The 72,089-nt window shown below is 44.3% G+C and overlaps 1 protein-coding gene across 1 annotated transcript; it reads right to left on the bottom strand.

The window, feature by feature from the left end:
* Nucleotides 1-1,692: 1,692 nt before the first annotated feature.
* On the bottom strand, nt 1,693-54,031 carry HSF4 (heat shock transcription factor 4). The gene is made up of 13 exons (XM_066582753.1): nt 53,909-54,031; nt 32,392-32,500; nt 30,223-30,350; nt 26,173-26,297; nt 24,540-24,615; nt 20,576-20,640; nt 18,363-18,462; nt 17,921-18,045; nt 13,264-13,488; nt 11,956-12,061; nt 10,830-10,895; nt 3,809-3,896; nt 1,693-2,002 (listed from the first exon to the last, which is right to left on the bottom strand). Exons 1-13 carry the CDS (start codon nt 54,029-54,031, stop codon nt 1,869-1,871), a joined length of 1,470 nt encoding a protein of 489 aa, XP_066438850.1. The 3' UTR covers nt 1,693-1,868.
* Between the last annotated feature and the right edge of the window lie 18,058 nt (nt 54,032-72,089).

Raw genomic sequence — 72,089 nt, forward strand, 5'->3', positions numbered from 1 at the left:
TCGATTTTTAGGTTGAATTGAACTTAACAATCAGCTAGCAGTGCCCGAAAAGTGCACGATGGTCATGCGTTTAGACGCGACGATTACAAAAACGCAAGTGTGTGGGAGCCCTTAATGTTATAAAGGGTACCCTGGTGTTGAAGGGGTTAACAAGTAGAATGCCGTCAGGGTTACAAGGAAACCCAGAAATCTATGATAAGAGCAGGTTAAGGTTCTCCTATATTAATATAATATTCTAAATGTAAACACAAGTATATATTCTTATAGGCTGGATATATACATATATCTACACATGTATATCTATATGTATATATAAAAGGAACAAAGCTCAACTTTGTTTTAAAAAAAAAAAGTTATATGTGACCTTTTTCTTCAAAAAGTACAACAAAAAAATTACCAGCGTTTCCCAGAATCCATAGCGGCGCACGGCAGGTAACTCATTACATTCAGCGATACCCCACTGCCCTCCTCACCGGGGCAGAAGAAAGGAACAGTGGGGTCTAACAGGATCAGTTTTAATATTGGAAAAAAAGGCCAAAAATATATGGCATTAACCCCTCAAAAGCCAGAAGAAATATAGTATTCATGTGCAAAGCATTAATGGCTCTGAAGAGGTTTTATATTTTTTTGTGTCTGATTATTTTATGGTTGTTCCTGAATCCCATTACTATTCATACATTCAAACCTGAGTGTGCTTTACACAAACACCCAGAATCCACCTCTCCCCTGCTGAAAATGAACGTTCTGCAATATACATATTAATATGGTACACAGTAAGATTAAAACAGTTCTGATCCAAAGAACCGGAATAACTAACATTAATGGGCTTTCCCTATCTTATAAAGCAATGGCGTATCGCTAGGTGATGCCATGACTTTATAATAAGTGGGGGGAGTCTGACTTCTGGAACTCTTACCACTCCTAAGAATGCAGATCTGTTTTCCCTGCACAGGGGCACCACAGTCACCGATTGTAGAGGGAACTGCAGTCTGGAACCATTCATTTGAATTAGCCATATTGCAGCCTCCCACATAGCCTCTGACTGTGGTGCCGCCGTGCGCAGAAGGCCGCAGCTTCCCCTTTATTCTCAGGATCAGTGGGGTTCCCAGAGGCTAAAATCTCACAGATAATTAAGTGATGGCAAATCCTAGCAATTTTTCTTTACTCTATAAATGTAAGTACCCATTTAAAGCCCTTTTTAAAGGGGTTGTCCTAGTTGTACGTTTTCCCTACCATGCCTTTCCCATGCAGTAAAATAACTAACAGTAATATATTCACCTCTTCCTGCTCTCTCTGAGTCCCACGAGGCTGCTCGGGCCTCCGCATCTGTGTTTGTTTACAGGCTGTAGTCCCGCCCAGTTTATGGGACGTCCCATCTGCTGCAGCCAATAACAGAGCTCAGAGATCGAGCGCTGAGCTCTGTTATTGGCTGCAGTGCCTGTAAATAGGCTGGGGCAGGCTGTAAAGGGAGCAATGGCATGGGACACAGCAGAAGAGAGGAGAAGTGAGTATAAGACTATTATGTTAATGCATGGGAAGGGTATGTTAGGGAAAACCCAAAACTCAGACAACCCCTTTAAGCAATTTCCAGCAAAACTTACATTGTAACACCAAAACCATTATTGAGTACGTCCATCTTGCATCTGCAGAGAATAAAATAGGTGAACAGACACTATATTTTCCTATGGGCTCTGTTTTGGATTCGTGTCCAAGATAGACTGGAATTGTGAAAATATAATACTGCTCATGTGGGCATCCTAGTGCTATGGAAAGATAGTGTATATAGTGCAGTCGGTCCATTTTCAGTCATTATATATGCAGCGTTCCAGTAAAGTGGCACTCTATGTACTACATATATATTGTGAAGGTCATTCATTCCTCTCCTCTGAAGGGTGCAGTCTAAGGGCAGCATCACCTTGAAGAACCCCATTAGAGAGGTAAGATGCAACACTATCATCTGTGCCAAATAGTGATGAGGATCCGGTCAGGTGCACCATGTCTTCTGTCAGGAAAGGCACTGCATTCTCCAGATCTGCTTCTTTTCCTAAGAAACATTAGAAACATTATTAAATGTCCTTTGAAATTAGAGGAGTTTGTTATCATCAGTATAGATCCTCCAAGAACCAACCATATTGGCCAGGTAACTTTCGTCTTTAGGGAAGAGTCAGCAAATCAATGTAACTAAAAACTTTAGAGGGGAACTGTTTTTTTTTTTTTTTTTTTACTTTTTGACCGTCTGGAATTGCATGTGTTTTACAGATAAAATTATATAAAAAGATTGCTCAATTCTCAGATAGGACTCAATGCAAATTCAACCATCTAGCAGGAGGCATGAAGCGGCTGCACAGAAGTGAGCTCTGTGGATTTGTTTGTTGAGCAACTTTAGTCGTCATGTAGCCCGGAGCTCATTTTTGCTTTTTTCTTTCTTTGCATTGCCCTATATGGGCTCCCTTGGAATACCATCCTGCACCTGTTTCTTCACTCTCTTGCTTCTCATACCGGCTCTTCAGCCATTCTTGCAGTCCTGGATATTTGCAGCACATGCAGGAGGGATCGGCCAGGTCTCCATCCTGTACTTGGGGACACAACTACCAAGCCCCCCTATTATTTCCCATTCTTTAAAGAATTGCTAACATTTTATACTCCTTGAGCCCAAAAGCCTGACCACGATCTGCTCTCTTCTTTAGGGTTTAAACAGACAAGAGTGTTTGCAGAGATTTTTGTACACATGAAAATCACATTTGCGAAATGTGACAAAGCCATTGATTTCCACACAAGCGTGTTTCTTGCATGCAATTCCTAAGTGCGGGAAACGTTAGGTCCTGCTCTATGTTTCTGCTTATTTCTTTGGGTGCACAATAGAGCGGGCTTGGAACAGCCATATCGACAAAGACTTTTAACTAAATTCATGCGTAATTATGTTTAGTTGAGAAGAGCGTATTTGCGCGTGCCTTCATCTGTTTAAGCCCTTAATGTGTTAGGGCACCTTCTCATGGGCGATTTTGCGCATTTTTTTTGCACGCAAAGCGCATACACAAGAACCTATTGGTTTCCATGGGTTCCTTGACATGGAGCGTTTTTGCATATGAATTTCCATCGGGAGAAAATATACGCGGAATGCTTTATTTTTGTGCGCATTTGCATTTCCAAAGCTCAATAGGAGTCTATGGGGGTGTGCAAAAAAATTGTGCACTGAACGACACAATTTGGTGGGGAAGATCACATATACCTGGGACTAAGTAAGCTGGAACGGGTGTGTCTGGTGCAGATGTTAATGGCCCAGTAGCAGAAAAAAGGACAGTAAGGCCAGCTTTACACGGGCGTCAATATCACGGGAGATTTGTGCGGTTTGAAATGCAGAAATCATGCACAAATATGAACCCCGTTCTTTTGAATAGGGTCATGCATGTGAGCGGTGTTTTCCCACTTGGCACAGCGGTGCGATGCTATGCAGGAAACAAATTGCAGCATGTTCTATCTGGCTGTGTGCTCACATAACAGCAACCATTGTTTTCAATGGGGCTAGGGGCAGCCCCATTGAAAGCAATGGGAGAAACTCTGCGATCTTGTGACAGCCGCACAGGAGGATCCCTGTATCCCCAAAGTGAAGCAAGGCAGTTTTGCCATGAAAAGTGCAATATGGAGGCGGAATCACGACCCTATATTGTGCTTGTCCGTGTCAATTTAGCCTAAGGAGTGTGAATCCACTTGCGAGAGGACGTGATAGCGCTCCATTCAGAGTGAAATTACATCACGCTCTCGTGAGCATTAAAACATTGTGCTCGTCTGCAGGAGTCCTTAGTCTTACCTGAACAAGGGGAGTTAAACTGTGGATTTAACCCTTTAGGAGGCATTTCGGCTACATTTCTCTCCAGATCCACTGACAGCTGTTGTATCTGAATATAAACCATAGATCAAATTAGTACAAATCATACACACAGGAGTGCAGCGGTTTTATACAGCAATATTGGAAGGATGTTTAACAATCCATGGATGGATATTTTTAAACTTTATACATAAATTAACAGCGGACATTTTCTTTTAAAATCTTAGTTTTTTTTAATAAACGGCAGCCTGTAAAGGATACGTCTGCATTTGCATTTGCAATGTCATCTGTAACAGGTCCGTAAGGGCTTTTATCCACTAGCGTTTTTTTTAGCGCTGCGATATCGCAGCGTTTTTTTCAATGGGGATTTCTAATGTTAAAATCGCATCGCATGGGGGTGTGGCTTAAGCATGGAGGAGTAAAGCCGCGTTGTCTGGAGCTCCGCAGCCGTTATCTATCAGAAGACCGCCAATACAGCAATCAGCCTCACTCGCCAGCATGAGAAGGGGAGGAAGAAAAGGGGGAGACGCGCCGCCCGCAACTGGCACCCCACTTAGCTGCTACCTGGCAGTCCCGAACGCAGCCGAAGCCTCACACCGCTCCTCCAACATGGCGCCGGAACGCCGCGTGGAGCGGGCGCCATGCTGCGCGGGGGATTCAGGCACCCCGCTGCATCGCCGAATGGACAGGACACCGATGAGGGAGACCAGAGGCACACGGAGGAGGTGCCGAAGAGCGGATACGGAGTAGACCTGGGGGACGCCGGCTCCCTGCTCTGCTCACCCAACATGGCGCCGAGTCCCCACGTGGAGGGGACACTCCCCGGCAGCGGTGATACAGATAACCCGGACAGGCAAGCAGTGCCAGCGGAAGTCCATAAGCAGGCAGAGGTCTCACCGAGGGGCCGGTCCCCAGGCACCAGGGAAACGGCAGACACTCCGCACGGCACCCACACTATGACACCAAGCCCCCAGGGAGCTCAGGCACCCCCCAGCCCAGAAGACCCGGGAACCCGGCTCCAGCTGCAAGGGGATAAGCAGCAGACAGGGGCTGAAAGAGGGGACAAGGTCCCAAAACAAGGGGCACATCTATGCCTCCAGGCCCCAGCAGCGACCCCCCATAAGGGCCACACTGCCTCAACAACACCAAGAAACCCCCCTAGAACTCCTGCCAACAGCAACTGCTGCAACCAGGAGGCAGTTCAGTATCCTACAAAAATTAAACACGCCGAACACAGACAGACAAGAAAATGGAGGAACTCCAACTCCTACCCTTCACATCGCAACACCTCTGATGGGGATCCCCTGCACGAACTCGCCAGCTTCAGACACCAACACTCCTATAACGCCAAGCCCGGGAGGGCTTCCAGACTCCCCACCACTGGATAATTCCCAGACACTTCAGGCTCTATGGATGATGATCAGGGCCCTACCCACCAAAATGGATCTCGAGTCACATCTCAGGCGCATCAAAGAAAAACGTGCAGCGGCAATCAATGCAGTCACCCACTCGCAGGACCTAACGGAACGGGTTACTGCCCTAGAGCAGAACGCGGCAACGCCAGATACAAACTTTCAGCAATTGGCATCAAAGATTGAAAAACAGCAGAAACAAATCAGAGAACTGACTTTTCACCTAGATGATATCGAAAATAGAGACCGCTGTCTCTCTCTCTCTCCCCCTCTCCCTCTCTTTTTCTCTCTCTCTTTCTCCTCTCTCTTTCTCTTTATCTCTTTTCCTTTCCTCGTTGACGCTCTCCGTATCCTCCCAGCCTTTTCAGCCACGGCATTTTCTCCCTTACAAGACTAAAACAAGCCACGGCAAGTCGGACCGACAACGTTTTTGTCAGCTTTTACGTGCTTTTCTACGTTACCCCCAGTAGGGTATGAGAGGCCTCAGTTTCCCCCCATCTCTTTGTGGGGACATAGGCTCGCTGATTGATAAGGATATCGTAGTTGTATACCCCCTTGTGCATATACCCTTCTTGTTTCACAATTCCCTCCCTTCCCCTCCCCCACCCTAGATCCTCTCACTTGACTCAACCTTTGCTCTAGCAACCTCTGGTCGTTGGGCCACAGAACAGTGACAATGCCTCCAGACTCCTCAAACCTTACTGCTGTCTCTCTTAATGCACAGGGCCTGAATGTCCCCGAGAAGAGGTCCTCCATTCTCCGTCTCCTCTGGAAGAAAAGGGCGCACGTGGCCTTCATCCAGGAGACCCACTTCTGCGCAAGAGCGGTGCCTAGACTTTCAGACACCAGGTTCCCTCATGCCTACCACAGTACGAACCCAGATTCGAAGTCGAAGGGGCTATCAATCCTGGTCGCCAGCTCAATCCCGTGGGAGCACTCGGCAACGAGATCTAACTCCGAGGGAAGAAGTCTCTTCGTCAAAGGTAAGCTCGCCAGCACTCCAGTCACCTTTGCCACTATGTACCTCCCCAATTCCAACCAAGTGACCTTCCTAGAAAGGACCCTGGAGGACTTGGAGGAATTCAAAGAGGGCACCCTGATACTAGGAGGAGATTTCAACATGCCTCTTGACCCACACGTAGATACCTCCAGGGGAAGTAGCTGCCTTTCATTAGCCGCACACCGGAGGATTAGGAAGACACTCCACACGCACCAATTGATAGACGTGTGGAGGGTCTTACACCCTGATACCAGAGACTATACATACTTTCCCGTCCCCCACAACTCATACTCTAGGATAAACTATTTTTTGCTACATCACTCAACCCTCCCCCTGGTGGTGTCAGAGGAAATAGATAGTATCACATTATCTGACCACGCACTTATCATCCTATCTCTGTCTCTCGCGAGAATCCATGACAGAATTTGGCATTGGCAACTTAATGAGTCCCTTATCCATGGGGTGGAGACGTCAGGTGAGATTCAAAGGGCCCTGAAGCAATACTTTGAGAAAAACTATACCTCAGATACCGACCCGCTGACAGTTTGGGAGGCCCACAAATGTGTAACTCGGGGCTTCTGTATAGGGCTGGGATCCCGTATCAAAAAAGAACGAGGAGCGCTCCTCCAGGGGCTGCTGGACCCGATCCAGGCACTCGAATTACAACAGAAATCTTAACAGGATAACACTAACGGGATGGAACTAGTAAAACTTAGGGACCGGGTACGCTTGCTCTGTCTAGCCCAGGCAAAAGGGACACTGGCAAAGTGTAAACGTCACTTCTATGAATTCGGTAACAAACCCAGCCGCACGCTAGCCCAAGCCCACCACACAACTAGAGCCAGAACCTACGTCCCCCACATCTCCTCCGCCCCTGGTCACACCTTGCACCTACCCCAACAGATAACCAAAGCATTTCGCGACTACTACCAAGCTCTATACAACCAAACCCCCCCGCTATCGGAACGTTACAGGGCCATGAGGAAAGCTAAAATCATGGAATACCTCCAACAATCGAATACCCATAGATTCCCACAAGAGACGTCAGAGGTAATGGAAGCCCCAATCACACAAGAAGAACTGACAGCAGCAATAACAGGTACCCACACAGGAAAATCCCCAGGTCCAGATGGCCTCACTCTTCCATATTACAAAAAATACTCGGAGACCCTGACCCCACACTTTTTACAAGTCTTTAACTCCATCACCACGGGAAAAGAAATGCCTAGAGATACCCTAACGGACCACATCACAGTCATCCCCAAAGAAGGGAAAGACCCTTCACAATCTCAGAGTTACCGCCCCATATCCCTACTTAATGTAGATTTGAAATTGTTCGCCAAAGTACTGGCAAATAGGATCTGCCCCCTCTTGCAAAATACAATTCACGGGGATTAGGTGGGATTTGTCCCACTCAGAGAAGCAAGAGACAATACGACAAAAGCTATAAATCTGATTCATTGGGCTAAAAAAATCAGCCCTCCCCACCTGTTTACTGTCCACAGACGCAGACAAAGCGTTCGATAGAGTAACATAGTTCATAAGGCCGAATGAAGACAATGTCCATCTAGTCCAGCCTATCCTCCTGTGTTGTTGATCCGGAGGAAGGCAAAAAACCCCAAGAGCAGAAGCCAATTAGCCCTTTTGGGGAAGAAATTCCTTCCCGACTCGCTAATGGCAATCAGACTATTCCCTGGATCAACCCTAATAGTTCCTACCTGCCTGTATACCCGGATTAACAATTAACCTAAGATTTATAACCTATAATATCCTTCCGCTCCAGAAAGACATCAAGTCCCCTTTTAAACTCCTCTATGTATTTTGCCATCACCACATCCTCAGGCAGAGAGTTCCACAGTCTCACTGCTCTTACAGTAAAGAACCCCTTTCTATGTTGGTGATGAAACCTGCTTTCCTCTAAACATAACGGATGCCCTCTTGTTACCATCGCAGTCCTGGGTATAAATAGATCATGGGAGAGATCCTTGTATTGTCCCCTAATGTATTTATACATAGTTATTTGGTCGCCCCTTAGCCGTCTTTTTTCTAGAGTAAATAATCCCAATTTTGATGCCTCTCTGGGTATTCCAGTCCCTTCATTCCATGTATTAGTTTAGTTGCTCTTCTTTGAACCCCCTCCAGTACTGTTATATATTTCCTGAGCACCGGTGACCAGAACTGTGCGCAGTATTCCATGTGGGGCCTGACTAGTGCCTTATATAATGGAAGGATAATGTTCTCGTCCCTCGCCCCTATACCCCTTTTAATGCACCTACTATTCTTCATAACCAACCCCCGAATCTCACTTCCAAACCTGTTATCTGAAATCAAACAGTACTCCGAACTTTCAAATTTTAAAATTAATTACCACAAATCCGCAGCCCTCAATATATCCCTCCCTCAACCCCAAGTTAACGAACTAAAGAACGCATTCCCTTTCTCATGGGCGGGAGGCCACATCCAATATTTAGGCATTAACCTTAACTTAGAGACCAGGGAACTTTACGCAGATAACTACCCAACACTCCTAAGCAAAATCAGGACAGACCTGAAAACATGGACGAAGGGCCTTTTCTCCTGGTTTGGGAGATGCGTAATATTCAAAATGAACATCCTTCCCAGAGTGCTTTACACGCTCCAAGCGCTCTCCATTCACATACCCAGGCAATTTTTTCAACACCTACTTTCCCTCATGACCAAATTTGGCTGGGCAGATAAACCAACTCGCATAGGCCACAACACCCTGACAAGACCTAAAACAGAAGGAGGAATGGGTCTCCCAAGCTTTCCACAATACCCTCAAGCAGCCCACCTGGCACGCATTGTCGATTGGCACAGACACGAGGCCTTGAAACAGTGGATCACCATAGAACAAGCGGCCTCATCCATATCCCTGCGGGTTCTCCCCTGGATACAGGAGCAGACTCCACCGGGGCTGGCCCACCATCCCACAATTGGTCCAACACTGGCAATAACAGCCAAAGTGTTCGCTAAGACGGAAATTGCCCCCAAACCCTCGCCCATGTTCCCGGTCTTAGGAAACCCTGCGTTCCTCCTGGGTAAAGAGAGCAAAGCTTTTCGCCTCTGGTTTCAACGAGGCAGATTTCGAGCCGTCCACTTTTTGTTAGACAACCAATGGTTGACGACGGACTCTCTTGTGGGGACCCTGGACCCATCTCCAATACCGTTCTGGGAGACGATACAACTGAGACACTTCCTTAGCTCTCTTCCCCACCCCAGCACCTTCAACCGGCCAAAAACCCAGTTTGAGTTAATGTGCAACGCAGACGGCCCATCCAGACATACACTGTCATAGGTTTATGACATACTCAACTCCCAACTTCCTGCAGAAATGGAAGGAGGACCTGGAAATCACCCTCTCCCCGACGGAAAGAGACAAAATTTTTACACTCACGCACTCCACATCCATTTCAAGTAGAATTCAAGAATCTGGCTACAAGGTATTGGCGCGATGGTACAGGGTGCCCTCTCGATTACACAAAATATACCCATCTATTCTGGAGGTGTTGTGCCGAGCAGAAGACTTTTCTACATGTTTTCTGGGACTGTCCAATGCTGGCGGGCTTCTGGGTGGAGGTTTGGAGGATCACCTCCAAATTCACACAATATGCTATACCTAAAACACCTGCTTTTTTCCTATTGCAACACAATGAGATTCCCCTCTCGGTCTACAAGAAGTCAGTGGTTCGTCACCTGTTTGACGCGGCAAGGTCTTGCATACCAAGTCTATGGCGACAGACCGCCCCGTCCTCGGTGACACTGTGGCTCAACAAGATACAGGGGATTATGGAGATGGAGGACCTCACGGCATCACTCAGAGGCACCCAGAAAAAGTTCTCGAAGACCTGGTTCTACTGGCTTGAGTTCCAGAACTCAACGGAATACCAGATGCTCCTGAGCAACAGCGACCAGAGGCCATAGAGCCCCCCCATCCTGCATTTGTCCCCTTTGTACTGTTTCCTCCATTTATCCCATTGTGTCTGTTGTCATGTTACTGAAACTGTTTGCCTTCACATTTTACGAGATAGTTCCGGTTATATTTCATGCTAATGTGTTTAAGGACACTAGATTTGACCGAGGATCCCTGGAACAATTTAAACGCCACACATGTTTCTGAGCTATCTTAAGTACCCGATGATCCCAGGCATTGAGTTAACTTTTACACTCATCCAAGATCTAAACAAAGTTCTGAGTCAAGTAACAGGTCTAAAGCTTAAAGTTCACTTTATTTTGTGTTTAAAACAAATGTTTGGTGCATACATGTTTTTTGCAACAATACGGTAAAACCGTCTGAAATTTGTTCAAAGTTAACTGTATGTAAACCGAAAAACTAGAAATAAAGAATAAAAAAAAAAAAAAAATCGCATCGCACAAAAAGTTTGTGCTTTTGCAATTTTTGGGTGATGCGATTTTAACATTAGAAAGTCCCATTGAAAAAAACGCAGCGATATCGCAGCGCTAAAAAAACACTAGTGGGTAAAAGCCCTAATATAGACGGCTTGTCCAAAATTGGCCTAAGGGGACTTCTTTGCAGCAACCATTTCCTGCAGATTACTGTAGGTATTCTTACCGGAGACAGACTGGTATCCATGGCAGGAAGATTCCATTCACCTACACAGAGGCCAGCACTGAAAACCTGCAAAAATATGTAATAATCAGCATACTTACTGTATATGTGACACTCCGCTACAGTATACATGCGTACATAAATCAGAAACCCTCATCTGAATAAACCCTTAGGCCCCCTTCAGACGAGTGTAGATTATTGTATTTACACTCCCCTGAACGCTGCATATTTGCGGAATGAACTATGCTTGTTTGTGCGCGCATCAGTGTATTTTACTTTAGAAAGAGAGAGATCTCTCTCACGCTCCCCCCCCACCCCCCGCATTTGCTCAGACGAGTATGCAGTTACTCGAGAAGAGCGATGCTCACTCGAGTAACTGCCTTAACCGAGCGTGCTCGCTCATCTCTAGTTCCATTCTCTGCGTATTGCACATGTAAATTTTATGTGCGCAAAAACATACACAAGTACGCCCGCGTGAAGCTGCCCCTAAGTTTAGATGTTTCAGAATATCCTCCATGTCACCGGCAGAGGAAGGAGCAGTGTTGGAGTAGTTACTCAGAGCTCAAGCGATAGTCCAGATAGCTCACCACGAATGGTCCAGCACGTCCACCAGAACAATCCTACATAATTTGCATATAGAGCGGGACAAGTAAAACTCTTACAGGTATGGTTGACACTGGATGAACAACACAGTAAGGCCCCCTGCACACGGGCGGAAATTCTGCAGCGGGATTTCCCGCAGAATTTCCGCCCATGCCCGCCTGCATAGGATTGCATTACAAAACGCAATCCTATGCAGACGGCCGAGATTTGTCCGCGTGAAATCACACGCGGAAAACAAATCGCAGCATGCTCTATTTCTGTGCGGGTCTCACTTCTGGGCGGCTGGCTCCGCTCTGCGTATGCGCCGGCTGGCTGGCAGCCGGCACATCGAAGAGCCGGAGCCACAGGAGAGGTGAGAGCTGCACTGGTCCCAGCAGTGGCGCAGGTCGGAAGGGACAAACCTTTAGATAAAAAGCTAAAAGTTATTGTTTCAGATACACAATTACACCTTGTAGGTGACATCTTCAGATATTCTACAGATCCAATGTACACATTTAGTGAATATGGATATCCAAGGAATACTCACATCTAGAACAGCAGCAGAATCCAGACTATAATGCTGACTTCTGAGCAGCAACTGTAGTCCTTCCAAACTGACATCCGTATTATCCAGAGAGTCTGGCAGTTCTTGCCTAGGAAAATGAATGATATACTTTCCTTATGCATTTGGTAAATACATTCATATGTTCATGTATGTGATTTGGGGCCCCAGATTGTAAAAAGGATGCAGGAGAGCTACAAAGGTTTCAAAAGTGGGCGAGTAGAATTTAAAAAGGGATTGTCCAGCTTCAAACCTATGGAGGGCCTATCCTCAGAAAAAGCCATTAATAGTAAATCAGCAGGGGTCTGCTGCCTGAAATCCCACCAATAAGCTGTTTGCTGGGCTGGTGCACTTGTGCATATAGCTGATGTGTGCTGGAAGAACACAGCCTCGGCACATTGTAGTAACCCAGCTTGGTATTGCAGGCAAAGTTACCACTGAGGTGAATAGGAACTTTGCCTCTAATATCAACCCAGGTCACTGCAGTGGGGATAGAGCTGTCTGCTTCCTGCACATCAGCTTCATGTATGTGTGCACCAGCCCAGCAAACAGTTGATCGGCAGAGATACCGGGCAGCAGACTCCTACTGATCCACTGTTTATGGCCTATCCAATATTTTAAAGCTGGACAATCCATTTAAATAGGGTGGAAGGAAAATTAATGGCCTATTATTTGATCTTATCAGCATGTTGAACTTGATAAACATGTGTTCTCATTAATTAAAGTAACTATGTAAAGGTCCATTCAAACACAAAGATAATCTTTTGAATGATTAAAAGATTGAAAGATTTTGCGATCTTCTTGCATAAAGTATTAATAGCCATTAACACTTTATTATCTTCATTTGCATATAAAAGGGCCTCCAGGAACTGTTTGCAGAGCCCAGCCTGTGGCTAATAACACACCCAGCTGTGCACACAGCTGCTTTGTTCTCCTGATGGCTACCAGCAGATTACAATGTTATCTATCTGCCAGCTCCCGCGGAGATAACAGCTTGCGGTCTATTGAGAGACACTTTATCTCCCAGTGTCTGAACAATTAATTTTAAGTTCACCTTTAAATCATCGTTCGAACGAAAATCACACAATGTCAGCATTTACCTATAACGATTATCGCTCATTTTCGGTCGTTTGAACGAATTTAGAGCGATAATCGTTACGTGTCAATGGTCCTTAAGTGTATTATGACTATTATGGGAGGTAAGATGCCCATTGTCGATGCAAAAAATCAGTAAGTCACATATCCTAATTTGCTATCAAATGGATTAGGTAATAAAACAAAATATCCACTAACCTCTCCAAGGGATTTCTCCTTCCTCGTGCCTCCAGCTGCTGGGATCCCGAAGGTTGGGGTGGGCTACAACTTTCTTTTCCTTCCAGTATAGACTGAACCATTGCAACTGGCAACACTGGAGGGTCAGAGCATGCACTGCATCCACTTAGAGAGACATCTGCTTCAGAAGATCCCTTTACTACTGGACTGATCGGCTCTTCTTTAATCAGTAGAAGACATTTACCTCTATAAGTAAAAGGACGCAAAAGATACAGATAGACTTGTTGAGACGTAGTTTGGAAGCAACAAAATAAATAAAAGGTGCTACTTTGGGTATGTTGAAATCCGCCATGACTCATCTGTGCATTCATGTAGACTTTACATGTAGTTCTGCTTATAACATCATTGAAAAGATTATGGAGTCATCTTTCGATCACAGAAATATAATACAATGGACATAATAGTTTAGGCCCTTAATGATTTGCACAGAGGACACATGGGGCTCTATAGGGACACAGGGGCTTTACTTATAGGAGCACATGGGGCTCTGTAACTCTGTAGAGGCATGGTGACTATCTATAGGAGCACACGGGACTTTATTACTTTAAAGGAGAACAGGAAGCTGTATTTATAGGGGCAGGTGTGGGCTCTACTTATGGGGGCACAGGAGGGCTCTATTACTACAGTGATGCTTGAAAGCTTGTTAACTATTCAGAATTTTCCATATTTCTGATTATATTTGGCCAAAAACTACATCAGATTTTCACGCAAGTCCTAAAAGTAGATAAAGAGAACAAAATCAAACAAGTTAGTAAAAATATTGCACTTGGTCATTTATTTATTGAGGAAAATGATCCAATATCACATGTCTGTGTGTGGTAAAAGTATGTGAACCTTTGCTTTCAGTATGTGGCGCGATCCCCTTGTGCAGCAATAATTTCATCCAAAGGTTTCCAGTAATTGTTGATTAATGTTGCACATCGACTTGGAAGAATTTTAGCCCATTCCTCTATACTAGAGATGAGCGAGTATACTCGCTAAGTCGATCGAGTAGTGCCTTAGCCGAGTATCTCCCCGCTCGTCTCTAAAGATTCGGGGGCGGCGCCGGTGACAGGTGAGTTGGGGGGGAGAGAGGGAGAGAGAGATCTCCCCTCCGTTCCTCCCCGCTCTCCCCCACCGCTCCCCGCCCCCCGCCGGCCCCCGAATCTTTAGAGACGAGCAGGGAGATACTCGGCTAAGGCACTACTCGCTCGAATAATGTGCCCTAGCGAGTATACTCGCTCATCTCTACTCTATACATAACAGCTTCAGCTCTGTTATGTTGGTGGGTTTCCTCCCATGAACGACTCGCTTCGGGTCCTTCCACAACATTTTATAGGAATAAGTTCAGGACTTTGACTTGGCCATTCCAAAACTAACTTTATTCTTCTTTAACTATTCTTTTGTAGAAGGACTTGTGTGTTTTAGGTCGTTCTTTTGCTGCATGAACCATATTCTATTGAGATTTAGCTCATGAACAGATGTCCTTACCATTTCCTTTAAAATTTGCTTGTGTAATTCAGAATTTATTGTCTCAACAATGATGGTAAGTTATTCTGGGCCAGATGCAGCATAACAGACCCAAATTATGATCCTATCACCACCGCGTTTTACAGATGGTATGAGGAGTTTATGCTGTAATGCCATGTTTTTCTTTCACATAATGCTTCTCATTTAAGATCAAAAGTTCTATTTTCTGTTTTATGGACAATTCTATTTGTCCACAAAACATTGTTCAATAGCCTTCTGGCTTGCACAGGTGATCTTTAGCAAGCTGCAGATAGGCAGCAATATTTCTTTTTGAGCACAGCGGTTTTCTTGTTGCAGTCCAGCCATGCACACCATTGTTGTTCAATGACTTCTGATGGTGGACTCATAAACATTAACATGAGCTAATGTAAGAAAGATCTTTAGTTGCTTTGAAGTTACCTGTGGCTCTTTTGTGACCTCATGAACTATCATATGCCTTGCTCTTAGTGTGATCTTAGTTGGTTGACCACTCCTGGACAATAATGGTCTTGAACTTGCTCCATCTGAACACAATCTGTCTGACTGGGGATTGATGAAGCCAATAGTTTTGTAACCTTTTCCAGCCTGATGAGCATCAGCAACTTTTCTTCTTTGGTCCTCAGAAATCCCCTTTGTTTGTGCCATGATACACATCCACAATTTGTGTTGTGACGATCAAAATACTAACGACCACCTGTCTGTGAGTGATGAGTGACTGAGTGACTGTGTGAGTTGCATGTGATGATGTTACCATCATGTGATCCGTCACCAGGGCTCTGAGCTCTGCCCCTAATCACATGATGGTGATGTCATCACAGGTCCTAAAACATGCAGAGCCTGACAGTAGCCGTGTGCTTACAGGACCTCTGATGATGTCACTGTAATGTGATCAGGGACGGAGCTCATCACAGGTCCTGTAAGCACTCAGCTGATGTCTGGCTCTGCTGGTTTAGGACCTGTAACCAACTCCAATCCCTTTTACTATATTATATTAGTAAGTGGCGCATTGCGCAACCAGAAACACTGGCACTAGTCAGATTTTGATAGATTTTTAAAATAAAACTGGTCACCCATTCACACCAGATTGTCATCTCATTGATTGAAAACACCTGACTGTAATTCCACCTGCAAAGTATCTGCTAATCCTAAAGGTTCAATTACTTTTGCTACTCATAGACATGTGATAAAGGATCATTTTCCTCAATAAATAAATGACCAAGTACAATACTTTTATGTAGTTTTAGGTGAAATATAAGCAGAAATCTGAAAATTCCTAAAGGGTTCACAAACATTCAAGCACCACTATATATACAGGGAGGGTACAGAGAGGTTCTATTATTCTTAAAGGGCTTCTTGAAGTTAAATTAAGAAAATATATAAGGCTCCCTGTGTATAAAAATGATAATTGTATACTCACAGCTCCAATGCAGCTCCAGCATTGGATCCGCAGGTCTCCGCTTTGTCACTGTATTGACAGCCTGCAGCAGCTTGCACATAGAACCTGACAGACTGCTGCAGTCAAAGACTTAAGTGTTCAAACGCTGAGGTCTGTGATTGGCTACACATTTCATAAACAGGCTAACTACAGTCTGTAAACTGACCTGGTGGAAAGAGCAGAACTGTTGGAGCTGAGGGAAGTTGGGAGAGTTGAGTGTACAATTATTTTTAACACGGGGAGCAGGAGTAAAAAGAAATTGGCAAACCCTATAAGAGACACAAAGGGACCACTATTACTTTATGAGCATAAGGGTATTATTGCTTTTGTGTGGTGCAAAGTTGTCATTATTTCTTTGTGGGGGACACAGAGGGGAATTATTACTATGTGGAGCATTAGGGGTATTATTACTTTGGGGAGGGCACTATTTCTTGTGGTGATTAATATGGGAAATTATCACTTCGTGGGGCACAAGAGGGGGGCACTTTTACTGTGGGAGACACTGTGAGGGGCATAGGGGGGTAGTGGCAGGAAGTGGAGAGTGTGCAGAGACAAGTCATAACTTTAAGAACGTTTCATGATGGTCTGGGCTGGATAGATAAGAAAAGTGAAAATGAATTACACCAATCAGAGAAAGTGAAGAAAAGAGAATCCATACGTGACAAAAGAGGGGGGGGGGGAAAGACTCAGCCTGCTGGATGAGTCTTTCTTGCACTATATACTGCTGCCCTTGCTCTTTTCTTCATGTGATAGCTTTGAATTTGGATCTGATCCTCTGTAGGGCGTGCAGGAGATATCGCCTCTCCATAGTTGGATTCCTGGGTGAGTGCTGCTGACCATTGAAAAACTTTTCATGAATCAGAGAAAGTATCACTTGTGATCGCTGGAAGTAACTGGGCTGTAATCACTATCACATTGTATAGTTGTTACAAGAGCTGAGTCTCTGTATCTAAGCCGGCACATTATATATATAAGGCCTCCTTCACACGGGCGACAAAGTCGCGCGATTTTGTAGCATTGCTACGATGCTACAAATCGCATGTATGAGAAGCCCATGGTTTCCTATGGGTTCCTTCACACATGACATGTTTTGTAGCATGCTACAAAACAACACACAAACCTCGCAGGTCCGGCGATATGCCCGCGACACGCTAGGTTTTGTAGCCCATGTTTCTCTATGGAGCCTTCCTCTCTGTTGCATCGCATCGCACGAAAACGCGGTTTGCATGCGATGCGATACAACTTTAACAGTAGCAGATGCTACAAAGTCACGTGATTTTGTAGCGTCACATGCGACTTTGTAGCGCTACAAAATCGCGGTATTGCTGCGAGAAAATCGCAGCGATATCATACGGTGCAGCGATGCGATATCGCAGCGATGCGGTGTCGCCCGTGTGAAGGAGGCCTAAGTATTCTCTTATAGATATGCTGTCTGATATATGTATGCATTTTTTGGGGCGGACCACGGCTGGTAGCCATGCAAAGTAGTTGTCTGGAGGAGGTCAGTAGGGGGGCCCAAACTGAACGTTTGCACCTGGGCCCGTGAGTCTTTAGCTACTCACCCCTCCCCCCCTTTCCCCCCCAAGTGAGGCAATTTTTAAAAACATATTAATAGAAAAGTTTGAAGATGAAAAACAGAATCTCTTATATAATGTTCATATTGTATTGTGCTCTAAATATCTCATGCATCTTTACCTCTCGGCTTCAACATTAGGGTGGGCAGTCACTGTGTTGGCAGGTAGAGTCTCTGTGACATCCGATATTATAGGCCCAGCACTGACAGCAGGGCTGCTTAAAGAGGATGCTGGATCTGTAGGTGGCTACATAGAGAATATTGTATTAGACACTCAAAACAAAACATAGATGATACAGTATAAGGAGTGGATAACACAATGTTATTAGCAAAGAAAACGTCTTAAGAGCTCACTATCTTGTCTGTGGGTTGTAGCTTGTATTGCAGCTCATTTACTTCAATGGAGCTAAACTGCAATACCACACACAACCCTATTGACGAGGGTGGCGCTGTGTTTGGAAGAAAGCGGACATGTTTTTCTAACCCTAGACAACCCCTTTAACATTTTGCTATACACTGATGTTTATGTTTTGAAATGCATTCCCACCTAATGGTAACACTCACCGACTGAATGTAATATGGGTCATGCAGGGAATCTACAGGAAGGTGCCTACTAAATTTGGATAGTGGTAGGGCAGAGTTTCCATCATCCAACATAAGGGGTCTAAAAGAGAAAAAGTGTTTACTATATAAAAGAGTCTTACTGATTTGAAGAGAATGGAAAAAAAATACAACAACTGTCCCGGCAATGCCAAATACTGTATACACAAATGACAAAAAGATTGACTGGGTATTGGCGAAGTACAAGAAAGGGACTTTCGTGACAAGGCTTCATTTTGGTAAACTGATTTTTCATATTATTATCTGTATCACTACCTAAAAACAGTCCTAAAAACTAAAATACAGGTGTAAAAAGTAGGAAGTAGCCCTTTGAAAATGTTAATCATAACTAGTGTTATACTCTCTAGTCATCTTCCTATTATGCACCATAATCACACATTCTTAACTTAAAGGGTCTCTGTCTACTTCTTTGGGGGAGGGGTGCCTTCCTATGGATCAACATTGGGGGTAATGGGCTGAACTAGATGGACATGTGTCTTTTTTCACCCCTACATACTATGTTACCATGGAACAGCAAGTTATGGTGCTGTTCAAGGTGGTGACGAGGAGCCGGGGGATGTGTTTTTATACTCGCCTGCATTTTTCTCATTACAGACACAACATAGAAAATATGGAAGTTATTATATTAAAAGGCTATTTCAAATCCCAACGTCACAGAAGAATTTGGGAGCTCAAATTTATAACAACCTTTGACGCTGTCAAGAGCGGAATGAACCTCGGAGGGAGATTCTTGCATCAGTGGAGAATATGAGAAATAACACTGCTGGCCTGGTGACCCCCTAACACAAATTTAGAGACCATAAAACTTTCACACCCTTTATTAGTGGACTAATTAAGTATTTACTCCTCTACTCATTCTGTTCTGGTATTGATTTAAGTGCAACATTATCACAGCATGTCTGTGCCTTGTCATATGTATGTGTGTATATACATACACATGCCTCTTCTGATCTATTCCATTTAAGCCCGAGGAAGAACGCTGTATAGGTTCGCAAGCTCGCTATAACATCATGTATTTTTGTTAGCCATTAAAAGGTATCATATCTACAAGATTACTTAGTTTCTCTTACTGAGAACAATCACATTTTGCTCTAATGGATAACATGATCCCAAACGTTTTTCGTTAAAGCTGACTAACAGACATAAGACAGCTGATGGCAGAACTGTCTACACTGACTCACATCAATGATCTACCGATGATGTTCTGCTTGTGAGTTGGCCTGCTGGAAGGCACCAGGCTAATGAACTTTCCATGTAATACCTAAACACCTCCAGGGGTCATGTAAATATCCTAACTTACAAAGGGAACAAATCTAAGATTATGTTCCTTCAGTAGAAATATTACTTTGTGAATATTGTTAATACATTACAATTAGAGATGAGTGAGCGTACTCGGCCACGCCCCTTTTTCGCCCGAGTACCGCGATTTTCGAGTACTTCCGTACTCGGGCGAAAAGATTCGGGGGGCGCCGTGGGTGAGTGGAGGGTTGCAGCGGGGAGTGGGGGGGGGAGAGGGAGAGAGAGAGGGCTCCCCCCTGTTCCCCGCTGCTACCCCCCACGCAGCCACGTCTCCCCCCACCCCCGGCGCCCCCCGAATCTTTTCACCCGAGTACTGAAGTACTCGAAAACAGCGGTACTCGATCGAGTAATTACTCAAAACGAGTACGTTCGCTCATCTCTAATTACAATACAATTATGTTTGGGACTATATTAATAAGCTACATAAGGGTTTGGTCTACAAAATGACTTGCAATGCCCTAACAAGGATATTCATGTTATTTTGTCTTCTCTTCATCTCATTTTCAGGTAAATCTCAGTTTGCACTCAATTTAACTTATGGATTTTAAAATGTTTCCACATCTCTTACATATATAACCCATGTTATCGATGATGGGCTATTATGCTTATCTGCCTATTTTGGGATGCTTTTCCCTTTCTGTCTCTGCCCCCACAATAGTCCCAGGAGCTGAGAGGGCACTTTGTACACAGTATTTTGAAAGCCAGCGGTCAGCAGATCTGACTCAGCAGGTCCATTCAGCGCCCATCACTAGGGTGAGTGGGTCAGGTGACCCGCACTCGGGGCCTCACTGAGCTTGTGATTTTGTTGGTGGGGAGTTTTGTGAGCAGGGTGGGGGCGATCTCCTGTGGGCACTCACATCTTTCTCTTTATCCCAGTGCTGGAGGGGCCAGGAGGCAGCTGTCCAAACAGAAATTGGATTAACTGTCATGAAAAAAGCACAGAATCAGGTGTTAGTGGCAGAATTCGCTGACCTTTCACCCTTTGTATACGGAGGAAAACAACTAAATTAGGATAGCCACACTTCACCTTATAAAGATGCCAATGAAGTGAAATACAATATACATCATTGTACATTAATAATAGTTTATACGAAGCTATAGAAGTGTAGTGAGAGTATTAATCCGAGGGGGTGCTGATAAGGTCTTGGCTTTTCAATCTTCATTTGTTTTCACATTAATGAAAGTTTTGTCTTTTGAAACCTATTGAATACTTTGTGAGCAAATTTTGGCCTGATTTCATGTGCTATTTTTATGTTATGCAGGTTTGAAGACCTAATTCTGGAGTCTGCAGCAGATTTCATTGCAAAGGAGAGCAGAGCAGTGATAAAGTTCCTCTTTCTGAAAAGGATGCTGGCCAAATACATTCACAGTGACATGCAGCAAACATTACGTGATAAGTGCCCTTCATACCCTACAGCGAAAAATTGGGCTGCCAAATTTGAAACCAGCTACTTCCAATGTAGGCAATGAAGATTGTCCCAGGAGAGCTCTAGTGGTGGCCCTTCCAGTAACCATAGATGCCATCCATAACATGACTCTGGAAGACAAGTGAATTTCCACTAAGTCAATGAATGGCTGAGCACTGCCTGTGATTGGCTGAGCGCTGTAACCAATCACAAGCAGCGCTCAGCTGTCACTCAATGAATGACTGAGCACTGCCTCTGATTGGCTGAGTGCTGTGACTAGAGATAAGCGAGCATGCTCGGTTAAGGCAATTACTCGAGCAAGCATCGCTTTTTTCGAGTAACTGCCTACTTGTCCGAAAAGATTCAGGAGCAGCGGGGGTAAGCGTGGGGGATAGAGAGAGAGAAGAGATCTCTCTCACTCTTTTCCCCACTCACCCCCGCCGTCCCCCGAATCTTTTCGGACGAGTAGGCAGTTACTTGAAATAAAGGGATGCTTGCTCGAGTAATTGCCTTAACTGAGCATGCTCGCTCATCTCTAGCTGTGACCAATCACAGGCAGTGCTCAGCTGTAATTCAATGAATGACTGAGCGCTGCCTGTGATTGGCTGAGCGCTCAGCTAATCAGATAAAGCCAATTCTGGAGGCAGGGATTTTTAAATGCTGGGAAGCCAAGCGGCAAGTCGCACTAGCGCAGGGAGAGTATATATATATATTTTTTTTCTACACAAGCTAGGGATGATTTTCAGGGAAGGGCTTATATTTCAAGCCCTTCCCCGAAAATCACTGCGGGGTTTGCCTGCAGCCCATTGCTTTCAATGGGGCTGGCGGCTGTAGCGCCGACTCCATTGAAAGCAATAGGCATGGAGCCATAGTCATGCGCATTTTGCTTATGAATGAAGCACTTTTTTTTACGCACATTGGTGCGCAAAAAAAAGCGCTTGTCTGACTGAGCCCTAACTGTGAAATGTCCTCATTCTATGTCAATTTTTTTCTGATCAAAACCAAGAAGTTATCATCACCCCTTGCATTTAAATATAACGTTCCCAATACAGAGTTCAATACTAATCAGCAGGTTTGATTGTAATTTTACCCCCTAAAGGGTAGTTCCAGATTGGAAAGACGTGACAAGTCTTTAATTGGCAGCCTGTTAGAATACAGTATAATGCAATACCATAATATTGCATTATATTGTATAAACAATCAAATGATCGCAAGTCCAAGTCCCCTATGAGGACTGATAAAAATAGTAAGATAGAGATAAAATAAAGATTGTTTTAATTATTATAAGAATAAAAAAATATTGAGTTCAAATATTCTTTTCCCAGTTGTTGCATCTAAAAAAAATATTGAAAAATTGGAATACTTAGCTGCAATTTATTAAAATATTACATTATTAATCCTGCATGATTAACTTCATTAAAAAAATGCAATGACAGAATTGCGCTTTTTTTTGTCACTTCATCTCCAAGAAAACAATTCAATGAAAAGCTATCAAAAATCATATGGTAATAATACAAACTATAGGTTACCTGGAAAAAAAACGAGCTCACACAGCCCCATCGATAGCAAAATAAAAACGTTATGGGGGTTAAAAGACGGTAACAGAAAGCAATTTTTTTTTTTTTTAAAGAAAAGGTATCTACCGTTTTTAAAATTATTGCTATATAAAAAACTAAATAACTGTGGTAGCAATGCACTTGACCTGATCCACAGAATTAAAACATGTCATTTTTAATACACCATGAACATGCTAAAAATAAAATTGTGGTTATTTGCCCCACTTCGAAATTTTTTAAAGTCTTCCAATGCAGTATAGCTCGTTAAATGGTACCATTGAATAAAATACAACTTGTCCCGCAAAAAAACAGGCTTCCATGTAGATATGTCAACTGCAAAATAAAAATATCATTATTTTTTGAAAGTGGGAATACGGGACCTGCAGGATGCGACCTAGACACAGGAGCATCAGTGACCATTCATTATGAAAGGGTTAAGCTGGTCATACATATTAGATAAAAGTCACGTAAACCCAATCTAATGTATATGGGGCCTATAAGAGATAAGCTGCTGCCAGAAGCCATCTTTAGATCTCTACCCACTTGTGGAGACCGTATGACTGAAAATGCTTTAATACTTTTAAATATTCATATAGTTTGAAGTTTTCCTCCAATTCTAGAAATACAGTAATTTTTTAGCTTGGACAGCAGATTACTTTCATATAGCGTTTTGTCATCCAGCTTCGGTTCCATATCAGGTTTCCATCTTTTATGCTAAGAACGGCATGTATGACGTAGGGCTTAAACTGTGAAACGGAGGCCTCTTTGGTCTCATTTTCACAAGGTTTCCGTCCCTACTAGAGATGAGCGAGCGTACTCGCTAATGCAAACTACTCGAGCGAGTAGTGCCTTATGCGATTACCTGCCCGCTCGTCTCTAAAGATTCAGGTGCCGGTGGGAAAGAGAGGTGAGTTGCGGGAGTGAGCAGGGAGGAGCGGTGAGGGAGAGAGTGAGAGGGAGATCTCCCCCCCGTTCCTTCCCACTCTCCCTCACCGCTCCCCGCCGGCAGCCGAATCTTTAGAGACGAGAGGGCAGGTACTCGCATAAGGAACTACTGGCTCGAGTAGTTTCCCTTAGTGAGTACGCTCGCTCATCTCTAGTCCCTACCAATCTTTTTAGCTGGATAAAAAATTATTATCCTCTAAAAGGTGCCATATCCATTAGAGCAATGTCCGAAAGAACTCAACAATTTTGGCATGACCAGCTTACCATCAAATGTGCATGATGGTATCAGGACTTACCCCAGATGGCAGATGTAAGGGAAAAGAAGAATCCAGCATGTTCAATTGCAACATGGCCAAACCCTTATTTGTTAGAAGAGATAAGCAGCTGGCAGAGGCTTACTCCATTCTCCCCATCCAGAACATATGGACGTTCTGGGGCGAAGAGCGTGCATGTGTACAGGGGGGGTAGGGAGGAATAGCCGTGGGGCCAAACAAAATCTGTTGAACGTGTATGGCCACCCCACGTACGGTGCACTAAAGATGTTTTGTATTTCCATGCCTGAGATAAAGTCTAAGGGTCCGTCTAGACCTGCCGATTTGTCGTTTGAATGAGTGAATAATGTCAGAGTTCGCTCAGGCAGCCTGTTTATACAAGCAGATACATCGCTGGCTCCTTCAAACGAGAAATCGTTCAGTCGTTCACACTTACTCTATAAGTGAATGAAAACACTTGAATGATCGGTATTTAAACTGAATGATTAGTGAACGAGCCAATGGTGATTTTTATGAATGTTGAAGGAAAATCAAACAATTTATTGCTCATCGTTCGAAAGTTGACTGCATTTACACTGAACAATTATTGTTTAAAACAATTTTTTTGAATCGTTCCATGTAAAAGGGCCTTTAGACACTCACCTTGTTGATGATCTTTTGCTGTTGTGAGTGGTTTTGTCTCAGAGAAACAACTTCTCGCCACAGGACTTCATTCTGCCTAGCAAAGAAAAAAGGGACAGTGCTGATAATAATCACAATGCTGTGGTATCTAAGGATCACTATTGTACAGATGAGACAAATCTTTCCTTGATTGTGATAGCATGGTGCAGAAAGTTATCTTATTTCAACACATTAAAACTATTGTTCTCTTATATTACTACAACAAAGCATATTGTAAAAGTAATTAAAAATGGCACACCAGGATATCACGTAGTGTGAAGAGTCAAGCTAAAGAGTAAAGGCCCATTTAGACACAACGGTTATTGCTCAAAATTCGCTCAAAAGCCGTCTTTTGAGCAATAATCGCTGTGTGTACCTGCACTGACATCGTGCAGTTTTCGTTAAGCTGTCGCTCATCGTTGTCTTGCAGCGAGCCTTGTCAGGGATTCACAGCGGGATATAGCTGATACTATTTTTTCAGCTGTATCCCACTCCCTGATGACAGGCGGGGTATGAAGAACAGAGCGGTCCAGCTGTGTTCTTCATACTCCACACAGAACGCACAGCTGTATAACAGCCGGGCGCTCAGAGCAGAGAACAGTTGGATGCAGAAGACAAGCGGGGACACTGCAAGGTGATCGCGCATCTTGAGCGATCATCTTGCGCTGTAAATGACACAACGGTGATCGCTCAAAAGACATATTTTGAGTTATAATCGTTATGTCTAAATGGGCCTTAACTCATCTGGTGGTGGAAATTGCCACGTTTCTACTGAACCAAACTTAGTTTACCATAGAACCCTATGATTCATTTAAGTAGAACCAAAAGGTTTTTGTGGTCATAATACAGATGGTAAATATGGCCATATTACGGCTGGCTGAAACACTCCTTATACAGTGGTTGACATAGAGTAAGAACCCACTTCCTGTTCATTTCATGGACAGCATGCGGACCCATTACAGCCAATTAGGCTATACCCACAGATGTTTTTTCGCCGAGGGTCCGTGTGAATGAAAATTGCAGCATGAATCAATAGACTTGTAGTTTTTGTCATCCTGGGGGCGTGCAGGGGACCCTGTGTGTACTGCCACTGCACAAAACTTCCGGATACTGTGCAGACCCTTTAAATCACATATGAAGCCACCAAAGTTTGCTGTTCAGTTATAGAGGTCTAGTTACAAGACCTCATACCTCCCCTTCCCATTCTCCCCCTGCCCCCATTCCTCCCCCCTCTTTTTTTTTCTCCACCCCCCCCCCCCTCTCTTTGTCTTTTCCTAAAGACCTTCCCCTTAAGATAGGACAAGATATGTTTTAAACGTCTGTTGTAAACTAAGATTAAATTCCCAGAACCAGAAGTATGTACCATAATGCTTGAAAATGACTCCTAAGAATCTAATATTGCACTGTACCTATGTTACCGTATAACATGCACCTATACCCTACCCTATATACGAAAAAGTTAATGAAAACATTTTGAAATAAAAAAATTGCAGCATGTTCTATTCTAGTCCGTATCACAGACCAGAATCAGTCATGCTATGTGCACTGCCAATGGACTGCAATCTCCATATCCTGTGATAATGAGTCATATCTGTACAGGCACTGTATAACTCACTGCTTCATATCTTGCATCTGGCACTCGGTGTTTTCTTGCTGACTCCGCAGGCTCTGCACCTCATACAGCAGTCTGCTCACATCTTCATGGCGGAGTTTGGTCTCCTCACTTTTTACAACCGACACCTGCACAGGATGACACAACTTATGTACAGTTATGAATGCTGCGAAACTGACCAAGTGGATATTCAGCTGCTCACCTACATAAATAGAATTAAATGGAGCCTTAAAGTGAAGCTGCTATGAGCCCCATAAATTAAGGTAATGGGCACATAGGAGCTGAGACGCTGAGAGCGGACAGCAGGTGAATGACAGAGAGATAAGTATAATAGTCACATCCCCAGATTCAGCGCTTCAGCTTCTATAAGCACATTAGTTTAGTTTATGGGGCTCATAGGAGCTGGCAGGGCTCATCCCTATGTATAAATAGGTTAGAGTGGTTTTCAAGAATGGCTTCCTAGGACTTCTCATACTCTTGATTTTGAGGGTCCTTCAGGTTTATCGCCTTTTTATAGATGTGTGATAGTACTAGATCTATATGGGTTTGCAACCTCAATTAGAAGGCTTCCATCTGGCCATACTGAACAACTGACACAAAGTATATAAGAAAACTTGCACAAAGCTTCATTATAAGGGCTCCTTCATATAGGCGATTAATCGCTTGCACAAACTGCAACCAAAAGAATCCATTAGTCTCAATGGGTTTCCTCACATGGAGCATTTCTGCACCCGTATTTCCGTTGGGCAAAAAAAATACCTTACATGCTCTATTTTTGTGTGTATTTATGCACCCCAAACTCGATAGGAGTTTATAGGGGTACGCAATCTGCATGAAATTGCACACTGAACAGAGCAATTTTGCAGGGAAGATCAATTACATCTGGAAATAAGTATTCTGCCCCGACTGCTCAGACATGGCGTGTGTGTGTCTCGCACTATGTGAACGGGCCCATGAGAAGAAAAAAGTTCAGTATGGAGTGTGGATCCGCTCGTGAGAAGACGTGATAGCACTCCATTCAGGAGCAAGAGCCCTAAAAAGATTAGATAGTATTCTAATTTGGATGATCAATGGAGGGTCAGGGTGCTGAGATGGCTATGGCATTGCTCACTGGAATGAAGGCACAGATGCACTTGATATACATATCTGCAGAACCTTCTTGCATGTAGTCAGGGATAGAGCTCATTTCTTGCAGAACTATGACTAGCACACATATAATAAAAGGTACCGTAGCCTTTTGTGGTGACTGGTTTCAATTAGAAAATTAATAGAGTATTTTTTTTACTATAGTATGAAAAATAGTGCATGATAACTATTTTCAATTCCCTGACTCCTTAGAAACAGGAAAAATAACTGACGTTTCCTTCCTCATTGCTGGTGAACAGTAAGAAGGCTCCTCAGGGGTGGAGCGTTGTCACATATGTTAATGGACAAGTTAGAAGTTCTAATTTGCTTCAATCACTTCAGGGGTTGATTTGTAAATCAGTCAGGGAAACTAAAAAGCAACGCATAGTAACTATCATGTATTGTTGAAAAAAGCCTGCAAATACATACAAAACATCAAAATTAGTACAATGAATCAAAGTTCAATTGGTCTTAAGATGGTCTAACAAACTGGTGGCCTGGTTCACAGCAAGGAGAAGTAAGGAATAAAAGAGAAAAAAAGGGAGGAGGAAAGGTATGTACCTAAGGTCAGTTGAGGGTGGTGAACAACTCCCCTCAAAGAGAAAGTACATTCATACTGCACTGGAAGGAAAGATACAGTCAATCCATAGAGTCCAGACTTCAGATCTTCTGTCCACCATTCGCCAGACAAAGTGGAGGGTAAATCCAATTACTATTTGCAGATGTGCGGTAGGATTTGTTGAAGAATACTTTATAATCAATTTGACTTGAATATAGGATTATAATAAACTCTGTAATATATTTAATAAGAAGATTGTGCTTCTTTTTTGTTTAACCTGCTTTTTGAACTTCCCTAAAAACAGCTTCTGACAGTTGATGAAGATTGCTGTTTCTATGATTAATCCACTTTTTAGCAAGTGGTGTAAAGATGGCAGAATCTCTATGAGGGAGCCGTCTTATCAGCTATTCCACTCTCCAGAGACAGGTTTTGCCGAGGGGTTTTCCTACAAATGAAAGTGTCGCTAAATACAGCTCCTTAAGGCTGATTTAGACACAACGAGAATCGCTCAAAATTCGCTCAAAAGAATTCAGCAGTCGTTGATCGCTGAATTCAGCAAGCTAGAATTCAGCGATCAATGACTCGTGCACGAAAACTGCACGATGTCCCTGCATTTAGACATAACGAGAATCGCTCAAAAGATTCAGCTGTTATCAGCGGAGCAGGCTGTTATCAGCTGGCTGCGCTGATAAGATTCTCTGTGCCTGTGTCCTGCTGTGAATTCATAGCGGGGCACAAGCTGTTAGCACAGAGAACACTACAGCTGTTTGCGTATGCAGAAGAGCTGTAGTGTTCGGCGAGAGATAGCGGCGGTGTCCCGCTGCACCTGTATAGCTATACAGTAGCTAATTAGCTATTATAAAGTATGCAAAGATGATTGCTCAAAACTGTTGTTTAAGCGATCATCTGTCAGTGTAAATGGGGTATTACATGAAGCTAACAATATTCGGAAATAGAAGCATTTAAAAAACTTAACATATCCTCATTTACTGCACTTATAAGCTCCACTTGGCACCCTCTGCTGTTCACACAGTACAGTTCCCTGCACATCTTTTCAATGAGGTTTTGTGAGAGGACGCACATGACCACCAGACCTATCCTTTCTGGGCTTATAGGAGTTTAGATGCAATCCTTCTTCAACCTGTTAAAGGCTGTCACCTCAGCTCTCCTATTGCAGTGCCAAGATATCCAGACATGAGAAAGCCAGCTATGGATTTCATTCTTCACTTGTGACAGTCACAATGAAAATTTGCTGCATTTCCACAAACGAATGAGCGTGCTACAGATTTGAAAATCCACAGCATGCTATTGTTTTTCTATTTGGAAAGTATTGGCTACATGTGGATTGCATTTTCTAAAACCCATACCACATGTATTGTAATTAGAGATGAGCGCACGTACTCGGTAAGGGCGATTTCGCAATCGAGCACCACGATTTTCGAGTACTTCACTACTCGGGTGAAAAGTACGCGGGGGCGCTGTGGGTGAGCGGGGGGTTGCAGAGGGGAGTGGGGGGGAGAGGGAGAGAGAGAGCTCCCGCGCTGCTACCCCCCACTCCCCTCTGCAACCCCCCGCCCCACAGCGCATCCGAGTACTTTTCACCCGAGTAGTGAAGTACTCGAAAATCGCGGTGCTCGATTGCGAAATCGCCCTTACCGAGTACGTTCGCTCATCTCTAATTGTAATGTAATTTACCTTGGATTTGCATCGCAGAATCCGCAATGCAAATCCACAACAAGCCCCACATCTGAACTCACCATAACAGAATGGTAATATTAATGGGTCACTATTTGATGGTAATGATAGTGTGCATGGTGTGGCGGTATTATTTGGTTCTTGTATAGTGGTAATATTGGTAACATTGGTCTTTGTATAGTATGTTTCTTCAGTGGTATAGTGCTGATATTTAATCAGTGTATGGTAGTAATTTTTGATAAATATACATATATTACATCATTTTGAGTTGTAACATACACCTTTGACATTCAAGCCTCTCATCTTTTAAGATCCTAGTAATACTCCCGGCTAGAGGCGTAACTTGAAGCTTTTGGGCCCTGATGCAAAATCTGTAACAGGGCCCCAAACTATAATGCTTTTTTCATAGTACTGGGCTCCCAATATGGAGAGGAGAGGCCTTATGGGCCCCCTAAGGCTCCTGGGCCCGAGTGCAACCGCATCCCCTGCACCCCCTATAGTTACACCCCTGCTCCCGGCATTGCTAGAGATCAGCAATGCAACTCTCTTTACGGTGCTTCTGAATGGATTGAATGTGACTGTTGGCACCATAGTTTAGTATTTGGGGACCCACTTTTAATTCAGTCTAGGGTCACACTTTGTCTCAAACCAGCCCCTAGTAGATTCAGTCTTACCTTCCTCTTGATATGCTCCAGTAGATGTTCATGTCCTTGCAGGAAGTACAGATGTTGAAACTCTGTGTCGTCCCTCTCTGGCTTAACTAATCCTCCCTGTTCAATATTCACCACTTTTCTAAATCCGTCTAAAAATAAACATTTCATTGTACAAATATTCACACTTCATTTTGAACATATTTGTAGAGTATGACAGGTAATGCTTCAAATGTAAACCCCGAATATATCCATAGGGAATAATGTGCCCGATGTATGCCAAAAAGTGTACTTTTATTTGCTGCATTGAAAGGCATTGTCAATCATAATTTTACAATACAGGGGAATCACAAAAAAACCCATACCTGACCTGGCAGCCTGATAGTTGTTTGGAATATAAAGTATTGCATATGTTTTACCAATTATGCAACTGATTGCTAGAAATCAAGCTAGACACCAAATGAAAATTGCCCATAAAAAGACATGCAAAAAGTAGTGATATCATCCTATGAAAAAAATGTTCTACACTATTTAAAATCCCCCAAAGTGTTACTTTTTATGAATATACTCCAGTGTTAGGGTGTGCTGCTGGGATCTGTTCTAAATGGGTTTCCAGCAGTGCAGCCCCACAGGAGAGGGTTGATTGAGCTGGCTGGGTGTGGCTTTCGCGAGCCAGCCAATCCTCCAAGTCTCAGACCCCTATGTGTTAGGTTCCTGTGTCCCCGGAGGCCTCACTTTAAGGGAGAGGTACTGTTAGGGTGTGCTGCTGGGATCCGTTTTTTTACATGGGTTTCCAGCAGTGCAGCCTCACAGGTGGGGGTTGATTGAGCTGGCTGGGTGTGGATTTCTCCAGCTAGCCAATCCCTCAGGTCTGCTGCTCATATACCAGCTCCTCTGGTAGAGGCTGCTGGGCTTTCCTCTGTTTGTTCAGTGTGAACAGTGTCATGTTCCGACATGTTGGTGCATGTGCCAGATGTGTGGTGTGAACTGTCCTGTTCAGGGTGAATGGTGTTCTGTGTTGTATGCAAATCCCTGACATGTTGGTGTGAGCTGCATTCAGTCCTACTGTGTTTCATTTGTCATCTACATATAGATAGGTCCCCAGGTTCCAGCGTGTGGCCGTCCCTATCTTGACTATCACCACGCGTGCAGGCAAGTTTCATGTGGAAGTTGTCTCATTAGAGTAGTAACCCATGAGACAATGAGGACTCTTGAAGTGGGCTTACGGGCTTAAATATATTGGTCAAAATACGAACTAATACCTAGTACATTCTATAGTTATTACATCTGGCTATGTGTGCAGTATGCAGGTGAGTGTTTTGAACATCTGTTAGTCATGGTTTATGTCTATTTCCTAGTTATGTCAGCTGTTTCCGAGTTCCGCTGGAGTTTCGCCAGTTCGTGAGTGTGAAAGACTTAAAGGGGTTGTCTCGCGAAAGCAAGTGGGGTTAAGCACTTCTGTATGGCCATATTAATGCACTTTGTAATATACATCGTGCATTAAATATGAGCCATACAGAAGTTATTCACTTACCTGCTCCGTTGCTGACGTCCCCGTTGCCATGGCTCCGTCTAACATCGGTGTCTTCTTGCTTTTTTAGACGCGCTTGCGCAGATCTATCTTCTCCATTCGGCTCGGCATCACCGGCATTTTGGCTCCGCCCCCTTGTACGCGTCATCGCGAAGCTCCGCCCCGTCACATGTGCCGATTCCAGCCAATCAGAGGCTGGAATCGGCACGTGTGACGGGGGCGGAGCTTCGCGATGATGCGTACAAGGGGCGGAGCCAAAATGCCGGTGATGCTGAGCCGAGCCGAATGGAGAAGATAGATCTGCGCAAGCGCGTCTAAAAAAGCAAGAAGACACCGAAGTTAGACGGAGCCATGGCAACGGGGACGCCAGCAACGGAGCAGGTAAGTGAATAACTTCTGTATGGCTCATATTTAATGCACGATGTATATTACAAAGTGCATTAATATGGCCATACAGAAGTGCTTAACCCCACTTGCTTTCGCGAGACAACCGCTTTAACATCCACTGTCTTCTTGCCCAGCCTCCCAGTGTTTGACTAGTAATTCCTATCTTCTCATGTTACAGTAGTGATAATCACCCATGTATTCTGCAATGAGGTAAGTACTGTAGAGACAATGCAAGAAACTACTGTATAATTATCTACAGCTCATTGTACACTTACACATATTTAGCTGCCTCACAAAACTGGCCATGTTATTGTGCTTGAAGTACTTGGGCAGGACTTCCTTGGCAAACCTGCCTTGGTCGAAGACATGGAAACTGGTTCCACTCTGAAAAAGAATAAATCAAAGAGGAGTTAGAATGGAGAAATATCAACATTTTTAAGAAGCTACTGACTGCTCTATGGTTCAAAAGTATTTTATTTGCTGTTCGGACAATACAATATAATATCATTGCAAAATTAGTTATGCAGCAGTTAGAACCTAGCCACCCTTCGTTTTCCTCGCTAGGTCCCCCGCCACCCAGAGTCCTCAGCTGTTTTTATCTGTAACGAATGAAACATAAGAAACAGAATAGCCCATAATCCCCTGTTTTAAATTGCTACAAATCCCTTTTCCAGGGGAGTTAAAGAAGGGAGGGGGCTATAAGAATACCATTGTTATGGACCAGAGTAAAGAGAACCCTGGTAGAGAAAGAGAGGGAAAAGCATTATGGGAGTTATAGAGTTAAGGAGAGGGGCAAGGATAGTAGAGGAGTGGGAAAGGAAAGAGGGAGGGAGGTGGAGGAGAGGGGGAGGAGTCTGTCCAGTCTAAGAACGCGTGTGGTTGGGCTCGTCTGTGCACTAGGATTCGTCGTCTACATTAGTGAGTGTTCTGTGGGTTTTTTAAAGAGCAGCGGAACCGCCGCTGAGCCATGCGTCTAGCCTAGATGAGCTCCGGAACTGTAGCCAAACTGCCCATGTGTTGTAGAATTTAGCGTATCTCATTTCATCTTTGGCACAGAGTTCCTCCAGCTGTTTTAAATTATCCATCGCTTCCAGCCACATCAATCGTGATGGGGGGAGTTACAACTGACTGCTCTAGACCAAGAGACTATATGTTAATCAGACATAACATGAAAACCACCTGCCTAATACTGTTCAGATGCCAGATATGCCATCAAAAAGCCATGACCCATCAAGATATGGGCTCCATAAGACCTCTGAAGGCATCTTGCGGTATTCTGGCAGCAGATCCTTTAAAGGGGGTTTCCCATTACTTAAAATTGATTCACAACCACTTTGCCCTTCCTGGTTCCTGGACATGAGATTGCTGCAGCCAATAGTCCTAGTAGACCCTGATTAGCTCTGATTATTCACTATTATCACTACAGGGGGATATTTTCCCCTGTAACTGGGGCTCCTATGGATGCGGCTCCTATAGATGTGCCACCTACAGTGGAAAATGTGTGTAAAAAAAAAGACCATGTGACTGTCCCCCAGGAGGTCTTATATGACATCATGGGGGACATGAATGATAAAAAATAGTTACATAAATAGGTGAAGAAAATTACATAATAAAATAAAAATATATGCATAAAAAAGAAAATGACCCAAAGCCGATGCCATCCAAAACCGTCGCTGTTTGCACCCCGTAATCCAAAACCATACATATTACGTATCAAAACATCCAAAATAAAATGAGGGATCCATTCTCGTACTTTATTTGAGCATAAATTTACCATTTTGCAAAATAACTATAAATGTAAAAAAATTCATTTTTGTAGCATTTTACCCTCCCCCCCCCCCCCCGCCAAAAAAAAATGAAGTGAAAAGTCAGTGAAAAAGATTTTAAAAATAGCCCTATATGTAACAGAAAAAAAGACAGCAAAAAAATTTTTGGTAGCTGAAGGAAAACAAATAGGGCAGTAAAACCACCACAGGGGTAAAATCCCTAAAAAGTGTCTGTTTTAAGTACAAAACAGCCTGGTCCTTAGGGCTATTCAGACAGGCGTATATCAGCTGTCCCTCTCTGAAAGAGAAGGAGGCGGGCCTGGCTGAGAGCTAGTGCACTGAGCTCCCGCCCCCTCTCCACTCCTGACCAATGTTTTTAATGGACGGGCGGAACGTAGCTTCGCCCCAACCAGCCCTCCCATTGCAAGCAGGGGAGAGGGCGAAGTAGGGGGTGGGAGCTCAGTGCACTAGCTCCCAGCCAGGCCCACCTCCTCCCCTTGCAGAGAGGGACAGCATATATCGGCCAGGCGTGAAAATCTGTCCGATATACGCCTGTCTGAATAAGCCCTTAAGTGGTTAATATTATGGCTGTCGTCTACTGTATACATCACAGTAATGGGTGCTGGCGTGACACTTTTGCAATGCTTATATTCAATAAACATAGGACTTTTTATCTTTCTTTCTACTAGGGGCTCATCAGCCGGAACATGGTGATACCAAGATCCAAGGATGCCTAATAGTCTAAGATTAACCCTTTCCAATCCACTATCTGACGTCTGAAGACATTCTTATTGAAGGCTGTACAGCTCCGATGTCGGAAGACATCCGGCAGGATATTCTTACTGTATATTACTGGCCGCTCTGTTGTCGGGGGTCTCTCCAGCATGTCCCATATCACAGTACTGGCTCTAGCCAGCAGATGGCGCCATTGTATAATGGCAGAAAAAGAAAGCCTGCTAGGAAACCCTGAATCCAAAATTGGATTGCAAAGGGTTAAATAAATGGCCATATATGTAATCAGGAAAAATTTCTATTTCAATATGCATAAATATATACAAAAAAGTATACATGAATAACTTGCATTTTAAATTGTAGCTCACTTAAAAGGAGCACTAAATCAAAGGCAGGGCTCACAAGTGTAATTTCATTGTGTATCACACATGCGATGTACACACGCGTAATATGTGGTGAATGGAGTCAACAAAAGTACCTTGATTTTCACTGATCCATTCACACTAGCGTATATACATTGCACATATAACGCACCATGTTCTATTTTACCACGTATTACGCGTGATAGAGCTGTATTGTTCTCTATAGGTGTAAAATAAACATTGTATATACGCAAATAGATTGCGTATATGCAGCATTTATACACAATGTCGCTAAACAACAGAACGGGAAATGAAAATAAAATGAAACCAGGAAGACTGCGCATGACAACCTGCGTGAGATAAGCTGTCATGCGCAGGTCAAAAATTGCTGCCATACGGAGCAATATGCCTGCTCACCGCCAGTTCGCACAGCGGTAAAGCCCTGCGTTATAAACGTACTATTTTACCAAATGTTCGTGTGAGCCTGGCCTAAGGGCTCCTGCACGCACTAAGACGCTCGCTCCTGCGAGCCTGCGCTAATATTGTGCGCATTTACGCAGGCACTGCTAGTTGACTTGGGCGGTGATATCACCTCCGCCCTGGTTTAAATTGCTATTAAGCCAAATTAGGTACCCGTGCGTACATATGTGTGCATTTGTGCATCCCCATAGTCTCCTAAGGGGACCTTTGGTGCGTAAATGCGTGCAGAAATAGAGCATAATGCGATTGTTCCCAGCAAGAGAAACCAGAAACCACGTAATCTTGTAGATATGATACCTTTTAATGGCTAAAAAAAATACATGATGTTACAGCGAGCTTGCGAAGCTCTCGGGTTCTTCCTCGGGCTAAAAATGGAATAGATCTGAAGAGGCATGGATATTTATACACACTTATAACATACATACTTATGACAAGACACAGATATGGATATGATTGGTTTTCACTTAAAAGGAATTTTGCAACAGCAAACAAACTTTTTTTGCCTAGGCACTGATAGCGGAGTGAAAGTTTTATGGTCCCTGAATTACTGTTGGGTGTGTGTGGGGGGGGGGGGGGGGGGGTCAGGCATGTCACTTTTTTTTCCATACAAGCTAAATGTGCGCACAAAAAAGAACACTGACAAGGAACCCATTGAAAAGAATGGGTTCTATCCTCTGTGTATTGTGCGCACAAACACGCCCATGTGAACAAGCTCTTAGAGTACTTTTACACAGACCGATAACCACCCAAATAATTGCTCACATGAATGCTTATGGGCGACTGTTGTGTAAACATGGGACCCGGCAGGGAAAGTGTGCGAGAATCTCTTACTTGTCATTGTTGCTCGGTTTTTCACTCAGTCAAAGGGCTTATTCACACGGGCGTATATTGGGTTTTCACGCCCGGCCGATATACGCTGCCCCTCTGCTGCATTGGTTTACAATGCATCAGTGTAGAGGGGCGTACTTCTGCGATGTAAAAGCGCCCAGTCGGGCGCGTTCATGCCGACGGCTGCATAGACTCCTATGGGAGCCAATGACAGCTGCCGGAGGTAAGAAGGAGTTTAGCAGTGTAACTGCTAAACTTCTTCCCTCTTCTCCTCTCCGCCCTTGTCGCTGTTTGCAATGGGTGTGGGTGGGGCAGTGGCGGAGCTTGGCTCCGCCCCATCCTGCTCCTCTCATTGCAAACAGCAGCAAGGGGCGGAGAGGGGCGGGAGCTCAGCACACTAGCTCCCACCCTGTCCCATCTCCTCTGTTTTCACGGCCGGCTGATATACGCTTGTGTGAATAAGCCCAAAAACTGACGACTGTTAGTCTACCTACACACAGGAGGAAGCGATATCGGGCCGTGAAACTTGACTCCATCTATACGAAGTCATATAGGAGGTGCAAATTACATTATGGAATACACAGTGAAAATGTCTTAATAATCACATTTGACAGGTAACTACTCCTTGGGCTTTTTCCCTCGAGCATAGGCGTTTCTACATGCGCCAGCCGGCACCGTAAAAACGTGTGAACGGGTGCACAAATCTAAGCCTCAGGGCGTATTCCCACGGCGTAAAAGCGCTAGGCCTGGAACTATCTTTGTGCCCAGAATACGTCGGTCGCTGCCTAGACTCCTATGCTGTTTGCAATATAAGGGGGTGGGGCAGGGGCGGAGTTAAGATACGCCCTTCCCATTGTTGACTGCAGGCAAGGGCGGGTGGGGTGCTTAGTTCTGCTCCATCGCGCCCACTCCAATTGCAAACAGCTGGAGGGAAGGGGAGAAGAGGTAAACCGGTGAGGGGCTGGAAAGGGGAAGTAACATTAGATTTGTGCGCCTGTTCACGCGTTTTACGGCGTTAGCAGGTGCGCGCAAAAACGCCTACGCTCGTGGGAAAGAGTTCTCACATTAATAAAAGCCTATTGAGATCATTATTGGCACTTGAAATACATGAACCCGGATGAGAGCAGAAAATCACACGGGCTAGAAGCCAGGTCAAACAACCCGAGCCAGTGATACTTTATAAGAAGGCACACTTTAATTTACTATAAAGTGGAGTAACAAGTCAGATAAGAAGAGTGTAATATGTATCCTGCTGAGATAGGTAGTTAAATGGATTGTGAATAGAGATGAGCGAGAACCCAAATGCTCGAGCTTGCGTTATTCGAGTCGAGCTTTTCGTAATATTCGAGAGCTCTACTCGAGTAATGAACCCCATTGACTACAATGGAAGACTCTCTCTCTCTCGCCAGCCAGCCAGCCAAAAAATTTGCCAATGACGTGCGCTGCGTCGCGATGGGGAGGCGAGCACCCAAATGCTCGGGGAGGAACGGAGGGGAGATCTCCCTCTCTCCCGCCCGCTCCCCGTCGCAACTCACCTGTCACCCGCGCTGGCCCCCGAATCTTTAGAGATGAGCGGGGAGATACTCGGCTAAGGCACTACTCGCTTGAGTAATGTGCCTTAGCGAGTATGCTCGCTCATCTCTAAAAACCACACAATAATCCGCGAACAGAATACTGTTGCGTTTATGCAGCTTTTCCATTATGAAGCGCCCTGAATGTGTTTGAAAACCCATATTTGTGAATGTTCGTTAATAGAGATGAGCGAACCTACTCGGCCACGCCCCTTTTTCGCCCGAGTACCGCGATTTTCGAGTACTTCCGTACTCGGGCGAAAAGATTCGGGGGGCGCCGAGAGTGAGTGGGGGGTTGCAGCAGGGAGTGGGGGGGAGAGGGAGAGAGAGAGGGCTCCCCCCTGTTCCCCGCTGCTACCCCCGTGCCGCCACACCTCCCCCCGTCCCCTGGCGCCCCCCAAATCTTTTCACCCGAGTACTGAAGTACTCGAAAATCGCGGTGCTCGATCGAGTAATTACTCAAAACGAGTAGGTTCGCTCATCTCTATTCGTTAATAAGGCTAGCCCGTGAGACCTCAGAAGCAGGAGCTACCACATCACAAAATGCAACACATTCTGCAGCGGAAAACGCAATTAGGCTGGGTTCACACGGGACGAAATTGCCGCAGAATTTCTGTGCAGAATGTCCGCACGGCAATTCCGCCTGTGGCTCCTAATCCCAGGATTAGTCAGGAAAGTGGATGAGATATTGCAAAAATCTTGTCCACACGATGAACACAAGTCGCACAGAAAACAAAGATGCAGCATGTCAATTCTTTCCTCGTTTCCACAGCGGGCTCTCTCCTCTCTATGGGGAAAGAAAGCTGCAGCGGAATTCCGACGTCAAAACCACTCCAAAACCTGCGGGTTTTGAAGCTGCACTTCTCCAGCCAAATTTCAGTGCGGTCATTCCACGAGTATTCGCCTGTGAACCCAGCCTTAGGGCTTATTCACACAGGCATTGGCATAAATCCCTCAGCAGATTTTCTGCAGCTCACCTTTAGGATGAGTTCACATGGGACGGATTTCCAGCGGAATTCTCGCAGATTGGCCGCACCGAGAATTCACGAGAATTCCGCTGGAAAACCGCAGCTGCAGGTTTTGGAGCGGCTTTGCCTAACTGCATTTCCACTGCGGCCATCTATCCCTATAGAGAAAAGAGAGGCTGCTGCGAGAAAAAAAAAGGATTGACATGCTGCGTCTTTAATTCCATGGTTTGGCTGCAGCGTGTGGACAAGATTTTTAATCCCGGGATTAGGAGCCGCATGCGGAATTTCCGTGTGGAAAATCTTCACGGAAATTCCACAGCAAATTTGCCCCATGTGAACCCAGCATTGGGCCTCCTGTCCACACCCGTACCAGTAAAATGTTGTTTCCACGCCGTTTTACCTGTGTATTGTAAATACCGGATGTGCCAGCAGAGACCACGTATGGCTGCCAGTCTACTTTACATGCCCATGTGTCACAGGCACGCCGTCATGCGCAGTGTGACACTTTTCTCCCTTTTTTATTTTCCCTGTCTCAGAGCAGTATTAGACGACCATAGGCACAGCTACGCTCACCGGTACAGAGCTTAGTTGCACCTGAATGAGGGAAAATTTTTCCCCTTGTCGGCCTTACAAACTTTGCGCCAGAGCATAGGAGCTTGAACAAAAATGTGGGAAGATAGGTCTTGCTCTAACTTTCCTACTACGTGCGGGTAAGATAGGGCAGGTCCTATCTTTTTTTACGTGTACTATTAACAGGAGAGAATCCTGCTTGTTAAGGTGACCAGATTTTCCCCTCAGTCAAAGCGGGACAGAGGGGTGTGGTCAGGGGGCGGGGCTTATCACGACATATGCTTTTACCTCTGTCGTTCTAAAAAGTACAGGGCCAGTTCAAAAAAGACAGGCAGCCAATTCCGCAGCATTTCTGCATCCAAAAAACTGTCAAAATATGTGCTATTGGTGCGAATTCTGACAGAAACTGATTTCATACTATGTGGCGCTCCCACTAACCTCCTCTGTAGGCTTCTCACTGTCAGTGCTCCTCGGCTTCCGTTCCTAGTGGCCTAGTGTAGGTGAGGGGAGCGCCACATAGCATGAAATCAGCTGCAGATGCACGGCTGATTTTCATTCAAAATCCGCACCAATGATACAGAATTTGACTGCTTTCTTTTTGGATGCAGAAATGCTGCGGAAATTTCCGCTACAGATTTTCCGCAGCATTTCCGCCACGTGTAAACATACCCTAAGTCAGCTTGATTTATGCTGCCACATACAGAGCGGCCTCAGTAGTAATAGTGTCCACCACAGTGACCCTCAGTAATAATAGTGACACCAACAGTGACCCTCAGTAGTAATAGTGACCCCCACAGTGACCCTCAGTAGTAATAGTGACCCCCACAGTGGCTCTCAGTAGTAATAGTGATGCCCAGTAGTAATAGTGTCCCCCACAGTGACCCTCAGTAATAATAGTGTCCCCCACAGTGACCCTCAGTAATAATAGTGACCCCCACAGTGGCTCTCAGTAGTAATAGTGACCCCCACAGTGACCCTCAGTAGTAATAGTGACCCCAACAGTGACCCTCAGTAGTAATAGTGACCCCAACAGTGACCCTCAGTAGAAATAGTGACCCCTACAGTGACCCTCAGTAGTAATAGTGACCCCCAGAGTGACCCTCAGTAGTAATAGTGACCCCAACAGTGACCCTCAGTAGCAATAGTGACCCCCACAGTGGCTCTCAGTAGTAATAGTGACCCCCACAGTGGCTCTCAGTAGTAATAGTGACCCCCCACAGTGACCCTCAGTAGTAATAGAGACCCCCATAGTGACCCTCAGTAGCAATAGTGACCCCCACAGTGGCTCACAGAAGCTATAGTGACCCCCTACAGTGGCCCTCAGTAGTAATAATGACCCTCCCCGCCCCCGCACACACACACACACAGATGAAACCAATAAAACTTACCCTATTCCTGGTCTTCAGAGCGCCGCTTTTCGGCGCTGCTGCGAGAGGAAGTGTGTGTGCACCTGCAGCGCCTCCTCCCTTCTCCTCTCGTGGAACTAAAGAGGAGAGATAAGGGGAGGGGGAGGAAGATCCTGGATGCACACACTGAACATATGACATCAGAGTGTGTATCCGCCGCAGTGCTGCAAAGTGATTTCGAGCTGAAGAGCTGTTGCACCCCAGCTTGTAATCACTATGGTAACCAGATGTCTTGAAAGCGGGACAAAAGTCCCAAACGCAGGACAAAATTGGCTGTCCCGCCGGGGTCCTGGCGGAAGGCGGGACACTGGGTCCCAAAGCGCGACTGTCCCGCCTAAATCAGGACTTCTGGTCACCCTTTGCTAGTGCAACGAAAACCACTGAAATACATTGGAATCAGTGGTTTCGTTTTGATTATCACAGCCACATAAAGGGAGAAATACACATTTGCCTGCAACTGTCCTTAATTAAAGGCTGCTTCTGCTGTAGATCTGCACCATGTGAACGCACCCTTAAGAAGCCACGGATTTTGACGCATTATTTTGAGACATAAATTACCATGAAAAGTTGTGGAGCTACAGCTGCTTCTTGTGCCTTAGAGAATTTTCGTTTTGAGAAGAGGAGGAAACATGGTGGAAGCAGGAGAAGGAGAACAGCAGCAGCTCCACCACCAGCAGCAACTGCACCTTGAGGGCAGAGTGTGGTTTTGGATATAAACCTATGCTCAGTCATATAGGAATAAAAATTCCAACATGCTAACTAATCAGTGGAATCTGCCAGGGCATGCAGAAGTCAGGTGAAATCCATGGTTCATTTTTACAAATGACAGATGATCCACATTGTCTATGGACAGGCGGATGCAGGTGTCAGTTATCTGTCACTCCAGCTGAGCTGAACACCCTTTTTGATAGGACGTTGGCAGCAGGGCAGGCAAACACCTCTAAGGCATGTTGTGGAAGCTCTGGCCACTCGTCCAGAATTCAAAGGGGCCAACGCCATGTCTGATCACATTCATGCAAGAGCTGACATACTCTTGGACCATGGATAACTGCTGCCTTTTGCTATAGGCTGCGACGGGCTGAAAAAGCTAAGCCACACATTTTTGTCTAAAAAACAGATGAAAATATAGTGTTTCGTGGATCCAAAGGCTGTAACGGTTTAATAGTAGTGTGGGTGGAGATAAGTTCTGCCACCGTCCCGCCCCCTCCTATTGCAAACATTGGGGAGAGCGCGGGAGCTCAGTGCACTAGCTCCCGTCCCACTTCCTCCCCTTGTACAGAGGGGCAGCGTATATAGGCCGGGTGTGAAAACCCAACTGATATATGTCCGTCTCAACAAGCCCTAAAATATATGTTTTTTGTGATTGGGAGGGGGGATTTTTGGAATTGCAGTATTCAAAGTCCCATAACTTTTTAATTTTTCTATCATCGGAACTCTGTGAGGGCTTGTTTTTGTGTGACAAGCTGTAGTTTTTATTGCTACCATATTGGGGTGCATATGGCTTTTTTGATCACATTTATTGTGATTTTGAGAATGAAAATGAACAAAAAAGCATTTTAGCTCCTTTTCTTTTTTATAGTTTTTGTCATGCAGGATAAAAAGTGTGTTCAATTTATTGTACAAGTCCTTACAGATGTTAATTTAAAACAAAGAGGGAAAGGTTTTCTTCTTCCTTTTTTTTTACAATTTTTTTGTTTTTTTTACATTTTTTATGTTCTTGTAGGGGACATGAAGCTGTGATGCTATGATCACATTGATAATACATTGCAGTACTTCTGTACTGCAATGCATTATTGCTAATTATAGCGATCACAGGCCATGCCAACTCATCAACCTCTGGGATTACATGGCAGAGGGTCGATGATGTCACATAGGGAACCTCCCTCTGTAAACCCTTTACATGGCAGGAGGCTGGTTATCAGCCATTGTATATATCAGCCATATATATATATGCCCATTTGTGAAAAATGCTTACCAGCCAGGGTGTACGCTTATGCTATGAGGTGGGAAGGGATTCGTGAAAGCTGATAAATAAATGACGTGTACCTAAAAAGGTACCAGTGAAACATAAAACATTTCCTGCAAAAAGCAAGACCTTGTACAGCTTTGATGACAGAAAAATAAAAATTCTTTAATTTTGGAATGTAACAATGAGAAAACACTAAATTGCTGTTTCCTCAAAAGAGCCACATACATAAGGTGTACCTGTCATATCATTAAATACTAAAATCAATCCATGGGCTTGTAGCTCTAATGCCTTAAATTTGGTAGCAATGTGATTTGGCACACATATCTTTGATATTTTCTTAAGTATTTCCCCAGAACTACTGCACCTATAATCCATCAGCTCATTGGCCAGTGAGTTTGCCTTAAAGGTCTGCCAGTGCTATACATGCTGCCACTTCCTTTCCCTCACGCTATGTTCACATATCAGAATCCACTGGGGAATGTTTTGCGTGGTTTCCACCTGTAAAGTTGCTTCAGAAGTAGAAAAAAGTTTTTGTTGGGGCTCTGCACAGGAAGTTAAGCCTGTCAATCGTCAAAATTCATGCGTGGAATTCTACCATGTCTTGGCGTGTTACTTTCTTGACAGCGATGTGCATAGAGAAACGGCAGAATTCCACACACCGACTTAGCGCATTGACAGAGCTAAGCTGATGTGAGGCATGGTGCCGTGTTTCTGCACAGATAGCCGTCAAGTGATATGCCACATTTTCACATAGAAATGTGATGGAATACTGAACATGGATTTTGCCCATTGACCGCTAAAGCCGTTGGTAGATATGTGGCAAAAACTATTTCTAAATAACTCCATTTTTCCCACAAGATATTTCCTTTTTTAAAAGTAGCACTTCAAAAAAGCAAACAAACATAAATTCGGTATCGTCGTTATCATTCTGACCCACAGAATAAAGTTATGGTATCATTTTTGCTGCTGTGTGTATACTGTAAAAACAAGACCCGCCCATAGATGGTGGAATTACATTTTTTATTCAATTTCACTCAGCTTAGAAATTTGTAAAAGTTTTTCAGTAAATTATATGGTACATTGAATAGAACTTTTGGAAAAAAACAGCTCATCCCACAAAAAAGGAGCCCTCAGACAGCTACGCCGAAGGATAAATAAAAGAGTTATGATTTTTTGAAAATGGGGAAGAAAAAAAACGAAAACGAAAAAAAAAAGGGCCACGTCCTTAAGGGGTTAAGGTTGTGGCCCCATGATACAGTAATTGCATATGACCAAAATCCAGCCAACCAACGGCAGCCAACAGCCACATGATCTTTAAATGATATTATATTATTTATGTATTTTTTATTTCTGCCTGATTGGCAATAAAGGGAAAATCGGATTCCAGCATCAAGAATTCAGATTTATTAAAGGCTTCTGTGGATCTTAGAGGAGTCCCATCTACCTAACGGGCTCCTCTACGAATGAAGTTAACTTTATTTATTATGCACTATCCATTCACCTAGAGCGCGGGATTTTAATTCCTACAAGATCTTAAATGGCATTATCGGAAAATAGGATATGTACTGCATATAGCTAGAGGCTATAATAATGTGTCGTCTATTTCTATCTAGTCTATAAAATACACTATATATAGCTGTAGGCAGTAACAATACACTTTACATACTGTAGCTGGACACAACCTTGGTACACAGTACATTGCAGGGGGGTGAAATAGTGTGCAATATATTACTGAAGTCTGTAACAATGCACTAGAATATGCATTACTGTACCTTCTATCTATAGACAGCGCATTATTAAATCCTTCAACAGATGGCGCATTATTACATCCAACAAGAGATGGCGCATTATTACATTTTCCCATAATAATGCATTATTAATAGAGATGAGCGAGCCTACTCGGCCACGCCCCTTTTTCGCCCGAGCACCGCGATTTTCGAGTACTTCCGTACTCGGGCGAAAAGATTTGGGGGGCGTCGTGGGTGAGTGGGGGGTTGCAGCGGGGAGTGGGGGGGAGAGAGAGGGCTCCCCCCTGTTCCCCGCTGCTACCCCCTGCGCCACCACGCATCCCCCCGCCCCCCGGCGCCCCCCGAATCTGTTCACCCGAGTACTGAAGTACTCGAAAATCGCGGTGCTCGATCGAGTAAATACTTGAAATGAGTAGATTCGCTCATCTCTGATTATTAAATCTTCCAAGAGACATTATTATAACCTCCAACAATAGACAGAATATTATTACATCTCCCAACAATACTCGGTGTGTTATTACACCCTTCAACAATAGACAGCTTATTATTACAATCTCCAACAATACACAACTCATTATTACATCTTGTAACAATACACAACTCATTATTTCATCCTCCAACAATAGATGGCACATTATTAAATCCAACAAAAGATAGCATATTATTATATTTTTCCCTAATAATGTATTTTTAAATCCTCCAACAAGAGTCAATATTAGAGCTTGCAACAATAGACAGCTCATTATTACATCTTACAAAAAGCCTCATAAATAGAGATGAGCGAGCACGCTCGGATAAGTCAGTTACTCAAGCAAGCCTTGCTCTTCTCGAGTAACTGCATTCTTGTCCGAGCGTGCTCAGGGGGGCGACGGGGGGTAGCGGGGGAGAGAGTGAGAGAGATCTCTCTCTCTCTTCCCCCACTCACCCCCGCCCCCCCGAGCACGCTCGGACAAAAAGGCAGTTACTCGAGAAGAGCAAGGCTTGCTTGAGTAACTGACTTATCCGAGCGTGCTCGCTCATCTCTACTTATACAATAGCATTATTTCATCCTCCAACAATAGCACACTATTACAAAGACTGCAATAGGGGACCGTGTACTAAAGGTTGCAGTATTATTAATAAGCTGCTGTAATAATGTAATCATAATATAATAATGTATCTTGTTAGAGGCTGACATTGCACATTGCTGGAGGTTATAATAATGATCAGCATGCACATGCCTGGGGCTTTTATAATTCATGCTCTATTGCTGGGGGTTTCAATAACATATTGTATATGGTTGAGGCTGTCAACATGCAATACATACTGCCAGATGTTGTTATAACCAGCTGTAGCTTGTAGTAGACCGTAATAACATGCTGTCAGTTCCTGTAAGTTACCATACTACATTGTATATTACCAGAGGCTGTAATGATGTGTTGTATATTACCAAAGACTGCAACAGTATGTCATATATATTGTCTGAGACTATTACAATTTATGCTCAGTTGCTGGGACCTATAATAAAGTATTAGTGTTTTATTCTGCTTCTTTTCAGATATGTCATAAATGTTAGTTAGGCCCTTTTACACGTAAGGCAAACACTAGTGATAGCTCCTGATATATACATGGTGGCTGTCACCCATACTCTATAGTGGATGCTACTTCACATATAAGCCATGAAAAGCTATTGATAAGCTCATGACGTATATGTTAAAGGGCTTTTACCAGAATCGCAAGTTATGTGTTACCATTGGGGCGAACTCCATTGATCCCAAGAACAAGGATTTAGATAGTTCAGGAATGAATGCATTGATGGCGGCTTATGTGCGCCACCACTTCATTCATTTCAGTTGAAGTGAAGAAAATAGCCGAGTACAAGTACTTGGCCAATTTTGGTGTTTCCACTGAAATGAAAAGAGCAGCAGCATGCATGCACAGCCACCTTTGCCTTAAAGGGGTTGTCCCGCGGCAGCAAGTGGGTCTATACACTTCTGTATGGCCATATTAATGCACTTTGTAATGTACATTGTGCATTAATTATGAGCCATACAGAAGTTATCAAAAGTTTTATACTTACCTGCTCCGTTGCTGGCGTCCTCGTTCCCATGGTGCCGACTAATTTTCGGCCTCCGATGGCCAAATTAGCCGCGCTTGCGCAGTCCGGGTCTTCTGCTTTCTTCAATGGAGCCTCTCGTGCAGGATGCCGGCTCCATGTAGCTCCGCCCCATCACGTGCCGATTCCAGCCAATCAGGAGGCTGGAATCGGCAATGGACCGCACAGAAGAGCTGCGGTCCACGGAGGAAGAAGATCCCGGCGGCCATCTTCATCGGTAAGTATAGAAGTCACCGGAGCGCGGGGATTAAGGTAAGCACTGTGCTTTTTTTTTTAAGTCCCTGCATCGGGGTTGTCTCGCGCCGAACGGGGGGGGGGGTTGAAAAAAAAAAAACCCGTTTCGGAGCGGGACAACCCCTTTAATTACTGAACACTCCAGACCCTCGTTCTCAAGATCGGTGTGCGTCCCAGTGGTCAACCCCTACCGATCACCATTTATCCCCCTATCCATAACTTGTTGATCGGTGGGGATCGACCATTGTGGGGGTTGATTTTGGTAAAACACCTTTAAACAGATGCTATTGGAACCTATGGGTGACAAATGTTGACACATGCATCACCCATAGGCTATTAAGGCAATTGTTTAAAGTTCTGCTCTGGCTTTGGACAAAATTCTGTCTCGGAACCCAAGGGGGCAAGTGGTATAATACCTACACTTGTGCTTCTCTGCCATCCATTTGATATGCTGGTTTTGGGTACCATTCTCAGCTGCCCAAGATGGCTGACTCAATCTTCAGACTACCTAATCCCTATGGTCCACTGATAGTGTTAGACTACCAATGCACTATACTTGTTCTCTGATTGGCCACTGCTGCTGATGTAATAGGCACTCAACAATTAGAGAGTAGTGCACAGTGTGGATTAGCTAGATAGAAAATTGCAGTGGCCATCTTAGACGCACAAAAACCAGGACCAGAAGTGGATAGAACATACGGTAGAAGAACAAATGCAGGTCATATAACCCCAAACCCTCCAGTCCTATGATAGAAATTTGTTGTGAAACCAGAGAGTTGCTTTAACCCTTTCCAATCCACTGTCTGACGTCTGAAAACATTATGATTTAAGGCTGCACAGCTCTGATGTTGGAAGACATCCATTGGGGTTCTCTTACTGTATATTGCCAGCCTCTCTGCTGTTGGAGCCTATCCAACGTGTCACCTCAAGCAGTACTGGCTTTAGCCAGCAGATAGCGCCGTTGTATAACGGCAGAAAAAGAGTAAGCCCCCTAGGAAAACCAGGATACAATTTGGATTGGAAAGGGTTAAAACATACATCATGAAAAGTTATTAAAATGACTCATACCGCATACACTCATTGTCGGGAAAAAAATCAACAAGTTGTTGTAATCAAATGTAACTATTTAGGCAAAATCTCTTTGATTGCATCGTGGAGGCATGTCTAGTGGTCAGATAGCCCTACACAACCAGTGAAAGCGGTCCACTACAGTCAAGGAGCCTGTGAGAGCCTTTTTAAAGGCCAAAGGTGGAACCACTTTTTAGGTGGCAAGACTGTTCATCTAATCACACCGCAACTCTAATCATTTGCGCATCTGCCTGAGATATAACTGCATGCTGAGTTTTGCTGCAAAACACCTAATACCCCTATGTGCTTGATTTTTTTTGACAATGAGTGTATGTTTAACTGATGCCTGTGATAGATGCTCTACAGTGGCATCAGTCACCCACAGGATACCATGCTAAAAAACCTACTAAACTCTGCGGAACAAAATAGTGTCCAAAAAAATCCACTGAGGTGCATAATTTAACATGGCCAGCCCCTATACAGACAATCCGCCCTTCCACTCCAGGCACCAAGTTCCTTGTACTGATTCTGCCTACACCATTTAGGGACAATCATACAATGCAGAGAAAATCCACATCAAAACCCCACATGCATATTTTTTTTCCATCAATTATTTATTATTGCAATTTTACAAAAACAACAAAAGAAAAACTAAAAATTAAATCACTCTGAGTCTAACTTTCTATCAGTCTAACTTTCCCCCGTACCTCCCTCCCATCACAAATAAGGTGCATCACTGTTCATGGATTACCGTGTACTACATCATATGGTGAGAGAGTATATACATTGTTCATTTATCAGTAACATTGGACAAATGTTGCGGTTTGGCCGCAGCAAAACACCGCAACATTTCCGCCGGGAGAACCGGCGAGACAAAAGCTGCGGCGGCTTTGAAGTGGCCTGGCCGCTCACTCTTCCACTGCGGCCGGCGCTCCCATAGAGGAGAGTGCGACCGCAGCGGAAAAAAAAAAAAGACATGCTGCGGTCGGCAAATCCACGCCGCAGTAGCGGCTTCTGCAGGCTTAGCCGCAGCGAATTTGCTGTCCCGTGTGCACGAGATTCCTGAGAAATCTCATCCACATGGCTGGCTAATTCCAGGATTAGTGGCCGCATGCGGATTTGCCAAGGCAAAATCCGCCCTGTGTGAACACAGCTTAGTAATCAAAGCACCCTCTCGCGAAATAAAGTATAATAAGGGACCGTGCAGAGTTTAATGTGGATATTTATGCATATTTTCACAACTGAATTCACTCCTCACTCACTTCATTCCGTGGTGAACATCCGTGGCATTTCCACAACAAGTAGAGCATGCTGTGGATTTAAAAATTCGCCGCATGACTATTTTCTGTTATGGATTATTCCACTGTTAGTGATGAATGGGGTTTATTAAACCCCTATTACTTACATTGTATCGTACAACGCTGCAGAATTTAGGCAAGAAATCTGCGCCCATAATTCCGCAGCATTTGTAGATCCTCTGGAGAAGCTTCTCTTGCGCAATCACGCAACACACTGCACAATTTTGCAGGGAAAAGAACACACCGGGGACTAAATTAGGCTAAGTAGCCTTTTAACTCGGGGTGCGGCTGTGTCCTGTACCCACGTGCATGGTCCCGGACAGCGCGAAAAGTACAGTAAAATGCACAGATACATGCATGATAGCTCGACATTCATGGCGCAAACACATCACACTATCCTGTGTATTTTCGCATTCACTCTTGGGAAGCCACACTAAAGTCAGAGAAGTTGGACCACAATAGAACAGGCTGCGACCACATCTGCATCGCCCTACTGGCTGTATGAGGTGTGAGGTCTGCTATTCTTAAAGAAAAAAAAAACTACTTACTACAGAAAATTGAAATTATTGTCACTTCTCAACATAATCTCTCTCTTGACGTACACATTCTTCACATCAACGCCGTGAGTGCATGGTCGCTGTAAATGTTTCTGCTTTGACTACTAGAAAATCGCTGATGCAAGAGTGGCACAACTGTGGAAACTGTGCAACCATGGAGAGCAGCATTCATCATTGGGAAAAGCCACAAATCGCTATAGGCAGGGTCTGGTGAGTAGGAAGCGTGAGGAACCACCTCAAAGTGTATGTCATGAAGAAACCCAATCAAGGAATCAATGATGTTGTCGGACCGGCTGCTGCTTTCAAACAACTTTCGTCCTTCTTTAAACCAATCGCATCTATAAACGCACGTTTTTCATGTTTCATTCAACTGTTGATGAATGGCGATGGGTGTCATTCCACACAAGTGAAGAAAACGGATGTATTGAAAACTCCAGCCACTGTCACATGGGTTGTGTGTACTGGACGGCGCTCTATGTCTTCCAAAATGTGTCCCATGTTTCTATCTGCTCGTATTGCCGAGAATAAAAATGAGGAGAACTTAGAAGTGGAATGCGCCTCGTATTTGGTCGGTGTGTAGCCAGTATGCAATAGAACACTGGGCCGGTCGTTGGAAGTCATATTGCCAGTTTACAGCTGACGATAAAATATCAAGCAGCCACAATTTTCAATTTTTTTATGTGAACTGAAATGAAGTGACTAGTGACTTGTGACCTAATTCTCACTGATCACCCCGTTGGTGGTTCTGTTTACCGTCACTTACATTTGGTCTATGGAGCGACTATTCAAATGATAGCTGTCCTGTGTAAAGCCACCCTAAGCCCCTAATGGATCACCTGTTTTTCCATTAGACTCTGTAATCCCTATATAGCACTATCAATTGTCAAGCCCTATAGTAAGTACACCTGTATGCTTCTTCTGAGATCTAACTTCACATCTGCCAGCAGCCTCCTGCTAATTCAGTCTCTTGAGGCACTAAAGATGTTTCTCCTTGAAAGCAAACGTGTTACGGCTGCATTTCTGCATCTGTAATCCGGATGAGCGTCCCAACCCGACTGCAGGTATCTTGACCCAAACTCCGAGCACCACGGCAAATAACATACAATAACAAGAAGTCAGTACAGCTGGTTAAAAAATAAAACAATCTTTCAGAATGTAACTGGTCAGTCGCAGACAGTTCAAGTCGATTATTTATATAAAAGAGGTCAGAATGGATGGACCCCCTCATCTTTATCTGCGGTCAAAAATCGAAGTTAATAGATTGAAATTTACTTGAAAACTACCGTACTGCAAGAAGCAAAGAATGACGTTGACCATCAAGGTCCCCCCTGAGATCTCTTTGACTGGAATAAGGAGTTTGAGAGCCAGGATTCTATAGGCTTGTAAATAGTTGAAGGGGTAGTCCAACTTAATTCTTTTATATACCTCATGCTATGTCTTATTTTCAGGGTATGTCTTATTTTCAGGGAAACAGGGTAGTTTGGGTCCCCTATGTCCAAAAACAGTATATTCGTCGTGGTGCCGAAAAACAGTTTTGGCGCAATGGTGCTACAGCATCTGACAGATGGCATCACTGGGTCTTCTAACCTGTGACGTCCTGTAGACCTGTCATGTGAGCTTCTTATAAGCCCCCAGCAGGTTTACAGGATGTCCCTAATACACTGGATGACCACTGTTTTTGAGATAACCATCTATAAGTGATTTTGAGCTCCTTTGATCTTCAGAACTACAACAATTCATTGTGGTGTCCATCCAAAGATATCATAGGATCCAGGGTGTATGAAGGAAACGTTCCCCACACCACCTTTATCAATTCATACCGATTGCAATAAATTATGACCCTCCCATCAGCACGGTACAACACAAATCTGGATTCATATAGCGCTGGAACTGGTCATCTGCTGTTATAGTCTATCTTTGTTCAAGAACAATGAGTTGTGCATTCAGATGTACTAGTTGGAGTACTAGCACTGTATTCAACTGCAATCTGCTTGACTGTGCACCACCGGTTTGGGAGAATAATTCTTGACATCCTCCTTTTACCCTTTCTTCAACAACTACTTTACATACACAGGATCCCTTTTGCTGGATGTTTTTTCTTGATCACACAATTTTCGGTATACTATCCACACCGAAAATCTCCCAGGCTTGGCAGTTCTTGAAATACTGGAAATGGCTAGTGCATCACCTATAATCAAGCCTCATTAGAGCTGTAGCTAGATGCTCTTAGGCCCGAGTGTAAAAGTTCATCTCAGGCCCCCCACTGCTTTTCCTCTGCCCCCACAGCTACTTTGCATGTGGTCGCTATAAAAATACAATATATATATGTATATATATATATATACACACATATCTATAAAAGAACACCTATAACACAGTGGGCTTAGATACAGTGGCTCAGCCCTAGTAACCTCTACATAGTGCAAGCACCATATAATAGTCAGATATCAGTTCTATATTGTGATAGTCATTTCAATGCAGTTACCTCAAGTGATCACAAGTGACATCATCTCTGATTAGTGTCATACACTTTCTCTTTTCTTCTCCATTTGGTCCAGAAAGCCAAGAAGATTTCTTATATCTATGACTCGTCTCTGCACACTTTTTTATCCTGTCACTACCCACAATATCCCTCACAGTGTCTTGCAGAATAAAAGTGCCCACTCTTGTGCCCCACAAAGTAATACTGTTCTCCCACAGTAATAATTCACTCATATCGACCACCGCAAGAAATAATGCCCACTGTGTACCCCCACACTATAATAACACTTCTTTATGACCCACAGAAAAATAAGCTGTTGTGTTCCCTGCAAAGTAATAATGCCCATTTTGTGCTCTAGAAAAGTGTTAATATCCCCCAATACTCAAAGTAATAGTGGTCTTTGTGCCTCTTAAAGGGGATGTACAAGTTTTTTTTTTCTTTATGCGCCTCTCCCAGTTGAAAACAAATGAACAGTCACAAACAGCTTTGTACGCATATGGCCACCTTAAGTGCCATGGAATGGGGTTCCCATCATTTACACTAAGAAAACAGGATTATGATATTAGTAAGGGACATAGGATATTGCATTGCCATGTTCTTGAATCTTGTACAGTGGCTCACAAGGTTCCTACTCCATGTGCCAATGTTTGGTGCCTGCATGAGAATAGCTGTGTAATGTATAAATTGTGGTTTGGTTCCATATGGAGCTATGAGAGTAAAAGTGTAGCCATATAAGGTACACACACAACTATACAGTATAGGCCTGTATGGAGCAGCAAATTTTCAGATATACAGTGGAGGAATAAGAATGAATGCAAGTATAAAAACTACACCTTCCAACCCAGCACCCCTTCTTCTATGTTCCCATTACTTTAGTTTATGGAGCTCATGGGAACTGACAGGATCCTTTTAATGGGGTTTTCTGGGAATTTGCTACTGATGACCTATCCTCAGGAAAGTTGATCGGCAGGGGTCCGCCGCTAGAGATCCCTACTGATCAACTGATCTTCCAGCGGTACTGTCAGTGCAGCTGAGACGGACGCCTGCATTAGAGTCGGATGTCCAGCACCAACTACAAATGGAGGTCTGACTCTGCTACACTGATTTCGGGCTGGAAGACCAATTGATAGGTGGGGATCCCGAGTGTTAGACCCCCACCGATCAACTGTTCATGACCTGAGACTAAGTCATCAATAGTAAATTAATAGAAAACCCCTTTAAAGTGTGGTATAGAAATAACTGATCATTTACCACTCATTCTTGTAAGGGGTCACTGGATCACATTACATGTGAATGAGACAAATGAACCACATCTTCCAGGACATCAGTAATTTGGAGACTGACAAAGGTGTAGATAAAAGTAGAGTCAGAGGCTGTAGACACAATCAGGCCCTGGCATCTAAAGGAGCACAATGGCTCCTCTACCGAATAAGAAGACACCAATATTATATATAGCACATGGTAAGTAGGGGTCCTGGTGGGGTCCAAAAGCTTCAAGTCAAAGTGATATAAGCTTCATGATTGCATCATCTTACTGTGACAGATACGTTTTATGTGTTTTCTTGAAATGACATTTGCCACTTTCAATGATTATCAAACTTAGAACAGAACGCTACTCATCTCTAAATACAACCCCAAGAACCTCATCCAGTACATACCACGCTCCAGCAGATAAGGTGGTTAGTTTCAGGGTCTTCCACCAGAGTCCATAGCTTGGTGAGGAAGGCTGGCACATTACTACAGTACCCATCCATTGCCAAGGAGTTAGTAGATTCCTGCATGGTGATAGATATGTGTTACTCAAACTCCATGCCGGTGAGATGGTACCGTGATAGGGAGAGCCGAGAGGGACCCATGTACTGAGGTCACAGTGTCACAAAGAGAGAGGCTGCAGCTGATTCACACCACCAGGTCACACTGATAGACACTCAGCAGTAATTTGCTGGCACTGACCCCCTCCCCACTACAGAACAATGCCCAGTGATGCGGTATTCATACTCCGACCACAATGCTCTGAACAAACATGCAACATCATGTAAAGAGATCACACAGAACTCATTCAATGCCCACTGAATCACAGTACTGGGTTGAGGCATTTCAGCACTGAGCTATATATATAACTACAGTATGATTGGCACATATTTCCAGTAAACTGCTCCGATCTGATCGATATGGGCTTTATCAAAACACATGTATTTAGTTATAGTGCCAACCTGCTCTATAGCGATGTACAGTGAGATATGGGATCCTATGCATCATGGCACATGAATTACTCAAGACTTATCAATGAAAACACAATACACTCGATTTGGATTATAAAAGACCACCATATTTATTTAAGGGTTACTCAATAAAATTCACTACAATTTATATTGAATATATATAGATATATATAGATATCTATATATATATAGAGAGAGATATATAGGTAATAAGTGTGCCAAGTCCAAAATTAAACTATTGAACCAATGTCCACTTGCGTAAAGCGTGAGACAACCCGCCGCCAGCCATGTCATCAGCGATGACCCCCCTCCCCCTTCAAACAGTTCAGCCTTCTCAATTATGATTTGAAGATTAACATTGACTATATCTAATTGTATGTTTGACAGATGGGCACAATCACTTCTGTGAAAGCCAGATAAAAGCCCCTGTAGTTCAAAATGATGAAAACTAAAACCCACACAGGATGGCAAAAAAAATTTCCACCGCCCTGTTCAGCCGTTTCCTAATCGTCTCGACAAAAATGAAGTCAGGAAAGGACCAAATCAGACAGGGAACAATTTCCAAAGAAACAAAGTACCACTTTTGGAAAAATGGCCTTAATACTTGTGAAGTCTCTTATCATCTCCCAAAGTAGATCCAATGTATTAACCTTACCAATCTCATTGCCTCCCACGAGTAAAATCAAGATGTCAGCGTCAGGCCAAACACCCCTTTTATTTTTGATCTCCGCTAATACCCTTCCCCACTTCAAACCACGAACATCACCCCAAAAAATGTAAAACCTAGAGCAAGATCAACATATCCAGTTCAAGATTCTCTGAATAACTTCTCTGTGATGCCCTCCTCTGAGCCCAAAATACAAATGAGTGACTGATTATCCAAATATACCGCTGTGCGAGAGAAACATAAGTAACAATAATTAGGTTTGGCCGAACATAAAGTCTAAAACGAGTCGAATCCCATCCCCCAATCTTTCATATTGCTTACTCACTAAAACCCAATGCAGCTGCTTCTGTAGCAGCCCCGATTCAGAATGGATAACACACGCATGCCTTTATCCCTACAAAACTAAACACTTCTTCAAAACCATATTAAACTCAAAACGGGGAAAGAAGTGAGCCGTTAGCATATAGCCATAAGGAACCACCAAATAAAGGCCTATAGGTTATGAGCTGGACATAAATCCGAAGCAGCCAAACTATTCACCCGAAGCCAAACACCTCGACCCAACCTATCTGTTTTACATCAACGCAGGAATAACTTAAAGAAACCCTCATCAAGAAACATGTCCAACAGCAATAGAGTGGACATGGAAATCCTGGAGCTAGACGCCAACTCCCGATGTGAAGCGCTTCAAAAAAGGTTAACAAAATGGCACATAGAAACCACATTTCATATACTGAAAAGCAAACCCAAATAACTTGAATGAAATAGGAGACCGATAGAGATGAGCGAGTATACTCGCTAAGGCACATTACTCAAGCGAGTAGTGCCTTAGCCGAGTATCTCCCCGCTTGTCTCTAAAGATTCGGGGGGACAGCGCGGGTGACAGGTGAGTTGCGGTGGAGCAGGGGGGGATCGGGGGGGAGAGAGAGAGAGAGATCTCCCCTCCGTTCCTCCCCACCGGCCCCCAAATCTTTAGAGACGAGCGGGGAGATACTCGGCTAAGGCACTACTCGCTCGAGTAATGTGGCTTAGCGAGTATACTCGCTCATCTCTAGAGACCGATGATCAGGACCCGATGCCTCAAATTTATATCCCTTTACTAACTATTTCAGGTGAAAATAAGAATTAATTGGACAAACACTGTGCCACTTCTGAAAAAATGAAACTCCAGCTAAAACCTTCATAACGTAGTTGTAAGAAAACTCATGACGTAAAAAAGGTGTATTGAACATTCCAAACCCACCAATTCTCCATGCAGTGCTGCTTCCCAAAACCTCTGCAACTGCAAAAGAGACAATGCATTTGTGATTACATTACTGCGTCCACATGGGTGCCTGGCTCTCAACAAATGTTTAAACCTAAACACAACAGTACAAGGTGATACATTCATTTTACAATCGGATCAGATTTCGATGATAGACAGTTGGTGGCAAAAACTACACCTTTGTTATGAATATTCAACAAAATACATCAATAAGTAAAATACCAACCTCAAAGGACCATCGCTACTACCACTGGAAATAACTCTAATAATACTAAATTCTCAGCTCTGCCGACTAATGCTCATCCCAATAAGCATCGTATCCATGAGCACCCAATGCATCAGAAAATAAACACAATTCTGAAGCTTGCTATACTGAATGGCCATTAAAGTCAGACAAGAAAGTCAGCCAAATTACCAAATCTCTGTGAAAAAATGCGACCAACCAGAATCAGCCTGGTGGCAAATACTAATTGCCCCAAGAGGGAGTGCAGCTCCTTTAACGTTACCTTTTTTCGACGTGAAGCCACACTCAAAAGATTACAATAAATTGCATCAATTTCTCTTGCGGTAAATGAAATTCTATGGTACAGCTATCAATAGTGATGCCTAAAAATTCCAAACATACACATAGGAAAATCAAAGATGGGGCCTATAAATCTGGGATTCTTAATTTATCATAGTATACTTTAAAAAGAAGAGACATACAAGTCCTTAGCAAGGGCTTTTCTTTTAGTCCTTCCCACTCTTCCAACTTATTGAACTCTGGGACGCTGGCTATTTACTCACATTGGTGGAGGGCATCACGTTGAAGGAGTCCTACATTTGGGTTTCTTTGTATGTGAAGGCTCTTTATTCTAACATCCCCCACTCTATGGGTATAAAAGTAGTAAGGCTTTTTTTTAGATGAGGATCCCCTGATGCCTTTCCAACAAAAACTGTTCATTTTAGTCTCCATTTATTTTATTCTGCATAATAATTATTTTTGACAACAGCTGATCTTCTCTGTGCTATTGAAGAAAAAAAAGAATGTAGGCTATCTATAAGCAGAAATACGGTGAGGAAACACTTAGTTAGCTTAAATTAATTCAAGTCTCTAGGTTCATATGAAATATATCTTAGAGTACTAAAGGAAAGACAAGAGGTAATTACTGAACCACTTGCCATAATCTTTGAAAATTCATGAAGAATAGGATAAGTTCCAGAATATTGGAAAATGGCAAATCTTCAAAAAAGGGAAGAAGGTGGACCAAGGAAACTACAGGCCTGTGAGCCTGATTTCTATACTGGGGAAGACCTTTAAACAAATTATACAGCAAATATAGCATTGTCAAGGCAACTGTTAGGTGGAGTCATAACTGGCTGAGTGATCATACTCAAAGAGTGGTCATAAATGGCTGCACATCCAATTGGGAGAATGTGACAAGTGGGGTACCACAAGGCTCTGTCCTGGGCCCAGTGTTCTTCAACATTTTTATAAATGAACTGGAGAAGGGAATTGAGGAAAAACTGATCAAATTTGCAGACGACACAAAGTTAGGAGGGATAGCTAACACTAGAGAAGAGAGAGAGGATTCAAGAAGATCTAAAAAAGCTTGAACAGTGGGTGGTGACTAACAGAAATGCAAGGCCCTACACCTGAGCAAGAAAAATGAAAAAAGCACATACCGAATGGGAGGAATTGGGCTAAGCAGCAGCACATGTGAAAAGGACTTGGGTATACTAATAGATCACAGACTGAACATGAGTCAACAATGTGATGCAGCAGTCAAAAAAATGCAAACATGATTCTGGGATGTATTAAGAAAAGCATAAAGTTAAGCTCACATGAGGTAATTATTTCCCTCTACTCTTCCTTAGTCAGACCTCATCTGGAATATTGTGTGCAGTTCTGGGTACCCCAATTAAAAAAAGACATAGACAAACTGGAGCGAGTTCAGAGAAGAGTTACCAGGATGGTGAGTGAACTGCAAGGCATGTCCTATGAGGAATGGTTAAAGAATCTGGGAATGTTTAGTTTGCGAAAAAGAAGGCTGAGAGGAGACTTAATAGTGGTCTACAAATATCTGAAGGGTTGTCACATTGCAGAGGGATCAGCCCTATACTCATTTGCACAAGGAAAGACTAGAAGCGATGGGATGAAATTGAAAGGGAGGAGACACAAATTAGATATTTGAAAAACTTTTTGACAGTGAGGGTGATCAATGAGTATAACAGAATGCCACAAGAGGTGGTGAGTTCTCCTTTAATGGGAGTCTTTAAACAGAGGCTGGACAGACATCTGTATGGGATTATTTATTGATCCTGCATTGAGCAGGGAAATGGTCCCGATGACCCTGGAGGTCCCTTCCAACTCTACCAATTTATGATTCTATGCCTATGAAGGCCTGCCAAAAGCATGGCTTTAAAGGCAACATCAAAAATCGCTATATACTGCAATACTGAAGTATTGCAAGATATAGTACAAGTGATCAACTGATCGCAAATTCAAGTTTTATGTGGGGACTAAATAAAAGTGTAAAAAAAAAACAGTTTTTCGTAACAGTTAAAAAAAGAAAAATATATTAAAAGTTAACTACGTGGTCAGCGACATTTTAGGTAAGATCCAGTAGTGGATAGACATGACGTCGATTTATTGCATCACATATAGTCATAGATAGGAGGAGAATGCATACTGGAATGAATCTGTAAATGACAACTTGTAAGATTTAGGTTGCTTTCAGACGAGCATATTTTAGCTCTGTATTTAGCCTATGTTTGCGGACCACAATATGGAGCGAACATAAATGTATGTATCTATTCACATGTTCATATTTGTAATAAAGCTCTATTGTTGATGTTCCCCAGATCCATCTGTAAAACAAAAAAGGGTTTGTTACGCTTCTTTGTTTTGGCAGCTAGACAGATTATTCCCAGGTTGTGGCGCACCACGACTGCTCCCTCTACGGTGACCAGGGTGGAAACCCTGAACACCCTCATGAGATATAAGGAAATGAGAGCTGATGAAAAAAAAGGCTTTCTCCAGGCTCTGCGCCATTTGGCAGCCGTGGATGCAGATTCAAACCTCACAGAGATTTCGAAGTTGAATAAGTGATGAAGCATACCTAGAATGATTATACTCCATCTTAGATTAGGAAGAGATAGATATGTCTAGATACTCTACCCCCCTCCTATGTTGCTTCCCACTTACCTATGGCCGTCTGCTCTATAAACTCAGGGTTGTTTGGGTGTAGTTGACTGGTTTTTGTAACAGCACTTATTCTATACAAAATCAACAGTGGTGTTCACTTCTGTTCTCCAGGCCCGGGCCGCTCCTGGTGGATGTGTACTGATGACGTTGACGTATGGTTTGTATGCTTAATATATACAGTACACAATTATATCAACTTTGATGCTGGCTGGCTGGTTCCATTTTATCAATTTGTAGATTCGACTTTGTGTTCAATTAACCCCTTAAGGACATGGCCTATTTTAGGCTTAAGGACCAAACGATTTTTGGAGGATTTTCATCTCAATCTTTTTAAAAGCCATAGCTTTTTAATTTTTTTTGTCGACACGGCTGTATAAGGGCTTTTTTTTTTACGTCGCGAACTGTTGTTTTTATTGGTGCCATTTTTGGGTACATAAGACTATATTGTAAAACTTTTATTAATTTTTTTATGATAGCAGGGTGAGAAAACGCATCAATTCTGCCATAGATTTTGGGGGGGCTTCTCTTACAGTGTTAATCATGCAGCATAAATGACACATTGCATTTTTTTTCTGCAGGTCGGTACAATTACAATACCAAAATTCTTATTTTTTGGGTGGGGGGGTCCACTTTTTTGCAATAAAACCCCTTTTTTTTGGAAATTATTATTTTTTTCCAAATCGCTGCATTCAGTTTTTTTGATTTTTTAAAACATTTTTTGCCGTGCAGGATAAAAAGCGTGTTCAATTTATTGTACGCATTGTTACAGATACGGCAATACCAAATATGTGTAATTTTAATTTTTTAAAAATGCTAAAATGGGAAAAAGCACAATTACATTTTTCTTTTACATTTTTCTTTTTTTTTTTTTACATTATTTTTATATTTATATTTTTTTACACTTTTTTTGTCCCTGCAGGGGACTTGTACAGTCACACCTATGATCGCTATGATAAAGCATTGCAGGACTCCTGCTATGCAATGCCTTGTCGCTTGTTATAGGGATCACAGGCACTAGCAACACAGGCCGCCTGTATGTGGCATCATGTTGCCATGGCAACCTGCCAGGCTCTCTGCCTTTACAATGCAAGAGCCCGATTACGCCTCTGTGAACCCTTTACATGCCGCGATCTACATAGATCATGGCAGGGAAGGGGTTAGCAATGGGGCTTGCTGTCCCAAGGCACCCCTGCTGTTGCAGCAGGACACCAGCTGTTCTCTGCTCGGAGCACCCGGCTGTTATACAGCCGAGTGCTCCGAGCGGAGGATGCAGAAGACAAGAGAGGTGCCCCAACTTGTCTTCTGCATCCAGATGTTTTCTGCTCAGAGAGCCCAGCTGTTATTCAACCAAACGCTTCGAGCGGGGTATGAAGAACAGAGCTGGACTGCTCTGTTCTTCATACCCAGCCTGTCATCAGTAGTATCAGCTGTATCCCTCTGTGAATCCCCGATAAGGCTCATCGTTGACTTTCAGAATACTGAAAGACGACGATGAGCGACGGCTTAACGAAAACTGCACGATGCAAGTGCAGTTACACACAACGATTATCGCGCAAAAGACGGCTTTTGAGCGAATTTTGAGCGATAGTCATTTTGTCTAAATGGGCCTTAAGGCTAGATGCTCACGGACGGATTTCGCAACGTGGATTTCCGGCGCGGAAGACCTGTGTATACTTATAAAAATTGATTGCGATATATCACGGATTAGCATTTTTCCGCACAGATTTATGCGGATGCACAGCGTATCATCTGCAGGGGAAAAAAACGCGAGCACACTTCTATCAGTAGACCAACCCTTTCAAAAGTTGCCCATCCCTTTGGAAAACTCCTATAAAAGAAGGTAAACGCCCATTTTTCATTCCCTTTGTCCTTTGTCTTTGAAGCAGCATTGCTGGCATGGCTCTTCTTCAGCACATTTTTTTCATGGTCGTCGCAAAGGGCACTGGAGGAGGAAGAAACCCCCAAGAAAAAGCGGAGATTCTGGGTACACCCCATTGTTTCACAGCAGCGTTCCAAGGGTCACTTCCACCGCCTGTATGCTGACCTGCGTTCTCACCCGGAGAAGTTTGCTGCCTTCAGCCGCATGTTATTTATGCATGCTCCGTGATTCTCTGTTGCCTACCATGCTTTTCACTTTGTGCTAGTTGTTTCTGAGTTTTCCTATGTCCTCTCTTCCCTATCCAATAGTGTTTCCTTGTATTCTGCGTGTTCTCCGTTCATATTTTCCCTACCATGCTGTTAATTGTGTTCGTTATTAGCTTGTGTGCGGTTCTAGATCATGGCTTTTCCTTTGTTCTTTGTAATGTCTACATTTTTTATTATGCATGTTCCTTCATCCTCTTCTCTGTACCATACTTTTCCCTTTGTTCTGCAGGAATGTCTAAATAAATGTTTTTTTCTGTGCTGTCATTCCAGATTCCTCATGACCGGGAACTCATTTGCATCCCCGGGATCGTCAGGAGGACCTGCAGTGTCATTTGGGTGCGTCTCAAGTGGTCTGTGATGCCGCCTCCCTTTGTCCAGCCATGGTTGGACATCCCTGCTTGTTTTGAAACAGCGTCGCAGTTCCCTAACTACATTGGGGCCCTGGATGGTAAGCACATCCGTGTGAAGAAGCCGCCGCACTCAGGGTCCCGATACTTTAACTACAAACAATACTGTTCGGTAGTCCTGTTGGCGGTAGCCGACAGTGACTATCAATTTCTACTGGTTTATATCGGAGCCTATGGAAGCACTGCGGATGCTCGCATCTTCGGGGCTTCCAGAATGGGTTGGCGGCTTCTTCCCAACCAGCTGGCCCTGCCAGAGCCACGGTTGCTTCCTGGTTCTTCAGGTCCAATGGCCCCATTAGTAATTGTTGCGGATGAGGGCTTTGGCCTGTCAACCCATGTTCTTCGGCCATATCCTTAGATAGGGTTGGACACCAGATGGAAAAAGTCTTAAGTTACCGACTCACACGGGCTTGGCGTTTCGTTGAATGTGCTTTTGGAATTCTTACTAGTAAATGTCGAGTTTTCCTGGGCACTATTCAGATGGAACCCGAAAGCGCGTGCACAGTAGTTAAAGCTGTCGTGGTCCTGCATAATTTTCTGCTGTATCTATGATGCAGGTTGGATGCTTGCGGATGATCCACTGCCAGCAACCGCTACAGTTGCAGGGGCTGATCAGAACCAAATGAATACGCCTGCATCTTTAGGACTTCTGGCTAGAGACCGCTTCACGTACTACTTCCTGAGGCCTCATGGAGAAGTTCTGTGGCAGCTGGCCTCTATCCATGAACCCTGAGGATCAGGAATTTTTAAACCGCATTTAGAATTTTTTTCCTGGCTTCCAAATTATTTCTTTAGTTAGTGTTTTTTTGGGGGGGGGGGGTTTCAGATACTCACAATGCAATTGACATGGGTTATGAACTGATATAATATGTCCGATTAGCACATATAAATGTGTATTAGCTATATTTGGCCTTATTATAGATTTATTACCCATTACAGTTGAATGAGTGAGCGAGCCTGCGATACTAGCTCCCGTGCAACAGCACGGAAGCGAGTGTATGCGGGGATGAGTGTCGGGAATCGTTTGCCCGGCATTCGTCCCATCTAAATGGGCCTTATGCTCAGGAAGGTGGGTATGAGACACAAAGTCAGTAGAGATAAGACTTTGCTTGTCTGCAGAGTCTTATCTCTACTGACCTTGTGTCCCATACCTACCACCACCCAACCCCTGCGAGGAGTGAAATCTCCTGCAGCCTCCCCGCCCCCATGCTGGCCGCTCTGTGAGCGAGCCTGCGATACTAGCTCCTGTGCAGCAGCACAGAAGCGAGTGTATGCGGGGATGAGTGTCGGGAATCGTTTGCCCGGCATTCGTCCCATCTAAATGGGCCTTATGCTCAGGAAGGTGGGTATGAGACACAAAGTCAGTAGAGATAAGACTTTGCTTGTCTGCAGAGTCTTATCTCTACTGACCTTGTGTCCCATTCCTACCACCACCCAACCCCTGCGAGGAGTGAAATCTCCTGCAGCCTCCCCGCCCCCATGCTGGCCGCTCTGTGAGCGAGCCTGCGATACTAGCTCCCGTGCAGCAGCACAGAAGCGAGTGTATGCGGGGACGAGTGTCGGGCATCGTTTGCCCAGCATTCGTCCCGTCTAAATGGGCCTTTACTTGGACATCTTATCTCATCCCAACACTCACCACACATTTCATCTGCAAAGTCTGGTAGGTGTTGGTGTCCAAGTAAGCTCAGCTACATATGTATAAATACAGTCACACTTATTATAAAGCAAAATTAAATACGTCACTGCGCAAATCTGCTGTCCTACAAGCGCCGACAAGCTGTGCTCTTGCAACACACATTCGCACAGTGCAAATTTGCTGTACTACACGCGATGAAAATATCTGCTCATCTCTACAGTGGCAATGCACATTTGCGCAGCGCAAATCTGCTAAACTAAACACGACGACAAAGTCAGCTCATCTATAGCACAAATCTGCTATACTGCACGACACGAAAAACTATGCTCAACTATACCATTGCAAAGAACATTGCTCAACACAAATCTGCTAGACTACATGCGCCGATAAACTGAGCTCAGCTGATTGCAACTACTTACGGACATGTTCCCATTGTGGGGGTGAGTTCCATAAATTGCTGTAGGTACATAAAAGGGCCAATGCCCACGGCCGGATTATCCCACAGCTATTAAGTTCTATTGAACCTAATAGCTCAATGTTCACGCTGCGGGATTCTACCGTGGAATTCCACGGCGTGAAAGAAACTGCAGCATGCTCTAATGGCTGCAGGAAAACGTAGTCAATGGAAGCCATCCGTCACGCGATACTTCCACTGTGAGCACAGCAAGAGACTGAACCCCATTCTTTAGAATGGAGTCATACATGAGCAATGTTTTGCGGAAACAAATCGCTGCAGGGCCTATCTTTGGGCGTTTCAACAGCGTGTGAGATGCATGAAAGTGCGAAGCGTGCTTTATCATTGAAAACAATGGGAAACTCTTGACGATCCTCCGACGCTGAATACATCTTGAGGGTTGGTTTTTAACATGGCGGTCTAGTACTGCTCTACAAAACTATAAGAAAATCTGCAAGTACAAAAATTGTTACTTCTTGGTAGATGGTTGTTCAGCTAGTGATGGTCCTAAGATGGCATCTATGGAAAAGCACCATGGCCGGCGATGCAGGGAGGGTGTTTTCTGCTTCTCCCATGCGCTGTGAGCCGCTACCCCCCCCCCCCCCCCCCCGAAGTGTAGCCTGCCCTATATCTTCACCTCCAGGTCCTCAGGGCTCACGGTAGTCGCTGTCTCTGTCTATCTTGCAGGCAGCATGGGAAAACCACCCGCAGTGTGGTCCCGGTGTAATGGCTGCTACTACGATCTTCTGTGGGGTGCTGGCTGTGCATCTGCTCTGGGTCTCTCTGCCTCAGTCTGTCTGAATCTGTGACGCAGCACAGACACTTGTATATTGCACCTGTAGGACGCCAAACTTTTCCCCACACGTCGGAGGTGGACGGACTCATCCACTGTATCACTGGGCGGCGGAGGGCAGCCTGGCAGCACTGTTCTCCAACGATGGCAAGCGCAGATCTCTTGTTCCTCCTCACCCTATTTTGGCTGTGTTCTGGGCGGGAAAAGGCAGGGCTCGAACCTGCGGCTAGTGGCCATGCTGACACAGTAGTCGTGTGCTGCACTATGCATAAGAGAGGGTGTGGCGCACCCCTTGTACACAGTGATCCCACAGTGAGCGAGAGAGGGGAAATCCGGACCCCTGTTTTCAGGCTTAGTGGAGGTCGCAGCGGTGAGACCCCCAACAATCAGACTTTTATCACTATGAATAGTTGATAAAAGTCAATTTTGGTAAAACCCCTTTAAACGGATTCATTAAACAGAATGCAAACAGAATAGAGTCCATAGGTGTCCATCTCCCATAGCGTTCAATGCAAAACAAACAGGGAAAGGTCTGTTTACAATTGGTTTGTTGTTGGTTTTTTAACAGAAAAAATAAGTCCTGCAGGTCAGTCTTTTTCCCATCAAAAAATTGGAAACTAGACAGAATGGAAGCGAACTGAAATGACATAAATCACACCAAAATCAATGGGTTTTATTGGTTCCATTTTTTTAGTTTTTCTACTCTTTTGTGAACACAGCTCGCTGCGGAAAGCTGGCGACAACCAAAATGTTCACTGCATTGTGGTGCAACATGCTGTAAGTAAGAAGGTGAGAAGGGCAGCGACAGAAGATGCTCTGCTTTGGGAAACGGTATAACTGGAGTAAATTCACACCAGAGTCATCAGTTAGGCCGCCTGCACACGGCAGAACTGGATTCCACATACAGAAGCCCGCAGCGGCAACCCTGTCTTCTTTCTTCATTATCTGCCCTGTGGATGGTCCTGACGGCTCGCCGTTGGACATGCACGGTACAGATATTTTTTCAAAATGTTTATTTTTTCTGCGCCGTCACTAGTCAATGATGTGGAATCCGTGACCTGTCCGCAATGTTAATTTCGGATGGGCCGTGGGTCAGACGGCTTCCGTTGATTTCAATGTAAGCCATCCAGGCAAAAATAGAGCATGCTACGATTTTTCCTCCGCTGTTGAAAACCACAATTGGTTTCCACGAGTGTGTAGGAAAGAATGATTGCCCATAGTATACTATGAACGGTATTTGCCGTGGATTCGCGGTGGGGATGCCCACTGCGGATTCCACAGCAAAATTCCGTTTGTGTGCAGGCGGCCTTAGAACAGAGTATAATCGGTGATGGTGAATGATAAAGAACTTACACTTGCCCGTGTCCGGATCTCATGTTAGGATTTCTTGGAATCAGCAGTGGATACCACCTTGGACTGTGGACACTGCCATCTAGGGCACAGCAGCTGGAACTACCAGAGAAGCATGTTTTTTTTCTGTAAAATAGGAAATCATGTGTGATTTGAGTGCTGTATTTTGTAAGTATTTATTTTTTTATTTTTCATTGACTCCACAAAATACACATCTAGATTGCAGCTAGATAAATCCCCTACAGTTTACAGCAGACTTTTAAAAACTAAGATAAAATGTAATTTTTCTACTCAGCCATCACCTGACTTCTAAGGTTGGAGTCTCATATATCAGGTCTATCCGGACTTTAAGCTATGCCTGCGCCGGACACAACTTCTTTCCATAGCCGGACAGAAAAACACTGCGTGTAACATTCTTCTGCCTGGAGAAGGGAGACACTCAGCATCAAATCTGATGATCCGGATGCCATTACTGATCCCATAGAAAAAATATGACTTCGGTTTGCTATGGCAGGGGTCAAACTCATTTCACCGAGGGCCATATCAGCATTATGGTTGCCTTCAAAGGGCTGTTTATATGGGGTTATTCACATGGGCGTATTTATGCTCCATATTATGTGTGTACTTTTTACGTGTAACACAGACAGCTCAATCTCCATTGATTTGCATTGTGGTATTAAGACACATATTTTTTACGTGCGTGAAAAAAAAGCAGCAAGCCCCATTTTGTTCCGTATTATGGACCAAAATTGCCGGTGAGAGCCCCTTCCTGCAAGCTTATGTGCAAAAACACTCGTCTAAGTGCAACACATTTGCACAGTGAACAACACACTTTTTAACGTGTATTGGCACATTTTACTGTACTTTTTGGGTTCACTGGGCATGTTCACAGTCTATTTAGCCTAATGAGTTCCAGATGTGTTCTTGCGCATTTGTGCACCTTCCATAGACTTCTCTGGAGACCTTTGGTGTGCAAATGCTCACAAAAATAGAGCCTGCTGCCTTGTTTTTCGCAAGCGCTAAGTGTGCGCACTAAAAGACGAGATGAGAGCGAGCCCATTGAAACCAGTGCGTTCTATTCTCTGTGTATTACACACATACATATTCCACGTGCAAACACGTTCATGGGAAGGAGCCCTTAAAATCAATGGAATCGCATAAATATGCAGTGAATATGTATTACACGTGCAGATTTATACCTGAAGGCCGGAGAAATCTATTGGACCTTGTGTTTTTTTTTCGCACACGTTAAAAATAGTTTAATACATGTGCAAAAAAAGCAACAAGGTCCGAATACACTGTGAAAACACACAGTTTTGGTTTGTGAAAATGCTGCGTATTTCACGGACTGAAACTGCATACAATCATGTGAATGAGTCCTAAATGTGCCTATGGAGCTCTCTGCACTATGATGGGGTTCTTCCCTTTTACCTCTTTAGCACCGACCTTCCTACCTTGGAAGGTGGTTAGGGTGCCCGGGTAGGGCTGTCAGGGTTGTGCCACCACCTGTGAGTTGCTGAATAGAGTGGTGTGGAGGTGTGCATCGGAGCTCAGAATCCAAGATGGCACCTGCTCCCTCTGCCCAACCTTGGCTGCGTCTTCCGGGTAAATGGAGAGCTGGTCCTTCTGCGTCCAGACCTTGTCACGGGCCATATCAGATCACGTGGCGGGCTGGATTCGGCCTGTGAGCCTTGAGAGTGATACATGTGGCCTATAGCATTTCACTAAAATATTGGAGAGGGAAAAAAAAGATAGATGACTGAGTGTATGGGGACCCGGACGCCCAACACGCCTTACGCCGGGTTCACACTGCACTATTGTGCCGGCTGAGCCTCTCTGTCCCGGCTTCTACATCCAGCTACATAAGATTCATCATGGCTCCTGTAGAAAAAAGCTAAGAAGACAGCGTAAATATCCTGATATTCATCTCTGTATACATTGTGCTCAGGGCGTATATGTCCAATGGCGGTTTGTGACGGACGCCATACACTTTTGTCCTCCATCTGATAAATGGCGCCCTATGGAATCAGTAACGTATATGTTGGGAGCTTTTCCCTGTGTATACCCTTGGTACGTCACAGATGCAGCAGATTATTATTTGTGTTGAAATTAGAAAGCCCGCAAGAATTATACGTCCACAGAACCGTCAGCTACCTCACAAAAACCGCAAGGGTGTCCTGACAGGGAACGGTCATGATGCGATGCAGGGAGGGTGTCTCCCTCTCCTCCCATGCGCTGTGAGTCGCTACCCCCAGGAGTGTAGCCTGCCCCTTATCTTCGCCTCCAGGTCCTCAGGGCTCACGGTAGTCGCTGTCTCTGTCTTTCTTGCAGGCAGCTCCCCAGCATGGGTAAACAACCCACATTGTGGTCCCAGTGTAATGGCTGCTACTGCGATCTGCTGCAGGGTGCTGGCGCAGGTCTCTTGTTCTTCCCCACGCCATTTTGTCTGTGTGCCGGATGGGAAAGGGCAGGGCTCGAACCCGCGACTGGTGGACATGCTGACACAGTAGTCGTGTGCTGCACCATGCTTAAGAGCGGGTGTAGAGCACCCCCTGTACACAGTGATCCCACAGTGACCGAGAGAGGGAAAAAACGCACCCTTGTTCTCAGGCTTGGTGGAGGTCTCAGCGGTAAGACCCCCCACCAATCAGACTCTTATCACTTATCCCATAAACAGGTGATAAAAGTCAATTTTGGTATTTGACAAATCATTCATCATATGTGAAGGAGATCATTAGAACTTCCGGTATATATGCCGCTGCCGGTGGAGTGCACCTTGCGTTCCATTTAGGATTATGCAAGACCGTGCCTAACTCTTCTGCATAGGCATGGTAGGTGGAACACATTTGCAGGCCATATGGAAGCCATTGCTTTCTTTCGAGCACCAAGAAGTGCCCCCCCCCCCCCCCTTTGAACACGTCACTGATCTGTGCCACTAGCGGTGTTCAGTAACGTCAGCCACCTCTCCGGTGTCCCGCAGTCACACATGTAGGGGGGAATTAGTAAGTGTATATAAATTGTATGTATGACTTCATTACTTATCTGCTTGAAAAAGACACCCCATTGAGTGCCGAAACGCGTTACAGGAATTTGTTTTGTTTTGTCTTGTCTTGTCTTGGACTCTATTAAAAACTAAGTATATGTCCCATTTTTGCATCAGCTGCTTGCTTCCCTATACTGATTATATGGGTACGTTTTATTGACAAGGGCTTTCTGGTAACAGCGCCTTCTTTAATACGTTTTTTCTCCACACTACTTTGCGTGAATAGAGAAGGAATCTTTTTATTACTAACTTTTTATCAGATGGTTCTACAGGTGCACAAAATAACTTATTTTTTGTGTATATTCTATGCACTGCTTTTTTGGCTATATGTCCTTCCATGATGACTGTTTTATGTCAGCTATATCCTTAGCTGGAACTCTACAGAGTGGGTGATATCAGCCAGTCTTCTTATAGTGCTGCTACTGATCACTTTATTGTCCCTTAGGCCTTAGTCACACGGGCGTTTTTTCCCGCGATTTGCGGATCACATGACGGATGCGCATCCGCAAATCGCGTGACCGGGGCTGAAAAATCGCTCGAAAAAACTGCTCCTAGCCGCGTTTCAATAGAGACAGGCCGGAGCTGTCCAGCGCATTGAATTCAATGGAGCCGGCAATACAGCCGGCTCCATTGAAAGCAATGGGCTGCGGGCGATCTTACGATGAATTTTCGGGAAGGGCTTAAAAATATAAGCCCTTCCCGGAAATTCATCCAGAAATGTGTAAAAACAAAAAATATATATATACTCACCTGGTCCCGGCAGACGGAGTTCAGCGCGGCCGGCCTGTAGTTCTCCTGAACTGCTCTGAGTATAATTCAGCAGCTGGGGATTTAAAATCCCCGCCTGCTGAATGAGCTGCCTCTGATTGGTCACAGCCTCACCTAACAGAGGCAGCTCTCACTTACCCATTCATGAATTCATGAATGGGTGAGTGAGTGCTGCCTCTGATTGGCTCAGCGCAGGGATCACACAGATGAGCGTGAATCGCATTCGACATTCTTGAACGCAACTCTCATAACACAGGAAATGGACACTGCATCCGTGTCCTGTGCGATATACTGGAGACCGCACATTTGCGTGTTCTATTGTCATGCGAGACTCACGCAAAAATGGAACATGCTGCGATTTCTCAGAAGAAAATGGGTTGTATTTTCATGTGAGTTTTATGGGGTTTTTAACACACAAAACTGGTGTGATTTTCTGCCCGTGTGAATGAGCCCCGACTGCAGCATTGTGCTTTGTATTACAGCATCACGTCTACTTCGTCATGGAGTACCTGTCCGGTGGAAGCCTGCAGACACTGATTAATGTGTCCGGTAAACTGAACCGTCCCACTACACAGTGAGTAACTACTTCTGGGGTGCGGCGGGCCGATCGGTTCTGTTAGAGGTAAGATGACATTGTGCAGCAGTTATGCAGAATGATTTCCTCATTGATACTAAACACTTTCCTCTCTTCATCAGGTTCATCACAGCGGAGCTGATCTGCGGCCTCCAGTTTCTCCACCAACGTGGCATAGTGCATCAGTAAGAGGAACAGGATTGATGTTGTCATTGTTTTCATGAGCTATGTCTGGTACTGCTGCTTAGCTTTATGTACTTGAATGAGCTGAGCAGTAATACCAGATATAGCCATGGACAGGAGAGGCGCTGTTTCTAAAAAGGATTTTCTTTTTATTGCAGAGACATCAAGCCAGACAACATCATGCTGGATAAAGATGGGCACCTCCGAATTATCGACCTGGGTCTGGCGCAAGACGGTCTGACCACGTCCACCAAGATCCGCGGATGGGAAGGAACAACCCGCTACATGCCCCCGAGATGATCCTGAAGAAACCCTATAACGTAGCAGTGGACTGGTGGAATATGGGCATTGTTGTGTCCAGAATGGTCACAGGAAATTCACCATTTTTTGATGGCCAACAGCTACATATCGTCCGGCAGTCGATCACCACCGATAAGCCAAGCTTTCCACCGTGGCTGGATGCAGACCTGAGACACCTGATAAAGAAGCTGCTACAGAAGGATCCGGAGAGGCGCCTGGGACTGACCGGAGACATCAGGAGTCACCCGTTTTTTGGAGACATGCACTGGGAGGAACTGAAGCAGAGGAGAATAGTGCCACCATTTAAACCTTTTCCCGTAAGTGAAGGCTTACTGAATGTTATGTTTCCATGCCAAGTGTCTAGAAGAGGAGAAAATATTATAAATTCTTATATCTCTGTTTTTTCTTCCTCTTACAGCATGTTGTAGGTACCGGCCACCTGGATTTGGCAGAAGATGTGCCAGCTCTGCACCCTGTGTCCAACTTTTCATTTCTGGCACCTAGTTGGACACAGTAGGATGGACCCACGCCTCCTGCCCTGCAGCCCGTGCCTCCTGTGCCCACCAGCTCTGCGAATCTTCCAACCTCTGGGACGACTTCAAAGACCTTGGCGATTCTTCAAGACCTCGGCGTTCTACTATCAAGTCAGAAATCACCGACAGCGCTTGCAACAATGGATGGAGAGGAGGTGAGTATCTGCATGGGCATTTGATCCAGGGACTAATTTCCGATTCCATATTTGGAGTCAGGAAGGAATGTTTTTCCCCTTATATCAGAACAAATTGTCAGATGTCTTAAAGGGTTTTTTTCTTTCCTTCCTCTGGATCAATACAACTGCCCATCACC

Source organism: Eleutherodactylus coqui, chromosome 11 (genome assembly GCF_035609145.1).
Source record: "Eleutherodactylus coqui strain aEleCoq1 chromosome 11, aEleCoq1.hap1, whole genome shotgun sequence".
In the NCBI taxonomy this organism is placed as follows: domain Eukaryota; kingdom Metazoa; phylum Chordata; class Amphibia; order Anura; family Eleutherodactylidae; genus Eleutherodactylus; species Eleutherodactylus coqui.

Excerpts from the sequence above, each read along its gene's own strand:
- HSF4 (XM_066582753.1), bottom strand. The coding sequence starts at position 54,031 with ATGCAGGAATCTACTAACTCCTTGGCAATGGATGGGTACTGTAGTAAT. Across the intron at positions 20,641-24,539 it reads AGCAAAAGATCATCAACAAG|TTAATCCAATTTCTGTTTGG; the intron begins GTGAGTGTCTAA and ends TTTTCATGACAG. Across the intron at positions 18,046-18,362 it reads ACCCATATTACATTCAGTCG|CCACCTACAGATCCAGCATC; the intron begins GTGAGTGTTACC and ends TTCTCTATGTAG.